The 72,089-nt window shown below is 43.1% G+C and overlaps 2 protein-coding genes across 2 annotated transcripts in view; both read right to left on the bottom strand.

The window, feature by feature from the left end:
* LOC144688718 (mediator of RNA polymerase II transcription subunit 26-like) overlaps positions 1-7,114 on the bottom strand; it is a 169,311-nt gene extending 162,197 nt beyond the window's left edge. The window contains exon 1 of the mRNA XM_078555593.1: positions 6,670-7,114. Within this exon, the coding sequence (XP_078411719.1) occupies positions 6,670-6,732 (63 nt within the window). The 5' untranslated portion in view covers positions 6,733-7,114. The remainder of the gene's footprint in view (positions 1-6,669) is intronic.
* Positions 7,115-39,622: 32,508 nt separating this feature from the next.
* LOC144688717 (uncharacterized) lies at positions 39,623-70,804 on the bottom strand. Its single transcript, XM_078555591.1, has 7 exons — positions 70,764-70,804; positions 63,805-63,896; positions 58,149-58,190; positions 52,248-52,300; positions 45,493-45,714; positions 44,133-44,223; positions 39,623-40,070 (listed from the first exon to the last, which is right to left on the bottom strand). Exons 2-7 carry the CDS (start codon positions 63,867-63,869, stop codon positions 40,055-40,057), a joined length of 489 nt encoding a protein of 162 aa, XP_078411717.1. The 5' UTR covers positions 63,870-63,896; positions 70,764-70,804; the 3' UTR covers positions 39,623-40,054.
* Positions 70,805-72,089: the final 1,285 nt, after the last annotated feature.

Here is a 72,089-nt window from a genome sequence, read left to right as displayed (position 1 = left end):
TTCATTTGGAACAAAATGACTACCACATAAACATATATTACTCATTCATTTTTGATGTCTCACTCGATGACAAACTGGTCAGCTGGCAAGAAAACTTTGCCCTAGGTTGTGGACATAAAGCACATACAAACTTATATTTGCTTTTTTCCCCCTCTGGGTGAGACAAATAAGCTGAACTCCTGGGCCACATGGCAGCACCTGCAGAATAGCCATTTGAGCAATTTCTAATGAGCCAATCATCCAAGGAAGGATAAAGTAGCAAGAACCATAGAGTGGCACCAACAAGGCAACATTTTGTGCAAAGGGAAGTAGCTGTGACTCCAAAGTTGAATAAGATGCTATTGATAACACAGCTTAATAAGCAGGAATCTCCATGCAGGAAATTGCCAACGATTTGGGACATGTTTACCATCCAAGCCTTTGCTTGCACTGGAATCTGTCCTGAGCCCAAGAATGAGACTGTACCATCCAGAATTTGAAAGAGATAAATCAGATAAAAACTTTTCCCAATCTAGATGAACTGTTTCAATTGCTACAGATGAGAGAAGGCCACCCATTGAAGGGTCACTTGGAAGAATGATCCAACTGTAAAATTCACAATGGTTCAGTCTGAAAATAGACAAACAGTCGGTGCTGGCTATACAGGGCTTAACGTGAAGTAATGGAAAATCTGTGGCAAGAATCACAGTCCATGCCTCAAACAAAGAAAAGAGGCTCCATGGGAGGCTGTTCAGAAGCTCTGGCCAAAATCATAAAAGAGCTGCTCCTGTGGACCCTGCCTAGATCTGTAGACAGATTCCTCAGTAGGCACCTGTGAAGCCATGGTGCAGACCTTGTGCATTTCTGATTATAGCCCTTTCATGTTTCTTCATGAGTTCTGAGCCCCAACTCAGCAGTTCATCACTTGGGCTTGTAACAATTTGGGCTTGTAAGAAAAACTGGACCACAAACACGTTGCATTCAAAACTAGCAGCTGCTACTGCACATATGTAAAATTTCCAGATGGTGATCTGCAGAAATAGGCAGGAGGAACCTCAAAAATCAAAATATATGAGTGTTAATGGTTCATTCCCTTGACAGGAATTCCATATCTGATGCATGCATACTGTTCTGTCATCCCAGAGTCGAAACAGCCTTAATGTGCCACAGGTACTTGTTCAGCAAAGTTAGCAGATCATTCTAATTTTCCTACTCTTCTTATGCAGATTGTAATTTCAGTTGCCTTTTGGAAGTGAAATGATTCTTACGGCCACCTCAGCAGGCACCCAGTAGAGAAGGTTGGGGAGGAAAGTCCTGATTTTTCATATTACAACCACTGGTTCGACCAATGAGACCCTGGATGGAAGACGCGATGGTGTCAAATCTAGAAGTGATAACTTCATACCACTCAGGAGTTAGCAGTCCTTGTGCTTTCCTTAATAGCTGATACTATTATGCTATGTGCAATCATTGGTGTACACTCACCAATCCAATACACAATTCATCTAAATAAATGGCACCCAAATACACGTCTGATGCTTTGCAATGTAATATACCAACGGATGCTAGTGCCCCAAAACCACATCCGTAATGTCAGAGGTTCATGACAATGATCCATCTGGAGTGGAGGAAGACTGGCAAATACACACCATGGACCATCAAGGAGCAATCTCTTCAGTGAAAATCAGCAATAATCCAATGGTACCAAAAAAGAGAATAAAAACAAAGTGCTGTGAATATTCAGCAAGTCTGAGGAATCTGTTCAGAAGTTAAGATTATTCATATTCTACTTGACATGTTAACTGTTTCTTTCTCCACAGATTCTTCCAGACTTGCTTAGTATTTACAGCACTTTATTATTTCAGATTCCTGGCATCCACAGTATTTTGCTTTTGTATTATGTGCTAAAAGACGACATTTCTTTAAATGCTTGACATTGGTATGGCTCTCAATGCTGCAGTCAAAACAAAAAGAACAGTATCATTTGCATCAAATTCTGCTGGTCAGACAGGAGAGTAGAGGTCTATCACAAGTTCATAAGAAATAGGAGTGGGAGGGGGCTATTTGGCCTATCAAGCCTGCTCCACCATTCAGTAAGATCATGACTGATCTGACTGTGGCCTTAACTCCGGTTTCCTGCCTGACCTGCATAACCCTCCACCCCTTGTATATCAAAAATCATGTTGAAGAAATCAACTTCAATCCATATCTCTGAGGACCAGATAATGTAGCAACATAGTCCCTGTGCCAGTATTGTTGATCGGTACTACTCCTTGGAACACCACTGGCCCTTAATGCTTGAAGCTCATCTCGTCCCTTGTGGTTGTAGTCACAGGCCTGGTCAGTACCAGAATGCTTTCCAGTCTTTTTGTGGATTGTGTCAAATCTGGCCCAGCATACCTAGTTCTGAAAGTTCTAGCATTATAGTCATGATGTCAGACAGTTCCTAGGCGGGTTAGAATTTTTAGCCACCATTTAGCTAAAAACCTCCAGCCTAGACATTGGAAGCGATAAAGGGAAAAGAACACTTGAAGCCATAAACAAATATATAGATGAGCGATGGTCAGGATGAAAGATAGAATATTTTTTAAACTAGCATTTTCATCTAAGTCTAAAGAAATTCAATAAATTCAAGAAAAATATTAAGACATAGGAAAAGACGACTTATCTAGAGTCTGTTTCCACAACATTAAAATTTACAATCAATAGGATACTTGTAGGTAGGAAATAATTTTCCAACATTGGTAAAAACAAACATTCCAAGGTGGGACAGGGCTGAATTCAGCCAACAGGGATAACACTGACTACAAAACACTTTGAAAAGAAGCTACCCCTTGCATAAGACTGAGGAGACGACAGATTCACAAATTTGTTGACAAATTTCAACAGCATATAACAATAGAGTACCAATATTATGAGACTTCAATTACCCTAATATAGACTGGGAAAAACATAGCACTGATGTCAAGGAAGAGGAATTTCTAACATATGCACTGGTAAATTTTCTCGATGATGTCTCCAGTTCAACAAGGAATGAAGGATTTTGGATCTTGTTCTGGGAAATGAAGCAGGGCAAGTGGAGTGTGTTACAGTACACTACCCAGCTAAGCATGGCCACAAAGTAATTGTGGAAAGAGACCAAAACTATCAAAGGTAAGAATGCTCAACTGGGAAAAGGCACATTTCAAATGATTGGTAAAGCAGTAACAGGGCAACAGGGGTGGGGGGGGGGTGCAAATGAAATAATTCAGTTACAGACTGGGAATATTTCTTTGAAGGGTAAAGGTACAGCATCTAAAGCTAATGCGCTCCGAAAGATAAAGAAGTTAAAAAGTTAAAGTAAAACAGAAAAGGAGGCTTATGACAAATGTCAGCAGCAAGATTCAGCTAATATCCAGGGAGATTATGGAAAGTAGAGGAGGGAATTGAAAAAAAGTAAAAATAGGCCCAGAGAGGACAGGAGGCAACATTAAATTGAATCCTAAAATTGCTCATACGAAGTGTAAGTGGTTTGTCAGGGTAAAGGTTGGGGAACAGAAATTTTCGCAGAGATGAAGAGATGACTATGGTTGAAACGATGTTTTGCATCTGTCTTCACAAAGGAAGTGCATGATGTGAAAAATTACACGAAAAAAAGGAGAGGGGAGTTATAGAAGGGACAAAGCAGACCTACTGAAAATTGACAAGTCAGTTGGCCCAGATGAAATACACCCTAAGTTGTTAAAAGAAGCAAAGGCATAAATAGCAGCAGCATTGCTCACAATATTTCATTCTTCACTGGATACAAGAATAGTGCTAGAGGAATGGAAGGTTGCAGATGTTTACTACTGCTATTGAAAAAAGGGGAGGGGAATAAACCAGCAAACTGCAGGCCAGTCAGCTGAACATTGGTGGTGGGGAGGATACATGATCATGGATAAAAACTTTTATTTGGAAAAGCATAGGTTAATCTAGGAAAGCCAGGATAGATTTGTAAAGGTAAATCATATCTGACTAACTTGGTTAAAATTTTGGTATGATGGAGTGTGTTGATCAAAGCTGTTGCATTTATGAACTTTCAGAAGGCAATTGACAAGGTGCCACATAGGAGGTTTATTTAGAAGATGGAATCTCATGGAATTAAGGGGAAAGTGATAGTATGGATATAAAATCGGCTGAGTGACAGAAAGCAAAGGATGGTGGTAGTGGATGGATGTTTTTCAGACTGGGAGGTGGTTTACAGTGGTTTTCCCCAAGAACCAATTATGGATACACTATGCTTTGCAATTTTTATAAACAAATAGCAGCATTATAAAGTTTACAGATGATATGAAATTTAACAAAGTATTAGATCATGATGAGAATAGATATGGCATTGAGGGTGACACAGGATGGTGAAATGGGTAGAAGCATGACAAATGGAGTTCAATGAGAAGTGATGCACTTCTAGAGGACTAATTTAGAAAGACAGAATACTATAAATAGCACAATTTTAAATAGTGTAGACGAACAGCAAAGCCTTGATGTTCATGTACACAAATTCTTACAAGGTAGTTTGGCAAATCAATAAAGGTGGATAAAAAAGCATATGGGTTACTTAGGTTTATAAATAGAGGAACAGGATATAAAACCAAAGAGATCATGCTACAACTATAAATCACTAGTTAGGCCTGAGCTAGAGTATTGTGGACAATTCTGGGCACCACACACTTCAAGAAAGAGGAAAAGGTGCTGGAAAAGGGTACAGAGGAAATTTACCAGAATGTTACGATGGATGAAGGCCTTCAGTTATGAGGGGGCAGTGGAAAAGTTAAGAATGCTCTCCTTGGAACAGAGACTGTTTAAAGGTGACAGAATGGACGTTTCAAGATGATTAGAGCTTTTGATAGAGTAAATGGGGAAGATATATTCCCTCTGGCAAGTGGGCCAATAACTAGAGTTTATAGATTCAAAATCAATGGAAAAAAGCCTAGAGAGGAAATGAGGAATCCTTCTTTCTTTCAGTTGTCAGAATCTGGAACATTCCACTTGTAAAGGTGGAAAATGTGGAAACTGATTCCATTAATTATTTTAAAAGGGACTTGTACAGGTACTGATAATGAGGAACTCGCATGGTTACAGGTAAAAAGCAAAGATAGGGGACTGAGCACAACTGCTCTTTCAGAGAGTGGCACAGGAACAAATGGCCTCCTCTGCGCTGTAAACTTTTATGATTGTATAATTTTCCTCAGAACATTCTTTGGCACCAGATCACAAACTGTATATAGATGCAAAATGTAGAAGAATTGGAGAGAAGTTATTTGACATAGAACCCTTTCACAATACCAGACAAAATAAGTCACATTAAAAAACCTTGCTCAGCAAATCTGAGTTGGAGAGATAAATTGCAAATTTTGCTTAGCCATAAGACGTGCACTATTGCTTACGTTTTACTTTCCCCTATATAATGAGCAGGAAGAAAATTGATTTTGGAACCAAACACTGACGTTAACACTATTACTCTGCAAATGCTATTACTCTGAAATTCATAGATTTATTTTTCAAAAAATGAAGATGCTAGTGAACATTTTCTGAACAAGTTCTCTGGGTGAAGGCTATCCGTTATCGCGAGCCTGCATAGGTCATAAAGGAATATAATATTGCTTTTTATGCATTAACTAGGAAATACATTTGAAACCAGCCATAAAAAACATTCACCAAATATAAAGCAACAGAATTCCTCTATTTCACGACACAGCTGCAACTTCACCACGTGAAATACCTGAAATTATGATTTATGGAACCGAGTAAGATACACAAGATAACATTTTTTACAAGTTAAACTAGAATTATCCTAAAATTCGGTACTTTCCTATCAGATTTATTCTGTGCTGATGTTACTCGGGAGCTCCAAATTACCCATCATTCCAGTAGCCACTTCCTGTTTGCCCGTTTTTACCTGCTCTCCCGTATGTGCTTCTCTGACCCTAAATCAATTACTTCAACACGAAAACGTTAAATTCAATCCCCCCGAACTCACTTTAGCCCCAACATGAATTAATTCCAGCTCCACTTTCCATAGGGGAGGGATTTGCATAAAGGAAAGATACACCACCGCTCATCTTCCAATTTTAACGAAATGTGTATTTCGTGACTTTGATTTAATAATTTAAATATATTAAATATCACAAATCAACTTCACGCTTCAGTCAAATATGTTCAATGCCATATCATAAGGTCTATGTACAGTTAACTTAAAAAAGATGGCAGTGAGGAGTACAACAGTTGGTCACCATTTTAATAGGGGAAACTTCCCAACGATTTAGATAACAAGCATTAACAGTTGTTTAAAACTTTATATATTTTCGGAACGAGTCATTGTGCGTGTGATTTGTGATAAGTTAGAAACAACCAGAGCGTGCTGTAAAGCCCTGTGAAAGCTGAGAGCTGACATGGTTTAGAGGAATCCTGCTGCTACTCCATGCTGGGAGGTTAATCCCCGAGCCTTGAACAAGGCGCAATAAGATCCCAGGCTATTCCCATTCCGACCCGCCTCACTCCAGTCTGCTCCACACTCACTCATCGCGGGCCTGGGGTCAAAGCCTGTCCCGCTAGGCCGCGTTTACTCTTTTCTACACACACACACACACACACAGTCTCACACAGGCAGACCCCGGACCGCCACGGGCCCGAGCCAGGGGCTTGCGTGCAGGCACACGGCCTGGTTCTTACATTGGCATCCTTGTCTATGGCCTGGAGCAGCTGGTCCTTGATCTGCTGCGGGGTGGGTGTCATTTGGCGGCAGTGTGGCGGCGGCGGCGCGGCGATGGACGGGACGGGGGAGGGGAGTGGGGGGGTTAAGGAGGAGGTGGGGAGGGAAGAGGGAGAGGAAAGGGACAGGGAAGGAGGGAGGCCCGCTAACAAGAAGCGCAGAGTCTGAGGAAGTAGCTGCGAAGAGCGGCGGCTGCAGCAGGGCCGCTCGGAACCGTCATATTCCGCCGCTGCGCTCTCGGGTTGCTCCCTGCGTCCAGTGTGCGCCTCACTTTCGCCAGCTGTCTGTCACTGCCTGAAGGAAACCGGCACCACAAGCAGCCGAGAGGCCGAGCCAGTCCAAGCAAAGCAGCCCACAGCGAACACTCACTCCACCGACTCTAACTGAGGAGCCGCGCGCGCTGCACCACGGGAACCCAGCACTCCGGCGGCGCGTGCTCGCGTCACAATCGACGGGCGAGCGCGTCATCCGCCCCGCGCGTGCGCGGAACAGAGAGTAACGGCGCTCTCGTGCGCGCGCGCCCTCGCTTTTTTTTTAAAAATTACAGCCGGCGCGCGCACCCTCCGTCGGAGCAATCACGCCGCGCGCTTGAGCGTCTTGTCGTCATAGCGTAGGTAAGCGCAGGCGCGGTCGGTGTGCGTGAGTTTTCCTGCCGCTGAGGAGCACGCGGCGGGGTGGTGGACGGTTACCATGGTAACGAACCGCTGGAGCTGGATCGAAAGTATTCTCAGGATTGCTTCTGCCGAGAGGCTGGAGCCTGGGAGCGAGAGAGGATCTGTCGAAGGTTTAAGTGGTCATATTTCTTTGATAACAGCAACTTCTCAGTATAAATGGAGCTCTCCAGAAGGCAGATGTTTGTCGAATGCACTTTGGACTTCATAACCGAGTGTAGGATTTTGCTGATGGAGGGTTAGAGAATAAACTCACAAATATAATTCAGTCCCCAATGTAAGGTCGTATATTCTGTTCTTCTTTATGTGTAACATGTTGATTTTATTAATTACAAAAAAATGACTTGCATTTATATAGCACTTTTCATGACCATTGGACATCTCAAAGCGCTTTACTGCTAACGAAGTACTTTTGCAGTGTACTACTCACTGTTGTAATGCAGATCTGTGACCTTTTTGATGAAAGGCTGTTGACCTGACAACATTAATTCTGTTTCTCTCTCCACAGATTCTGCCCGACCTTCTGAATGTTTCCAGCATTTTCTGTTTTTATTTCAGATTTCCAACATCCACAGGCTTTTGCTTTTGTACCATAGAAAAGTTACAGCAGAGGAGGAGGCCATTCGGCCCAACTTGTCCATGCCAGCCCAAGGACACCCAGGTGCCCTTTCTAATCCCACCTTCCTGCACCCGGCCCATAGCCCTGCAGGTTACAGTACTTAAGGTGCAGATCCAGGTACTTTTTAAAAGAGTTTACAGTTTCTGCTTCTACCACCAACTTGGGCAGTGATTTCCAGACACCCACTACCCTCTGTGTAAAAAAGTTCTTCCTTATGTCCCCCCTACACCTTCTGCCACTTATCTTGAATCTATGTCCCCTGGTTCTAGAATTCTCCACCCTGGGAAACAATTTTATCCTGTCCACTCTATCTATTCCCCGCAATAATTTTGTACATCTCAATCAAGTCACCTCTCAGCCTTCTTTGTGCTAAGGAAAATAAACCCAACCTATCCAATCTCTCCTCGTAGCTACACTTTTCTAACCCTGGCAACATTCTTGTAAACCTCCTCTGCACTCTCTCCAGAGCTATTACGTCCATCCTGTAATGTACTTTGGGAAGTTGAATTGGTTGGAAACTAGTGTGTGGCACAGGCTGAGGCCAATGGACATATGGTGTAATTACAATAATAGTAGTATTAGGGATTGTAAGGGTTCATGTGTGGGACTGTGTATATAGCACCTCCGACAATGATAATGTAAGAGAACACGTGACTAGGAGAAATAAGGGGGAATGTTCATGGCTTAGGCATTGTAACATCTAGACATGGAAAACTGTATATAATTCAGTTGTATAAAATAAACCGGTTTCTGTTTAAACATACCAATGTCTCAGGAATCATTCTGAAGCTAGACAAACCAACATGCAACATGGTGGTAACAGTGATAGTCTCCAAAACACTGAAAATTCAACTTTAAAGAAGATTAAAATTTCAGACCTAAGAGTGGTGCCAAAACTGCAGAACTCTAAGACACAGTTGAAGAATTCCAAAGCTGTTCCATTGACAAAGTGGTAGCAGGAAAACTCAGAAAATCAACTTTTTAAGTCATTCAGGATTGCACCACAACATGTGGTGGTCTGTGAAGAAAATCCCGATCCAGCAATCATAGGCCTCAAGTCAGAGAACTAAGCAAAGATTGTGGTACTGGTGAGCGATCATTAAAAAGGGTAAAAATCAATTTTATTGGCACATTGGGCAGGCAGCATTGGGAAAACCGGATCCCCAGCAAGGGCGGGTTACAGAAAACCCTGCAGTCCAGGTCTGAGATTATTAAACGTGGAAGGGACTGAAGAGATTATTGAAATACTTAAAGCATTGAAATACTTAAAGCAAAGCCATTTTTAATAAGCATTCAAGAAATAAATACCAAACCTAGCTGAGAATCCCCCAGGGAGAGACAGTGACCTGTGAGAGGCTGATCAGCAGAGGAAAGCTTCAAATACTGGAAGGAAAATTTAAAACTTTGGGTAAACCAGCTAAAAGCTTAGAAAAGCCATGGATCCTAAATTTATGCTACCTGAGGGGTTTGGTCACATGGAAGGACCAAATCAAACATCATACTGGGCACTTAGGAGAAAAAGATTCTTGAGGTTCCGAACAGCTTCAGGATTGGACATTACTTTGCTCCATAGGAACAGTAGCAAATGATGTTATTGCAAGATAGGGCTTTAGCGGTCTCTGAAATTTTACAAAGTCTTAAAACTGATAATAACTATTTTAACATGAGAAGCAATAGGATTCTGGAAAGGGCCAAATTCAACAAAAGGGTCCAGGAATCAGGTGAACCGGCAGATGCTTTTACAAATGACCTTTACAGTCTGGTTGAAGGATGGGAGTATGGAGACCTAAGAAACAGAATTAATATGTGAAGAAAAACCTTGGCTCAGGAAGTCTTCAGTGACCATTGTTAGGAAATAGAGAAAGTTTAAGTTGCATTTGTGGGTGTTAAGAATGAGTTTTAGCGTTAAAGTTTAAGTTTGATTTGTATTTTTGTATTTAAGAAAAGATTGAGTTTTAGTTTCACATTAAAAGGTGAAACCTAGGATTGAGTTTCATTTTTGAGGGAGACAGGTCTGAAGCGGTTTGGATTCCTGCATATCTAATGAGTTTTACAACTCTCATGTTTGTTTTAACTTCTCCACAAGAGCAGAAAAATCTCTGTTGTCCAGCAACAGGGGTCCAGAGAGGGAGACCTACCCACACATATACAGGAAAACTAAAGAGAAAGCAGTTTGAGTTCAGTTGGTTGGAAGTCGCTGCCAGAGAGAGACTGGAGCTAAGGGACAGATAGCAAGTCCCAAGCTAAAGAATAAAGTCTCCAAATCCAGAGGAGTGGAACAGGTGAAAGTCCCAAGAAGACCTTCGAGTCAAAGGAAGGACAGGAACCTGGAAAAGGTTCTAAGTGAAGTTAAGAGTGAGGTGCAGAGGGAAAGGCTCCAAGCTTCAGATTTAAAGGGATAAAAGCTGCAGGAAGCAGATTTAAAGTGAGGACGACTTGTGAGAAGTTAGAAGGTCCAAAGAGACAACTGAAGGACTGTAACTCTTTGCTATGGGCATGTGAAGCAGTGATGTACTGTTGACAGCTGAGTTAGTGAGAGAGAGTGTGTGGAAGAAAGCTTGACTAAATGTGGTGACCCGAGGAAGAGGAAAATTGGAAGGAGAGTTCAAAACCCTGGAATCCTTGCGGAAGGCATCTGAGAGAAAGCATCAGTTTGGGAGAAGATTCCAAAGCGAATTCTGAAGCAAATGTGAAAGATGGAGTTCAGTGAGACTGGTTGGCTCACAATGTAACAAGCTTCTGGGGGGAGTTGATGAGAGATCCATAGCATCAGTTTGGGGTGGCATCTGTCACTTGGTTCCAGAATGTGGTGTGTCTGACTACATGTTGCCTATTGGTTTGCATGGAGTATGTACTTACTGCAAACATTAGAGTATAAGATAGCTTTTGTAACTTGTGTTACCCTTACAAACCTGTATATATCTGTAAAGGTATAGTTGTGGCTGAAGGAGTAATGTAATATAGTTCATCTTTTCTCGTTTAATAAACTTTATTCTTTTGTTAAAAGTTCATCAGCTGACTCCTGTGACTTTGTTCAATAGCCACTCCACATTTCTAAACAAAAAAATTAAAGTTAGGATCTATCAAGCTGGATTCCACCCTGAGATCAGGCTTGTCCAGTGGTAACATCAGGGATCATAACACCATACAGTTCCTTAAGCCCAGGAATGTAAAAGAAGCATCAGAAAAGGTAAGTTGGGGGGAAATCCTCCACAGTAATGTGATTGACTCTTAATTGATCTCTGAAAAGGCCTAGCAAACAACTCACTTGTATCAAACTGAGAAGTAGAATTGGAATAGAGAAACAGAAGAACCACTTGGCATCAAATTAAGTACGAGAAATGGCATAGACCAATCCTGACAAGTTGACCATGCAACGTCATCCATACTAACATCTGGGAAGGTAGGTGAGAGTGACTGCCCTTGACATCAAGGCAGCATTTGACCGAGTGTGACATTAGGAGCATTAGCAAAATTGAAGTCAATGGGAAATAGGGGGGAAACTTGCCACTATTTGGAGTCATACCTAACACAAAGGAAGATGACTGTGGCTATGGGAGAACATTCATTTCAGCACCAGGACATTGCTGCAGGAGTTTCTCAGACAGTGTCCTAGGCCCAAACATCTTCAGCTGCTTCATCAACGACCTTCCCTCCAGCATAAGGTCAGAAATGGGCATGTTTGCTGATGATTGTACAGTGTTCAGTACCATTCACAACTCTTCAGATATTGAAGCAGTCCATACCGCATGCAGCAAAACCTAGATAACGTTCAGGCTTGGGCTGATAAGTGGCAAGTAATTCATGCCACACAAGTGCCAGCAGTCACCATCTTCAACAAGAGTGTATCTAACCATCTCCCCTTGACATTCAATGGCATTATCGTCACTGAATACCCCACCATCAACATAGTGGGGGTTACCATTGACCAGAAATTGAAATGGACCATCCATACAAATACAGTGGCTACAACAGCATCAGAGAACTAGGAGTTCTGTCATGAGTAACTCACTTCCTGACTCTTTATGGCCTGTCCACCATCTACAAATCAGGTGTGTGGTGGAAATATGCCTGGGCGAGTGTGGCTCCAACAACACTCAAGAAGCTCAACACAATCCAGGACGAAGAAGCCCACTTGGTAGGCACCCACCCACCACCTTAAACATTCAGTCCTTCAACCACCTGCACACAATGACAACAATGTGTGCCACCTACAAGATGCACTGCAGCAACTCACCAAGGCTCATTCAACAGCACCTTCCAAACCCGTGATCTCTAGCACCGAGAAGGACAAGGGCAGCAGATGCATGTTCCCCTCGAAGTCACACAACATCATGACTTGGAACTTATATCGCCGCTCCTTCACTGTTGCTGGCTCACAATCCTAGAACTCCCTGCCTGACATCACTGTGGCAGTATCTGTATCAGGTGAACTGCAGTGGTTCCAGAAGGCAGCTCACCGCTGCCACCTTCTCAAGGGCAATTTGGGATGGGCAATAAATGCTGGCCTTGCTAGCGATGCTCGTACCCCATGAACGAATAGCAAAAATCTCTCCTGCTTTCCTTATTATCGATCTACCATTTTTTACTTTCCTCCTTTCTCCCTTTACCCTCTCTTTGTATTTGCTTAAAAAAACTTACTTTTTTTAGTTCTGAGAAAAATCACCGACCTGAAACATTAACTCTGTTTCTCTCTCCATAGATGCTCCCTGATCTACTGATTATTTCCAGTATTTTTGGTTGCATTTCAGTTTCCATTCTAAACGTGATCAAAGGAATTTATAATCATAGAATTATGCAGCACTAAGGTGTCCATTTGGCCCTTAATGTCTCTGCTGGTTAGCTCTTTCAAAGAACCAATTAGTCCCATTCCTCTGCCCTTTCCCTGGAATTTTTCCCCTTCAAGTATTCTGTTTTGAAATTTATTATTAAATTTGCATCCACCACCATCAGGCACTGCAGAACAGATCATAACTTGCTGTGTAAAATAAATTTTTCTCATCTTCCCATAATGGAAATGTTGACACAATAGTATGATTAAAACTTGACAACAGGAAGTAATGTTTTTGTAGAAAAGCAGTGAGTACAGATTTAAGATTTGTACTGTTGATCTGGCATTTCAATTGGGATGAAACCAAATGCACTCTTTAGAGGAAGCAAACAAAGCTAGAGGATAATTGGGCCAGGGTGTGCATAAGTAATTTAGACCCCATTTGAGAATTGACATTCTTTCCTTATCTGTATAATACTTTGTTAGGTTTTATTGAGAAGTCAACCAAGACAACAAAGTCTCCAAAAAGCAGTTTATTTTCCTGACTTCAGTAATAACTCATTCAATCTCCTGCTCCAAAGACAGAAAACTTGTCCCTGATGGTTCATTCTTACATTGTCCTAAAAACAACAAGTTGCATTAATATAACCTATAACAGTAAAATGTCACAAGGTGCTTCACAGGACCATAGAAAAGTTACAGCACAGAAGGAGGCCATTCGACCCATCTTGTCCATGCCAGCCCAAGGACACCTAGGTACCCTTTCTAATCCCACCTTCCTGCACCTGGCCCATAGCCCTGCAGCTTACAGCATTTAAATGCAGATCCAGGTACTTTTTAAAAGTGTTTACGGTTTCTGCCTCTACCACCAACTTAGGCAGCGAATTCCAGACACTACCCTCTTCGTAAAAAAGTTCTTCCTCACGTCCCCCCTACACCTTCTGCCAGTTATCTTGAATCTATGTCCCCTGGTTCTAGAATTCTCCACCAAGGGAAACAATTTTATCCTGTCCACTCTATCTATTCCCCTCATAATTTTGTACATCTCAATCAAGTCACCTCCCAGCCTTCTTTGTTCTAAGGAAAATAACCCCAACCTATCCAATCTCTCCTCGTAGCTACACTTTTCTAATCCTGGCAATGTTCTTGTAAGCCTCCTCTACACTCTCTCCAGGGCTATTACGTCCTTCCTGTAATGTGGTGACCAGAACTGCACACAATACTCCAGTTGTGGCCTCGCCAGTGCTTTACACAATTCCAACATTATATCCTTACTTTTATATTCTATACCTCTACCAGTGAAGGAGAGCATTCCATATGCCTTCTTTACAACCTTGTCTACTTGAACTGCTGCCTTCAGGGACCTGTGTACTTGTACGCCAAGATCTCTCACTTCATCTACCCCTCTTAGTATATTCCCATTTATTGTGTAATCCCTGTAACTGTTCGACCTTCCTAAATGTATGACCTCACATTTCTCTATGTTAAAATCCATCTGCCGCTTTACCACCTACTCCACCAACCCATCTATATCGTTTTGGAGATTATGGCTATCCTCTACACTATCCACTACTCGGCCAATCTTTGTGTCATCTGCAAATTTCCCAATCGTGCCCCCCACGTTCACGTCCAAATCGTTAATATATAACACAAACAGCAAGGGTCCCAACACCGAGCCCTGTGGAACACCACTTGAGACAGCTTTCCATTCGCAAGGGCATCCATTGACCATTACCCTTTGTTTCCTGCTACAAAGCCAACCTTTTATCCAGTTTGCCACATTACCCTGAATCCCATGGGCTTTTACTTTCCTGACCAATCTGCCATGTGGGACCTTGTCAAACGCCTTGCTAAAATCTATGTACACAACATCCACTGCACTACCTTCATCAACCCTTCTTGTCACTTCCTCAAAGAATTCAATCAAATTTGTGAGGCAAGACCTTCCTTTAACAAATCCATGCTGACCATCCCTGACTAGTCCATGCCTTTCCACATGACAGTTAACCCTATCTCTCAGGATTGATTCTACTAATTTGCTCACCACCGATGTAAGACTAACTGGCCTATAATTGTTTGGCATTTCCTTTGATCCCTTTTTAAACAATGGAACTATCTTTGCATTTCTCCAGTCCTCCGGTACCTCCCCTGTATCTAGTGAAGATTGGAAAATCACCCTGAGAGCATCTGCTATCTCTTCCTTGACTCCCTTCAGCAGCCTCGGAAACAATCCATCTGGCCCTGGTGACTGATCAACTTAAAGGATTTCAACCCTTCGAGTACTTCATCTCTCTTTATGACTATCCCGTCCAATATCTCGCAGTGTTCCTCCTGGACTACTATATCTACATCCTCCCTTTCCTTTGTAAACACGGAGACAAAATATTCATTCAAAACCCTTCCCACAGCCTCTGCATCTACACACAAGTTTCCATCTTCATCCCTGATAGGTCCCACTTTTTCCTTAACTAACCTTATAGCATTAATGTATTGGTAAAACATCTTTGGGTTATCTTTAACTTTACTTGCTAACCTTTTTTCATGTCCTCTCTTTGATTTCCTTATTTCCTTTTTTACTTCGTTCCTGCATTTCCTATATTCGTCTAGGCTATCTACAGTGCTTAGTTCTTTGTGCCTATTGTACGTTTTCTTTTTCTGTTTGATCTTCCCCTGTATTCCTCTAGACAATCAGGGGGGTCTAGATTTGGCAGTACCACTCTTATTTTTGTAGGGGACATGTCTACTTTGTACAATTAGGATCTCGCTTTTTAGTGCTTCCCACTGATTTTCCACTGTTTCATCCTCCAGCAGTGCTGTCCAGTCCACCTCAGCCAAGTCCCTTCTCATTTCTGCAAAATTTGCCTTCCCCCAGTTCAAGACTTTTACTCCTGTCTTATCTCTGTCCTTTTCCATGGTAATGCTAAATCTAACTGAATTGTGATCACTGTCCCTGATATGGTCACCAACTGTCACTTCACCCACTTGCCATTCTTCACTCCCCAAGGCTAGGTCTAGGATTGCATCTCCTCTCGTTGGGTTTGTCACTAATTGGTTGAAAACATTTTCCTGGACATACTGCATGAATTTTTCTCCCTCAGTGCCCCTTATATTGTTTGAATCCCAGTTGATATTAGGATAGTTGAAGTCTCCTACTATTATTGCCCTCTTGTTCTTACAAGCAGAAATTTGCCTACATATTTGTTCTTCTATCTCCCTTTCACTATTTGGGGGTCTGTAGTATACTCCCAGTAGTGTGACTGCCCCTTTTTTATTTCTAAGTTCAATCCATAAAGCCTCGTTTGTTGACCCATTTAGTATATCATCCCTTCTCACAACTGGAATTGATTCTTTAACCATTAGTGCTACCCCTCCCTCCTTCTTTATCTCCTACTCTATTGTGTCTGAAGATTCTATAAACTGGGATATTAAGCTGCCAGCTTTGTCCCTCCTTTAGCCAGGTCTCCGTTATAGCAATGACATCCTGCTGCCATGTGTCTACCTGTGCTCTTAGCTCATCTACCTTGTTTGTAATACTCCCTACATTGAAGTTTAACCCCATCAATTTCCCTTGCTGGACGCTTTGTAAACTTTGCTTCTCCTGTAACTCCATGTCTATCACAACGTCCCTAGCTAATGTTCTACCTCCATTTTTCTGATCTGAATCTGACCTATCTAATCCTACTCCTGGGATCCCATCCCCCTGCCACACTAGTTTAAATACTCCCCAACAGAATTAGCAAAAGCCCCCGCAAGGACACTGGTCACAGCTCTGCCTGGGTGCAGCCCGTCCGGTTTGTACAGGTCCCACCTTCTCCAGAACCGGTCCCAGTGCCTCAAGAATCTGAATCCCTCCCGGCTACACCATCTCTCCAGCCACGTGTTCATTTGGTCTATCTTCTTATTCCTGCTCTTGCTAGCACGTGGAACTGGGAGTAATCCTGAGATTACTACACTTGAGGTCCTGCATTTTAATTTATCTCCTAACTTCCTGTACTGAGCTTGCAGGTCCTCATCCCTTAGTTTACCTATGTCATTGGTACCAATGTGTACCACGACCACTGGCTGTTTACCTTCCCTCCCCAGAATGTCCTGCAGCTGCTCCGTGACATCCTGGGCCCTGGCACCAGGGAGGCAACATCCCTGATTCACGTTTGCGGCCACAGAAGCACCTGTCTGTGCACCTAACTATTGAATCCCCTATCACTATAGCCCTGCCACTTGTTTTCCTCCCGCCCAACTGAGCAGCAGAGCCATCCATGGTGCCGTGAACTTGGCTGTTGCTGCTTTCCCCTGAGAGGCCATCCCCCCCAACAGTATCCAAAGCGGTATATCTGTTAGAGAGGGGGATGGCCACAGGGGACTCCTGCATTACCTTCCTGAGCCTTTTATCGTTCCCGATGGTCACCCATTCCCTTTCTGCCTGTGTAATCTTCACCTGCGGTGTGACCACCTCGTTAAACGTGCTATCCACGACTTGCTCAGCATCGCGGATGCTCCACAATGAGTCCACCCGCAGCTCCAGCTCTGAAATCTGGTTAGCTAGAAGCTGCATTTGGATACGCCTTCCGCACACATGGTCACCAGGGACACTGGAAGCATCCCTCATTTCCCACATCTTGCAGGAGGAGCATATCGCGAGTCTGAGTTCTCCTGCCATGACATCCCTCCTGATTAAGCTAGTTACTCCCTTAAAAAATACGCTAGCTCCGAGCCTTATTTATATTAGCTAGGAACCTTGTTTCTTGACTAATTATACTTGTACAGTACTACTCTATACTTTCTTTTTTAGCTCCTACCTCAGTATTAAGCAATGAATTACTTTAATAAATTGAAAAAAAAACTCACCAGGATTTACTCACCAATCAGCTGCTTTTTAAAAAAATCCACTTTCAGAAGAGTGTCCCTCGCAGGTCTGGTGCACTCCTGAAGGTACTGCCTCTCCCTCTTTTTTTTTGGTTTGAGGAGGAGGGAGGGATGGAAACACTACAGCAATGTAATGTTTGGGGCTATTCCGTTCTTTGACAGTGGGCCCTCCTCAATCCCCTTCTGAGTTGCAGTGACTTCTCCCAGAATGCTTCTCAATCACTTCTCACTACTGCCCTCTGTTGGATGCTCTTCCTCCTGTTGAGTGCAAGGGTCCTTCTCCTCAATCCCCTTCTGAGTTGCGGTGACTGCGCTGACTTCTCCCAGTATGCTTCTCAGTCACTTCTCACTACTGCCCTCTGTTGGATGCTCTTCCTCCTGTTGAGTGCAAGGGTCCTTCTCCTCGATCCCCTTCTGAGTTGCAGTGACTGCGCTGACTTCTCCCAGTATGCTTCTCAGTCACTTCTCACTACTGCCCTCTGTTGGATGCTCTTCCTCCTGTTGAGTGCAAGGGTCCTTCTCCTCAATCCCCTTCTGAATTGCGGTGACTGCGCTGACTTCTCCCAGAATGCTTCTCAGTCACTTCTCACTACCGCCCTCTGTTGGACGGAATAGCCCCAAACATTACATTGCTGTAGTGTTTCCATCCCTCCCTCCCTCCTCAAACCAAAAAAAAAAAGAGAGGGAGAGGCAGTACCTTCAGGAGTGTAAGCAAACAAAGATTTACACCAAGCTAGCAAAGGAGACATTAGGACTAATTGTCAAAAGCTTAGTCAGAGGTGTTTTAAGGAACATCTTAAAGGAGGCGAGGGTGGTGGAGATGCAGAGAGGTTTAGGATAGGAACTCCAGAGCTTAGGGCTTAGACAGCTGTAGGCACAGCCACCACTGGTGGGGCAAGGTAAGTCAGGGATGCATAAGAGGCAAATATTGGAAGAACTCAAGAGTTCTCAGAGGGTTATAAGGATGGAGGTGGTTACGAGGTGGGGTTGGGGGGGGGGGGGGTGGGTGCTGTGGAGATTTGAACATAATGATGAAAATTTTAAATTCAAGGCATTGGTATACAGAGCCAATGTAGGTCAGTCGGCTGTGACTGGAAAGATAAGAATGGAATCAGGGTGGAATTTTACGGCCCCATCATGAGGCAAGCTGTTCAAAAGTCCTTCGACTTTGGCGGGACCGGAAAATCCCACCAACGGGAGGGGCCGGAATATTCTGCCCCAGGTGTGTGCAGTCCCACTCAACTGAACAATGAAGGAGTGTTGAAGGAGGATTGTATGACCAGCCATGTCAAAGGCTGCAGAAAGGTTTCCACTTCATAACAGTACTCAAGATAAACATAGAGATAAAAACAAAAAACTACTGCGGATGCTGGAAATCCAAAACAAAAACAGAATTACCTGGAAAAACTCAGCAGGTCTGGCAGCATCGGCGGAGAAGAAAAGAGTTGACATTTCGAGTCCTCATGACCCTTCAACAGAACTGAATGAAAATAAACATGGTCAGTAGCAGATTGAATATGTAGTAAAAGGGTCTGGCACATACAGGGTTAATGCGGCACTGAGTACAGTACCACCCAACAACTACCAGGATATACAAAGAGCAGTCCTACAGACAGAAGCAAGCTTCTACCTACTATGATGGGACTGCACCAAACACCTGGCACAGCTGCAGCAGAGTGACAAGGTCTGGATCCCTGATCTTGGGAGACAAGGAACGGTCCTCCGACAGAACGAGGATCAACCCCGGTCCTACCAGATTGGCATGCCAGAGGGCATATTCAGACACAACAGAAGTAGTAGTCTCCATCCCCTCCCTAGTCAGGCTATCTCCATTGCACGGTGGAGGACTATTGATGAGGGAACCCAAATGCCAGTCCAACCTCCAAGCCAACAACAAGAACTAAAACAAGAACCTACCACTCTCCGGCCAGAACGGTGAACGAGATGTGGAAAGGTTATAAGGCCTCCAGACCGCTTGATCCTCTAACTTCAAGGACTTGGAAGGGATAGATGGGGTACTGGGAATGTTGTTAATTCTAATACTGTAATAGCAATAATATTGGAATAGCATTAAGGTTGTAACAATAAGGTAAGTACATAAGACATAACAATGTAAGAGTTGAAATAAATTAAAGTAACTCTATATCCATGGGATAAAGTCTTGGGTGGGGGGGGCGGGTGTGGAGGATTACAGGGGAAAGAGGTGTAGTAAAAGATTCTGGCACAAAAAGGGTTAACAAGGGACTGAGTACAGTATTGCCCACACAGTGATGTAAGAAGGCACATGACCGGGATCTAGAGTCAGTGTGGTGTTGGCCAGAGATGTAAGACCTAGGATAGATATAGCTCCATACCTGTACCCTTTACTGTATATTTGTATATAGTTACAGGTAGTTAATAAAGACTTCCTGTTAACATACAGAGACTATGATGTGCAATTTCTGTAACCAACATCATCACACAACAGAACAGACCTTTGGTCCAACTTCTTTACCCACCACCTTGTTGTTTCAGGCTCCATAGTAAATTTCTACATTTGGGTCCCAAAGGATAATACCAAGACCAAGCAAATAAAATTTAAATATTTTTCAAGTAATTGTTCACTGCGTTGTCCCTGGAGATAAAGTTTGAAATCATTTTGAATTTTTTCAAGGCACTTAAATTGTTTTTTTACAGCACATTTTGTGGCCCTAACATCACAATGTCAGTCAAAGGAAGCTTAGAGATAAAAGCAAAATACTGCAGATGCTGGAAATCTGGAAAAAAAACAGAAAATGCTGGAAAAACTCAGGCCTTATAGCATCGGTGAAAGAGAAACAGAGTAAACGTTTCGAGTCTGTATGATCCTTCTTCTAAGCTTCAAGCTGAGTTTTTCCAGCATTTTCTGTTTTTACCCCAGAAGCTCAGGTCAGGTTTTGGAGGTTGATCTGACTTTAATGGAGCCTTCAAACCCAAAGTGAACACAGGTTGCCACATATGAGGCTAGATAGAACTCAGCTACCCCTCTGAAATACAACCATAATTTACACTGATTCTACAGTTGGCTTTGATAATTTGTCAGGCTTTTCTTCAATGGTGGCCTTGTTTATTTAATTATCTGAGGCATAGACTGGAACTGATAGGCTTTCCTGATGATTCAGAAATAGCCCATTTCAATGGATAAGGCAATATTTTGAATAATGTTACCAATTGATACAGAATCTGAAACACTCAGTAAATTATTTTAATTGCTACTCCAAGGTCCTAGCATTCAAACTTACTCCAGTAATCAATGAGGCAAAGCTTGGGTTTCCAATGTCGAAGAATGTGTTGTTTTCTCTGGAATCGTTACTTGTCTTTGAATGTTAGTACTAATGTCAGATTTGTTATATCTGCCATCTTCCCATCAATAATTCAGCTGGTGTACACTTAGTAGTGTAGTTTAGTATAATTGTAGAAAGGAGGGCAGCTTGTGAATCAAGATACCGGACTTACGTAATTGGTGGTTTAAAAATTCTAACAAAATGTTTTGCCTCTCCATTAGAACTATGCTAATAAAGGAGGGCCTAAAATGTGACATATTGCATTGCAGTTTACAAATTGTCAGTTATTGGAATGTAACCTATCTGAAATCAGTTCTTCTGATAAACCACAAAATGAAAAATCAATTCTCAATAAATTAAATGTAACACTAGTGGTTATAGATGGTATGTGTGGTTTGAACTCTTAAACTGTCACTGCTTTATAGTGTTTCTTTAATTATTTTATAATTAAGAGATCCAATACAGGTTCTGCAAATATTGATTTATTTTCTCAAATGGCACTATCACAAAACTGACACAAACCCTATTTCTAAGGCAAATCACCTACAAAGCTTAACTAGGACTCAGTGTCCATGAGTGACAGAGTACATAATGTAATTAAATACATTTTACATCCCATGAAAGTAATGCACTAGACATAACATCATTTATCTCATTGCTTTTGTTTAGGAATTTGCTCTGTGCAAATCAGCTGCTGTGTTTGCCTACAAAATAACAATTATACTTCAAAAGTAATTAATTGGTTGTAAAGACTTTGGGCATCCTAAGGGTGCAATATATAAATGGAAGTTTTTCTCTATTAGAATGTGAGAGGAGCATGGTGGCAGATTCAACTTCTCTCACTGCCCTGATTTTCCAAGTTTAGCCATATTTATGTGGAGAGATATTGATGCCTCACTACTACTGTTTGTTTAGTCTCAGCAATAATTCAGTTTTCCCCTTTTCAAATGTTACTTTTAGTTTCACAGTATCATTTGTGCCAAAGAACTTGCAGTTACATAACTCATTTTACAATCTCAGGACATCCCAAAACGCTTTATAGCCAAAGAAGTACTTTTGAAGTGTAGTCACTGTTGTAATGCAGCAGCAAATCCATGCACATCAATCTCCCAAAAACAGTAATGTGATATTGATAGATAATATGTATTTTTTTTTAAAGTGATGTTGGTTAAGGGATAAATATTGACCAGGATTCCAGGGAGAAATCCCTGCTCTGCTCTATTCCGGAAAACCAGCTGGTGAAGGGTAGAACTGGAGCCAATTTTTATACACACTTATTTACACATTACAAGCATGCAACTCTTAACTCAACAGCCACAGTTTTAACCTATGTCTATTTATGTCTCTTTTGATCCAACCAGAAGATGCCAATGAAGAGGAACTAAGTGCCCTTCTCACTAATACACAGTAACAAAAAAGCACAGACACTTTCAAGGAAACTTAGTTCATCAGATTGAAGTGACATTCTGAGATGTGATGGTGCACTCCAGTTTTCCCCAGTGCTCATCAATCAGGGAAGACCTGAAACGTACCAGCAGATACTGCACACTTCCTCTCCATGGACCCCCTGGATCTAGTTGCAGAAGAGAGGCAAGCAGTCGGGCTGGAAATCTCACTGTGATTCTCAGACACAAGTGCTGAGAATTGACTCATGTACATCAGGTTCCTGGAACTTAAAATGTAAATGCACCTAAAAAAACCCATCCTGCAATGAAAGTGGGTAATTTCTACAACATCCTAGAATTCAGACCCAGTATTGCAGAATCTCTTCACAAAGCAGTTCTGCAACATAAATGCACTAAATGGAAAGCTGCCCCTGAAAATCAATAAAATTCTCATGTTAAATATTCTCAAGTAAATTCTTCCCTTAAAGAAAATAAAGTATCATGAAGTCAACACAAAAACTCACATTAAAAGGTTCACTTACTCAGGTTTTGACAGCTTACATTGTGTTTGGAACAGAAACTGCCCCACAGGGATTCATAATCAATTCTTCAATGGCATTACTGCTGGACTGCAAACATTTGAGCCACAATTGAGAGCTCCACTTGCAACAGGTCTCCAAATATTATTTTACTGTTTGACATTTTCCATTGATTGGACCTTGTAATGCTAATCGGGACAGTACATAATGACTCTCAATGCCATTCATTTTGGCATGCACTTTCACTTCATGCCAAAATGACCAGTAAGAGTGTAAAACCACTGACGTAAACATTCTTTATTGCTATTTAGCTTCACCATATTTAAGTATTATTTTCCCTGACTATTTTTGTTGTGAATTTTTATGCTTATGCAGTTAAGGAATACCAGTGTCATTAAATAAAATTCAGGAACTCAGTGTCAACATCAACCAATCCCAGGTCATGAATGACGTAGAGCTCCTTCCATTGTGCCCTTTGATGATATACCATATGGGATATCCAACTTGATACTTCTCATTTTAGCTCTCTTCTCCTCTTCCATGAAAGGGGAAGAAGCAAGATTTTAGAGTTAAAGAAAATTGCTCCAGTAAAATCTCCTTCAGCAGCACATGGTGCTAAGGTATTCTAAACACTGATGGAGCTTAAACAGGTTAACTACTAAATGTGGATGAATTTTGTGAATATTCTTGGCTCCTTTGTTAACAAGCATTGTTTTATCATCATTCTTTGAAGCGGTTGGAATGTTGAGGACTCGTACGCTTAAAGACACAATGTTACATTACAGTTCATTCTGAACTTCTAATTCCTTTTCTAACTCAAGTGATAATTCATGAAAAGTTTCAGGAATAGCTTAATAGCTTTATATTAATAAATTGCCGTGTATTGATCAGAGCTCTGTGTTGAGTTAGCTAGTCTTCACTGGCGTGGGATGAAAGACGGGGCCACAATTAATTTGACTGTGGATGAGGAAAAGTGGTAAAACTAGATCTGCCAGAATTCCACTCACTAACTTCAACAGGGGATGAGGGTTGACTGCAGCACAACTCATAGTTGAATAGCCTTTCATTTACAACTTGGCTCACCCATAGAACATTTCCCACCTAGATGAGGTATAACTGTTGAATCACAGATGAGAAGGAAATAAAAGATTTTTTTAAAACCCTGTTCCAATAGATGCTCCATTTTTTTGAGGTGAGGTAGAAGAGAGATTGGGAAAGATTAACCACTGCTATCATACAGCAAACTACAGTCATCAATGCTGCTTTATTAATGGCCAATGCCTGATTGAATGAATAAATAAATCATTCACAGGATGAGTGGCACTGGTAAGCCAGCATTTATTGTCCATCCCTAATTGACCTGAAGGAGGGTTGTAATGAGTTACCTTTTGAACCACTGCAGTCTGTGCAGTGAAGTTACTTCCACAGTGGTCTTAGGTAGGGAGTTGCAGGATTTTGACTCGGTGATGATGAAGCCACAGCAATATAGTTCCAAGTCAGGATGGTGTTGACCAGGACAAAGCAGCCTGTTTGATTGGCATCCCTTCCACAAACATTCACTCCCTCCACCACCGACAAACAGTGACAGCAGTGTGTACCATCTACAAGATGTACAGCAGGAATTCATCAAGGCTCCTTAGGCAGCACCTTCCAAACCCATGACCGCTACCATCTAGAAGTACAAGGGCAGCAGGTACATGGGAAAACCACCACCTGCAAGTTCCCCTCCAAGCCACTCACCATTCTGACTTGGAGATATATCGCTGTTCCTTCACAGTCGCTGAGTCAAAATCCTGAAACTCCCTCCCCAACACCACTGCGGGTGTACCTACACCACATGGACTGCAGCGGTTCAAGATGACAGCTCACCACCACCTTCTCAAGGGAAATTTGGGATGTACAATAAATGCTGGCCTACCCAGTGATGCCCACATCCTGTAAATGAATTTTTAAAAAACTTTAAGAACTTATAGGTATTGGTGTTCCCAAGTGCCTGCTGCCCTTGTTCTTCCAGGTGGTACAGATCACAAGTTTGGAAGGTTCTGTGGAAGGAGCCTTGGCAAATTGATGCAGTGTATTATGTAGGTAGTAGCCATGCCAAGGAGTGATGCATAGACTCTTGATGGAGGTGGTCATTGCCTGGTGCTTGTAGGGCATGAATGTTACTTGTCACTTGGCAACCTGGATGTTGTCCAGATCTTGCAGCATGACTTAATTACCTGAAGAATTGCAATTGGAACTGAACAATCTGTAATCATCAGCAAACATCCCCATTTCTGCCCTAATGATGGAGGCAAGTCATTGATGAAGCAGCTGAAGATGGTCAGCCTAAGACGCTACCCTGGAGGAACTCCTGCAATGATGTCCTGGAACTGAGATGATTAACCTCCAACAACCACAATAATTTTCCTTTGTGCTGGATATGACTAACCAGCAGAGATTCCCATTGACTCCAGTTTTGTTAGGACTCCTTGATGCCACACTTGGTCGACTGCTGCCTTGATGTCAAAGGCAATCACTCTCATCTCAAAGTTGAGCTCTTTTGTTCATGTTTGAACAAAGCCTGTAATGAGGTCAGGAGCTGAGTGAGCCTGGCAGAACCCAAAGTAAGCATCAGTGAGCAGGTTATTGCTAAGCAAATGCCACTTGATAGCATTGCTGGATGACCCCTCCCATCACTTTACTGATGATTGAGAATAGACTGGTGGTGCAGTGATTGGTGGAGTTGGATTTGTCCTATTTGTGTACACAGGACATACCTGGGCAACTTTCCACATTGTCAGGTAGATACTAGTGATGTTGCTGTATTGGAACAGCTTGGCCAGGGGGCAAGTTCCGGAGCACAAGCCTTCAATGCTATTGCCGGAATATTGTCAAGGCCCTTAATCTTTGCAGTGTCCAGTGCCTTCAGCCATTTCTTGATATCACGTGGAGTGAATCGAATTGGCTGAAGACAGACATTTGTGATGCCGGGGAGCTCCGGAGAAGGCCAAGGTGGATCATTCACTCGGCACTTCTGACTGAAGATTGTTGCAAATGCTGCAGCCTTATCTTTTGCACTGATGTGCTGGGCTCCTCCATCATTGAGGATGGGGATATTCATGGAGTCTCCTCCAATTGGTTGTTTAATTGTCCACCACCATTCACAACTGGATGTGGCAGAACTTAGATCTGATCTGTTGGTTGTGGGATCGCTTAACTTCTGCATGCTGCTTATGCTGTTTGGCACGCATAATCCTGTATTATAGCTTCACTAGGTTAACACCTAATTTTTTGGTATGCCTGGTGCTGCTCCTGGCATGCCCTCCTGCACTCTTCATTGAACCAGGGTTGATCCCCTGGCTTGATGGTAATGGTAGATTGGGGATATTCTGGGCCATGAGGCGACAGGTTGTGATTGTATACAATTCTGCTGCTGATGATAGCCCGCAACACCTCATGGGTGCCCAATCTTGGGTTGCTAGAACTTTGAAATCTATCCCATTTAACATGGTGGTAGTGCCACACAACACGATGGAGAGTATTCTCAATGTGAAGATGGGAATTTGTCTCCACAAGGACTATGCGGTCATCCAACCGATACTATCATGGACAGATGCATCTGCAACAGGTAGATTAGTGAGGTTGAGGTCAAGTATGTTTTTCCCTCTTTTTGGTTCCCTCACCACCTGCTGCAGACCCAGTCTAGCAGCTGTGTCCTTTAGGACTTAGCCAGCTCATCCGAGCCGCTCTTGGTGATTGATCACCAATAACTACAACCATCTTCCTTTGTGCTAGGTATGACTCCAACCAGTCATCTTCCATTGACTCAATTTTACTAAAGTTCCTTAGCGCCACACTTCATTAAGTGCTGCCTTGATGTTAAGGCAAACACTCTGACATCACCTTTGCAATTCAGCTCTTTTATCTATATTTGGAACAAGGCGGTTATGAGGTCTGAAGCTGAGTGGTCCTAGCAGAACTCAAAGGGAGCTTAGATGAGTGGGTTATTAGTGTGCAAGTGCCACTTGTTAGCATTGTCAGTGACTTATCCATTATTTTGCTGAAAATTGAGAGCAGACTGATGGGGCAGTAACTGGCCAGATGGCATTGATCTTGTTTTTTATGAACAGGGCAAATCAAGACAATTTTCTATCTGTTGGGTATATGCCAGTGTAGTTGTACTGAAACAGCTTGCTGGAGGCACAAGTTATTCTGGAGCATGTCTTCAGAGGTACAGCTAGGATGTTATCGAGGTCTAAAGCATTTGCTGTATCCGGTGCACTCGGCAATTTCTTGATATCATGTGGACTGATTCAAATTGGCTGAAGACTGGCATGTGGCGGGGGGTGGGGGGTGGTGGGGGGAAGCTCAGGAGGATGGCGAGATAGATTATTCATTCAATACTTTTGACTAAAGATAATTGCAGACACCTCAGCTTTGTCTTTTGCTCTCAACCTCTAGGCTCCACCATCATTGAGGATCAGGCTGCTTCTGTAGCCACTTCCTCCCTTTAGTTGTTGAGTTATCCATCATTCATGACTGCATGTGGCAGGATTACAGAACTTTGATCTGATCTGTTGGTTGTGGAGTCACTTAACTGTCTGTAGCATAGTGTTTCTTCTGTTTAGCATACATGTAGTCCTGTGTTATAACTTCACCAGGTTGGCACCTCATTTTCAGGTACACCTGGTGCTACATATGGCATGCTCTTCATCACTTAACATAAGAAACTGGAGGAGTAGAGCAGGCCATTCATCCCCTTGAGCCTACTCTGCCGTTTAATGCGATTATGGTTGATCTACCTCAACTCCACTTTCCTGCCTGCTCCCCATATCCCTCGATTCTGGAGACATCAAAAACCTTATCAATCTCAATCTTGAATATACTCAATGATGGAGCATCCAGAACCCTCTGGGGACTAGACAATTCTAAAGGTTCACAACCTTCTGAACGAAGGAATTTCTCACCTCAGTTATAAATGACCAACCCCTGATCCTGAGATAAAATATGACTTGGGACCTTCTTGCCTAATTGGGTTTTAGGATGACACCAACCAAGGAAGGTTGGTGTCATCCTAAAACACCCCTTTCAGGTGAAGCAACACTTCACTTGCAGCTCCTTCAATTTGGTCTACTGCATTCGCTGCTCCCAATGTGGTCTCCTCTACATTGGAGACCCCAAACGCAGACTGGGTGACCACTTTGCAGAACACCTGTGGTCTGTCCACAAGCATGACCCAGACCTTCCTGTCGCTTGCCATTTCAACACACCATCTTGCTCTCATGCCCACATGTCTGTCCTTGGCCTGCTGCAGTGTTCCAGTGAAGCCCAACACAAACTGGAGGAAAAGCACCTGATCTTCCAAGTACGCACTTTACAGCCTTCTGGATTTTAACATCGAGTTCATCAACTTCAAACCATGAACTTTTGCCTCCACACCCCTTTTTATCCTTTTTCTCAAAATTCATTTTTATTTTTTATCCACTCATTTTTATTCATTGTTTTATCCCCCACCACCACCCCCTCCCCCAACAATGGCCATCTGTTACTTGCTCATGTTGTTCTTTTCAGATTGCTTACCCCTGTTCTGCTATTATCACATTCTTTCTTACCTTAATGCTACTATCAGCAATTTTTAGCCCTCCCTTTAACACTCCCTTTGTCCTTTTGTTCAGGGCATCTTTATCAATCTCTCCTTTGCCCCCACCTATCGCTGGCCTTCTACCCAGCTTCACCTGCTCCACTTAAATAGTATAAATTTCATCACATTTCTACTTCTCTGTAGCTCTGAAGAAGGGTCATACGGACTCAAAATGTCAAATCTGTTTCTCTCTCCACACATGCTGTCAGACCTGCTGAGTTTTTCCTGCATTTTGTTTTTGTACCAACCGAGGAAGTCTTTTTTTAAAATGGAGAGAAATAATAAGCTTAGATTTTAGACATGCAGTGCAGACAATTATTCAGAAAAGTTTTATAAAACGTCCTAGAGGGTTGTTGCACGATGCGTTCAATTGCAAGAGAAACTGACCTTTCACCCCTACCCTAACAACATTGGAGTCTACATTAGTTAAGTATTTAAGTAGTCACCAATTCCTCTTTATTATTGTAAATTACTTCCATCTCCATCTATTTGAGGGGCTTAAAACAAAACCTAACACCTTATCACATCTCTCAAACTTCTCAAAGTGCTTCCAGTCTGGTTTACAGGTCAAGTGTTCATATTTTTCTGTTGCTTAGTAATAACCAGTGGCCTATTCCCTCACCTCTGCTATAATTGTCCACTGGGAATTGATTGAGAACGAGCTGAATTAACTCACCCCATGACTCTCTCCCCCTTGGGCATCTGATTAATCAACTGACTCAATTACCTTGCTAAGATGGAACAGCATGAGCAAACTCAGATTTACCATTCTACAGCATAATTAACTGATATGCCAACATGGTACTTCAAGGTACAGTTTGTTGACAGGCTGGTCTCTTGGATTGTTAGCTTTTTTTAAAAATGGACATTTCCTTGTGCATCTTGAACAGTCAGGGCAGAAGTATCAGGTCTCAAATTATAAAGTTAGTGACGGTCACCTCTGATTAATCCTGATCCCTAAACAATAGGTTATATTTTGGGATTGGAGCTGGACATTTCCAAAGGGAAGAAGAACTGTACCTTTATTAATTCCAGAACAAAATATAAACATTATGTTGCAGAACCAAATCATTCAGTATTTAAATTTAAACATTGAAAGTGCTACCAGCATGCAATCTCATGAGATTAAAGGAACATGTTCCATCATTGGTACATTTCATTTTAACTGATTGAGGTTGTGATTCAGCAGCAATCACCAAGCTATATTCTATACATAACCACAGTGGATAATTCCAATAGGGCATTCAGGGTTCCTCAATCAATCACATAATTTAAGAAGTTTTTATTCACTTTAGAGATGCAACAGGGTAAACATGTTGAAAAAACGCAAAATGAGAGCAGGAATTCAAAAGAAGGCTGTGCTGTATCAAAACAAAACTCACTCTGCTCAGATCTCAATATTTCTGGTTAGCTAATAGTATAAACAAGTTAATAATTCTCCCCTACTTTATGCAGAAAGAGGAAAAGAATTGATCCAATTATAAACAAATATCATGAAAAAAAATTTGTTTAATTAATTGCTGCTTCATGTTTTTTAGTTTATGGAATAGATACTATCACAGAGCTGAAGCTGGGACACTTATAAAGGAAATGGACAGATTTCAAATTTAACAGGTGGCTATTGGCTTGTTGCTAGAGAGGGATGGGATGAAAACAGCAGACATGAACCCCACATGCAGTCCTAAATTTTGAGCTAGAGGGCTGAATGGCTCCCTCTTCATTCAGAACAAATTCAAATCCTTTCTTCGTGATCCAGTTGCTTAAAACTGCCATTTAAAATAAAATTCTATCAAGGCATTGAGCTAGAAATGAAGAGTTAAATCTTGGTTACACTGTTTGTACAGTAACCTACTTAGCATGCACTGACTCAACTTATCAAGAAATCCAGACTAACCTTGTTGGGAGGTTGTGAACTACAACCCCCAGCATGCCTCTGGGGTTTCCATGCCTGCACAGCTGGGGAGCAGACTGCACATGCACAGCACAGTGCCTGGGAGTTCTCAGCGCGCCTGCGTGAAGAGAAAAAAGGCATGAAAATAGGGTCACATGACCCAGAAGCAGAGCACTATAATCAAAAGGGAGTGCCAAACAGGGGACACGGCAAGGTCCCAAAGGAAATCCCGGACAGGGACAGGTCCCAGGTAAGAAGAAAGAGCAGAGAAAGCGGCTCCAAGCAAAAAGGACCACGTTTGGCAGATTTTATATGAAGGGGGCTTAGGAGAAGCCCTAACTATGGAAGGAGGCAGAAGGTTGGTGGCTTGTGCTGCAGGCTGTTGGGGTGAAGGTAACCCTTTGGAGCAGTAGTAATCTGCTTGGCATACACTGGAATCCCTCATGAGAGACAGAGTTTCAACAATATTGATATCTGGGTGGGTTGTTGAGAAATCCATGGAATCTGTCTTGTTTGCATCTGCCATTTATTCTGTAGTATGATCCGTTCAACCATTTTGCCTGTTAATTCACATGTACCTCATATTAACTCCGAATGTTAGATATTGTAAATTGTTTTATCTTTGACCTTATAAAGTTTATTTTGTTTGTTCAAAACTCATGGAATCTTGCGCCTTTATCTTACTAAGTGTCTTCAATCTCAAACTTTGTCTACTTTAAACAAAAAGTTATTGGTCCCTAGCTGGATCTTACCGTAAACTTGGGGGTCTGGTCCAGGATTATAAACTGTTAACAGTCATGTTGTCATGTGATAGTACTTCTATGAAACAGCAAACCTTCAAGATTTGAAAGTATCAGTCTCAATAGATTTTTTTGAGTATTCTAATGAGCATTTCAATCTCAAACAAAAACAGAATTACCTGGAAAAACTCAGCAGGTCTGGCAGCATCGGCGGAGAAGAAAAGAGTTGACGTTTTGAGTCCACATGACCCTTCAACAGAACTGAGTGTAGTTAGGAGAGGGGTGAAATATAAGCTGGTTTAAGGTGGGGGGTGGGGGGAGAGAAGGTGAGGGTGGGGTGGTTGTAGGGACAAGCAAGCAGTGATAGGAGCAGATAATCAAAAGATGTCACAGACAAAAGGATCAAAGAAGTGTTGAAGGTGGTGATATTATCTAAGAAAAGTGCTAATTAAGAATGGATGGCAGGACACTCAAGGTACAGCTCTAGTGGGGGTGGGGTGGAAAGACTGACAAGGTATTAGTTGTAGATTTAAAAATAATGGAAATAGGTGGGAAAAGAAAAATCTATATAAATTATTGAAAAAAACAAAAGGGAGGGGGAAGAAACGGGGTGGGGATTGGGGGGGGGGGGGGGGAGGGAGTTTAAGGTCTAAAGTTGTTGAATTCAATATTCAGCCCGGAAGGCTGTAAAGTGCCTAGTCGGAAGATGAGGTGCTGTTCCTCCAGTTTGTGTTGGGCTTCACTGGAACAATGCAGCAAGCCAAGGACAGACATGTGGGCAAGAAAGCAGGGTGGAGTGTTAAAATGGCAAGCGACAGGGAGGTTTGGGTCTTTCTTGCGGACAGACCGCAGGTGTTCTGCAAAGCGGTCGCCCAGTTTGCGTTTGGTCTCTCCAATGTAGAGGAGACCGCATTGGGAGCAACGAATGCAGTAGACTAAGTTAGGGGAAATGCAAGTGAAATGCTGCTTCACTTGAAAGGAGTGTTTGGGCCCTTGGACGGTGAGGAGAGAGGAAGTGAAGGGGCAGGTGTTGCATCTTCTGCGTGGGCATGGGGAGGTGCCATAGGTGGGGGTTGAGGAGTAGTGGGTGATGGAGGAGTGGACCAGGGTGTCCCGGAGGGAACGATCCCTAGGGAATGCTGCCAGGGGGGGTGAAGGGAAGATGTGTTTGGTGGTGGCATCATGCTGGAGTTGGCGGAAATGGCGGAGGATGATCCTTTGAATGCGGAGGCTGGTGGGGTGATAAGTGAGGACAAGGGGGACCCTAACATATTTCTGGGAGGGAGGAGAAGGCGTGAGGGTGGATGCACGGGAGATGGGCCGGACACGGTTGAGGGCCCTGTCAACGACCGTGGGTGGAAAACCTCGGTTAAAGAAGAAGGAGGACATGTCAGAGGAACTGTTTTTGAAGGTAGCGTCATCAGAACAGATGCGACGGAGGCGAAGGAACTGAGAGAATGGGATGGACTCCTTACAGGAAGCGGGGTGTGAGGAGCTGTAGTTGAGGTAGCTGTGGGAGTCGGTAGGCTTGTAATGGATATTGGTGGACAGTCTATCATCAGAAATTGAGACAGAGAGGTCAAGGAAGGGAAGAGAAGTGTCAGAGATGGACCATATGAAAATGATGGAGGGGTGGAGATTGGAAGCAAAATTAATACATTTTTCCAGGTCCCGACAAGAGCATGAAGCAGCACCGAAGTAAACATCGATGTACCGGAGAAAGAGTTGTGGGAGGGGGCCGGAGTAGGACTGGAACAAGGAATGTTCCACATACCCCATAAAGAGACAGGCATAGCTGGGGCCCATGCGGGTACCCATAGCCACACCTTTTATTTGGAGGAAGTGAGAGGAGTTAAAGGAGAAATTGTTCAGTGTGAGAACAAGTTCAGCCAGACGGAGGAGAGTAATGGTGGATGGGGATTGTTCGGGCCTCTGTTCAAGGAGGAAGCTAAGGGCCCTCAGACCATCCTGGTGGAGGATGGAGGTGTAGAGGGATTGGACGTCCATGGTGAAAAGGAAGCGGTTGGGGCCAGGGAACTGGAAATTGTTGATGTGATGTAAGGTGTCAGAGGAATCACGGATGTAGGTGGGAAGGGACTGGACAAGGGGAGAGAGAAGGGAGTCAAGATAACGAGAAATGAGTTCCGTGGGGCAGGAACAGGCTGACACGATCGGTCTGTCGGGACAGTTCTGTTTGTGGATTTTGGGTAGGAGGTAGAAGCGGGCCGTCCGAGGTTGGGCGACTATCAGGTTGGAAGCTGTGGGAGGAAGATCTCCAGAGATGAGGTGAGTGACAGTCCTGGAAACAATGGCTTGATGTTCCGTGGTGGGGTCATGGTCCAGGGAGAGGTAGGAGGAAGTGTCTGCGAGTTGATGCTCAGCTTCCGCGAGGTAGAGGTCAGTGCGCCAGACAACAACAGCACCACCCTTGTCAGCGGGTTTGATAACAATGTTGGGGTTGGACCTGAGAGAACGGAGTGCAGTAAGTTGAGAGAGAGATAGATTAGAATGGGTGAGAGGAGCAGAGAAATTGAGACGGCTAATGTCACGCCGACAGTTCTCAATGAAAAGATCAAGAGAAGGTAAGAATCCAGAGGGAGGGGTCCAGGTGGAGGGAGAATATTGGAGGCGGGTAAAAGGATCCGTTGAACGGGGAGAGGACTCCTGCCCAAAGAAGTGAGCACGGAGACGAAGACGGCGGAAGAAGAGTTCAGCATCGTGCTGAGCCCAAAATTCATTGAGATGAGGGCGTAAGGGTATGAAACTAAGTCCTTTGTTGAGCACTGAACGTTCAGCATCGGAGAGGGGAAGGTCAGGGGGTATAGTGAATATGCGGCTGGGGCTGGGGTTGGAAGATGGGGTGGGGACGGAGGGACAAACAGGGGTGGAGGGTCCCAGATGGGTGTTGGTGTCGATGAGTTGTTGGAGCTTGCCTTCCTTAGTACTTGAGAGAAAGAGAAATAGTTTCTTGTTGAGGCGTCGGATGAGGCGAAGAATAAAATGAAACTGGGGGCACGCGCAGCTTTGAAAAAGGGTGCGGCGGTGCTGCTGGAGGGAGAGGTCGAGTGTGTTCATATGGCGGTGCATGGCACTGAGTGTGGATCTCAGAATGCGACGGGAACAGCAGTCCGAGAAACGTTTTATGTCCTGGAGATACCTGTAATCTTGGGTGGGTTCGAAACAAGAGGGATGGAATTTCAGTTGAAATCCACGTGGGGTGAGTCGGAGACGGAGACAGTCACTGAGAAAGGAAATATGGCTGTGAAAGCAGGTTTTAGTAAACACCTTGTCAAACACCAGGAGAGAAATGGAAAGCAATGAAGGTGAACAGGGCAGAAGAGACAGGCAGAAATCCTGTCGGAGAACAGAGCAATACTTCTTCAAGGAAGGCATTTCTTGAAGAGAAGTGGCAGTCAATTAAGCACAGAGATAAAAACAAAAAACTACTGCAGATGCTGGAAATCCAAAACAAAAACAGAATTACCTGGAAAAACTCAGCAGGTCTGGCAGCATCGGTGGAGAAGAAAAGAGTCGACGTTTCGAGTCCTCATGACCCTTCAACAGAACTGAGTGTAGTTAGGAGAGGGGTGAAATATAAGCTGGTTTAAGGTGGGGGGCGGGAGGAGAGAAGTTGAGGGTGGGGTGGTTGTAGGGACAAGCAAGCAGTGATAGGAGCAGATAATCAAAAGATGTCACAGACAAAAGGATCAAAGAGGTGTTGAAGGTGGTGATATTATCTAAGAAAAGTGCTAATTAAGAATGGATGGCAGGACACTCAAGGTACAGCTCTAGTGGGGGTGGGGTGGAAAGACTGACAAGGTATTAGTTGTAGATTTAAAAATAATGGAAATAGGTGGGAAAAGAAAAATCTATATAAATTATTGAAAAAAACAAAAGGGAGGGGGAAGAAACGGGGTGGGGATGGGGGGGGGAGGGAGTTTAAGATCTAAAGTTGTTGAATTCAATATTCAGCCCGGAAGGCTGTAAAGTGCCAAGTCGGAAGATGAGGTGCTGTTCCTCCAGTTTGCGTTGGGCTTCACTGGAATAATGCAGCAAGCCAAGGACAGACATGTGGGCAAGGGAGCAGGGTGGAGTGTTAAAATGGCAAGCGACAGGGAGGTTTGGGTCTTTCTTGCGGACAGACCGCAGGTGTTCTGCAAAGCGGTCGCCCAGTTTGCGTTTGGTCTCTCCAATGTAAAGGAGACCGCATTGGGAGCAACGAATGCAGTAGACTAAGTTAGGGGAAATACAAGTGAAATGCTGCTTCACTTGAAAGGAGTGTTTGGGCCCTTGGACGGTGAGGAGAGAGGAAGTGAAGGGGCAGGTGTTGCATCTTCTGCGTGGGCATGGGGAGGTGCCATAGGTGGGGGTTGAGGAGTAGGGGGTGATGGAGGAGTGGACCAGGATGTCCCGGAAGGAACGATCCCTACGTAATGCCGCCAGGGGGGGTGAAGGGAAGATGTGTTTGGTGGTGGCATCATGCTGGAGTTTGCAGAAATGGCGGAGGATGATCCTTTGAATGCATTTCAATCTGCCTTTTGATGAACTCGGATCTTTGCTGTAAACAATGTACATGCATCAAATTATGAAAACCATTCAAACTCAATGGAATTTCAAAAGTGCTATATTACATTGCTGAATTTTCCTCTGCATTATTCCCAAAACTTCTAGCACCAACTAGCGTAAATGATTATTCAAAGCTCAACTAAAAAGAGTAGCAACGTAACAATATTTTCAATTGGTCAATACAGCATCTGGCAATATCACAAAAGGAAAGGAATAAAAGAGCATTTTAAGTAGTTAGGATAGTAACATCAGTGCTCGAAGTATTCCATCCCAGTTCCTCAATAATCACAGGTTAGCTAATTGAACTGTTTCACATACATGCCCAGTGAAATGATGAATCCATGATCAATAAAATTACAATCAAGTTTGACTTTCCAAATATGACGTCATTATTTCCTAAAAGCTGGACCGTGGAAAGGGGGCATTGAGAAGCCAAGTGTTTCTCCAGTTAGACAGAATCCCAACTTGCAAACCTTCTAGCAGTTAATTTGAGGGTGGTGTCAGCAAAGATCTAAAAGAAGCTCACCTGGTCTCTTGGCTGAGGAATGGTTAACTTGGAGCAGCAAGAGAGATACAAAGATGGGGGGCAAAAAACATTTACAAAGTCAAACCTCTGTGCATAAATAGTGGCTTACACCACCTATTTTTCTTAAGCCCAGTTAAAAGGCAGCATTAGCCAGGAGGAATTCAGAGTTTCCTGTCCTGCATGAAGTAAAATGCTTGTTTTTCAATCCACACCACCCAACAATGCATGCAATGATCAGAAACTCACTGTGTACCAAATCACAGGCATAAACCCACACTCAACACTCCAAAAAAAAAAAGGCCATGTTATTCCTTCAACACATTGTGGTTTTTTAAAAAATCACTAAATTTTAAAATTGAACATTTCTAGTTTTACAGTTGGCTGTTCCAGACTTCAAATCTGTTAGAGCCAAATTAACAACACAATTGTGCAAAGTACAGATAAATTACAGCACACAAAATTTCAGAGCAGAAAACTGTAACTAAGAGGTACAGCTAGTTTAACCCTATTATGTCTAGTCCCTCAGGTCATGTCTCCCACAAGTTCAGTTCTTACTTTTCTTTATGCACAGGCCTCACAAAAATGAAATAAGGCCATTTCAATTGAATGATCTGGTTGCATAATGACTCAAGAATTGCATGTTTCTAGTTTGGGTAGCTGACTTTTAGAATCTTAATGTTACAGTATTAAATTTGGCTATGTACATTTTCAAACAGCATTACATGAGGATTTATGCAGCAGCTGTTTTAGGCAGTATCTTACCTGCAGTGACCCATGCTAATGACCACAAAGAAATTTACCGTTTACACAGGCTACTCAAGGCCACAGCTACCAGGCAGCATGCCAAAATCCATCCTCCTGCTATGGTCAGCCCCCAGCACACTGTACACGTATCATGAGGGTGGTGAGGGTCGGGTCGGTGGGGTGGTGTCACACAGGAAATGGTTGCATAACTTGGAGGTAGCATAGCAAAAACAGCCAATTATACATACAATGTTCTGAACAAAAAAAGTACCTTAAAAAGTGGGTGAGAAGTTAATGCGTGAAGAGTTTGTTATAAATTGGATATTTGTGAACTCAGTAGGATATCAGGAAGTTTTGTGGTGTGTGAGCATGTCTACATAGAAGGAAATTGTAACTGCCACTTCTCATATCAGATGGAATTGCATCCCAGTTATCCACAGATATTCACCCAAACTAACAAATGCAAACACTTTGCCAGCCAGATTTTTGTTAGGTTTCTTTAACTGTGGTTGGCCAAGACTGCTGTCCAGTAGCTCTTAGAAACTTGATTAACTGTAGTTTCCTCTCTAGCCATTGCTAAACTGTTTGGAGGTTAGGGACTCCAATTTGAGGTAAGAGACTCAAAAATATTTAAGGAGAAAAATACTAGTATTGCAGTGTAAATTAAACTACTGGAAAAGAAACAACAGTGATGCTGCCAGGACATCTTGTATTGTGAACTCAGTCTCTAAATGTGGTCTGAATATTTAAGCTAAGTTCAATGAGCAAACTAATGTATTTCAATTACTCCATTTCCCCCTCTGCCCATTCCGCAAAACTACGACATCTAAAAGCTAATATCATGGCAAATGGAATAATCCAACATGGGTAAGAACTCAAAAATGGAGACAGGTCACAAGTACTTTAAATACAAATAATTGTTAAAGAGTTTCACTGCATCTAATCAGAGACAATGCACAAGTGTGGTAAAAAACATTTCACTCTCAGAAACTGCTTTTGCTTCATGCATAGTGCTCTGCGATCAGGCACCAGATACAATGACTTTGGTACACTGCAATAGTGTCTGAATGGTGTCAGATGCACTATGCTCCATAAGCCACATGCCCAACTCCTCCATCTCATTATTAGCAGAACTACAAATAAAAGAACCAGCCTGCAGACAAATGGATAGCAGGGATATGCCGAGTGATAACACATTTTAATAGCTTTCTGTAAATTAAAGGGATTTTAAATCAAGTCAACAGGTTTTTGTATTACAATTTGTGCTCACTGAGTTTCATTTTAGTGGTGTAAATGATAACACATTTATGGAGACTTATGCAAATGTCACTGTGAAAAAGCCAGATTCATATGCATTTAACTTGCCGCACACATCCCAATTTATAACATTTAACTTTCTCTCTGTTCACATCATATCCCCAGATAAGAGGGCAGCTAAGCAACTTCGCAATTCCTGTGCTACAGCAATGGAGTCCACTCTCAGTGCACATGTGAGAGACTGCTTCTGTGACTTATTTTGCCACTCCACTAACAGTAGAGTACAGTGCATCCAATACTTCATCTTCAAACACCACTGCAGTGCATCAGGTATAATCATTGTCCTTTCAACCATTACTCTTCAAATGGTCAGTAGATGTAGACTATTGCCTTGAGAATTACAAGTGCCCAAGTCATGGACAGTACTTCTAGCAAAGCTCTGTGGGCACCAATGCTGCACAGATCACCGGTCAACCAGAGGGTATAATTATATTTTGAAGTACTTAAAAATGGAAAACTTCCATCACTGATGAGAATCCAAGGCATGCAATCAATAAACACAAATCCTGAATGTGGTGACTGAACATGTGGGGTTGGAATGGGTAAATTAAAATATTTAGGCATAGGCTTTGTCATTAGCCTCGCTGACTTATTGAGGGGAACAGTATTGAGTGAGCAATGAACTCTTTGGTGGCACCAAAACTGTAGCCGACTGAAATATTTATTTCACTGGCTCAGAATCTGCAGGTGAAGTGGACAAGCATGACTGCAAGTTTCAGGCTGCAATGAGAATTGCTCCTTGGGGAACTGTCCCACTTCAGCTATATAACTCACTATAGAAAATATACAAAAAGTGATTACTTTGTGTATGTGGCAGCAGATTAATGGTTACAGATAGCTCATTAAGCTAAATTTGAATAAATTTCTACTGCAAGAATTTAAAGGATCAATTTTTGTGATGTAGTTTCATGAATCACTTACTTTTTCTCCCACTCTCGAATTGCACACAATGTCACGTTGACATCTTTAAAAAACCCAAAATCTACATTAAAAAAAAATGCACCCTCTTTCAGTGATTTTATGTGCAAGTTACAGATCAGCAGAGATTTCAACACAAAGAACCTTAACCATCTCTTGAGTCTACTAAACACCAAGTTAATTAGCTGTTATTTCTTTGCTAGTCAGGAACAGTGCGATAATGGTGCTTACCAAACAAAATGGTGCTTACCAAATGCAGTGCTAACCAACCTTGCAGATTGTGTTTTGTATAGCGCATGTTTGATCACAAAGGGTACACTTAAGACACAGCTGACAGTTCAAACTGGTGTGAAAACAAGTTTAAATATCAACACAATTGTCCTACTTAAACATTTTTTTTAAAATGCAAGATAAATTTGCTAAGAAAACAACAACCTGTTGTATTCAACATAATTTTAATATTCACCAAGTATTTTACGTCTGGCAGAATTTCATGTCACAGCCTGACTTTTTAGATCTGGATCAGTTTTTATCTGGAATAAACTAAAATAGAACTATAACTACCACATTCCCAGCTCCTGAAGGTGTCCTCTCTGGGAAGGAAACTTTCTAAACGCATGATTTGTCCAGAGAACGAGGGGAAAATATTGAGATAGTTACACTGGACAGCAGCTACCACCTCTGTAGCTGCTGTTGCAGAACAACTAGACTTTGGATATGTACAATTGTTGGAGGTAGGACAAAAACATGTCTGACTCTCAAGACTGAACAATTTGTAGAAATTATAATGGAGAAGGGAAAGAGCCTGCTAAGAATCCAAGTCCAATGGGGCTGTCCTGAACTGCATTATTTTCACAGCATCTATAGGTTTCAAGATCCAAACAGCCTGGAAAGGAACAAAAAAAAAATGATCAGCTATGTTTTTTGACAAAATTGACCAGTTGGCTTGATGAGAACAATCTTACACAACTCAAGGTGCCCCAGTGACACATGAACTCATGTACCTTCCTCTGCAAAGCACTGAAAATGAACTTGAACTTTGTACAGCAACATTTCACAACCTCAGGACGTCTCAAAGTAACTCACAGCCGAGATGGCCAATTTTACAGGTTGTGGATGAGATATGGCCCCAGGTATTCCCCACCACCTCCCACCCATTTTTCTTGAATCTCTGCACAATGCACTCGACCTCTAGCTAAGTTTCAACGCTGGGAGTCTCCCTCTCGTTTCCTGCAATGTGGAAGCTGGCCTCTGTGCTACGCTTCATCGTTGTCGGGAATGGAGACTGGGAACATGGGGGATGGTGGGTACTGACTCGGGCTGCGAGGTTATCAGGGCCACAGCAACAACAATTTGCATTTATATAGGAGTTTTGAAGAGTGAGGCGCAGCCTAATTGAAACTTACAAAATCCTTCCTGGGCATGACAGGGTAGATGTTGATAGGATGTTTCCTCTGGTGAGTCCAGAACAAGAGGGCAGAGTCTCAGAATAAGGGGCAGGCCATTTACGACTGAGCCGAGAAGGAATTTCTTCACTTCGAGTGGTGAACCTTTGGAATTCTCTATCCCAGACGGCTGTGGAAGCTGAATCATTGAGCATGTTCAAAACAGAAATTGATAGATTTCTAGATGCTAATGATGTCAGGGAATTATTTTTTTATTCATTCATTGGATGTTGGCGTCATTGGCTAGGCCAACATTTATTGCCCATCCTAGTTGCCGTTGAGAAGGTGGTGGTGAGCTGCCTTCTTGAACCACTTCAGTCCATGTGGTGTAGATACACCCACAGTGCTGTTAGGGAGGGAGTTCCAGGATTTTGACCCAGCAGCTGAAGGAATGATGATATATTTCCTAGTCAGGATGATTTATGTCTTTGAGGGAAATTGCAGGTGGTGGTGTTCCCATGTGTCTTCTGCCCTGGTGCTTCTAGATGGTAGCAGTCGTGAGTTTGGAAGCTGCTGTCTAAAGAACCTTGGTGAGTTTCTGCAGTGCATCTTATAGATGGTACACACTACTGCCACTGTACATCTGTGGTAGAGAGAGTGAATGTTTGTGGATAGGGTGCCAATCAAGAGGCTGCTTTGTCCTGGGTGGGGTCGAGCTTCTTGAGTGTTGTTGGGGTTGCACTCATCCAGGCAAGTGGAGAGTATTCCATCACACTCCTGACCTGTGCCTTGTAGTTCATGGACAGGCTTTGGGGAGTCAGATGGTGAGTAACTCGCCACAGGATTCCTAGCCTCTGACCTGCTCATGAAGCCACAGTACTCATGTGGCAAGGCCAGTTCAGTTTCTGGTCAATGGTAACCCTCAGGACATTGACAGTGGGGTATTCAGCGATGGTAATGCCATTGAATGTCGAGGGGCAATGGTTAGATTCTCTATTGTTGAAGATGGTAATTGCCTGGCACTTGTGTGGTGTAAGCGTTACTTGCCACTTGTCAGCCCAAGCCTGGAAATTGTCCAGGTCTTGCTGCATTTGGACATGGACTGCTTCGGTATCTGAAGACTCGCAAATGGTGAACATTGTGCAATCATCAGTGAACATCTCCACTTCTGACCTTACAATGGAGGGAAGGTCATTGAAGGAGCTGAAGATGGTTGGGCCGAGAACACTACCCTGAGGAACTCCTGCAGTGATGTCCTGGAACTGAGATGATTGACCTCCAACAACCACAACCATCTTCCTTTGTGCTTGTTATGACTCCAACCAGAGGAGCGTTTCCCCCCTAATTCACAATGACTCCAGTTTTGCTAGGGCTCTTTGATACCACACTCGGTTAAATGCTGCCTTGATGTCAAGGGCAGTCACTTTCACCTCACCTCTGGAGTTCAGCTGTTTTGTCCACATGTGAACCAAGGAAGTAATGAGGTCAAGAGCTGAGTGACCCTGGCAGAACCCAAACTGAACAGTGAGCAGGCTATTTCCAAGCAAGTGTTGCTTGATAGCACTGTTGATGACCCCTTTCATCACTTTACTGATGATTGAGAGAAGACTGATGGGGCGGTAATTGGCCAGATTGGATTTGCCCAGCTTTTTGTGGACAGGACATACCTGGGCAATTTTCCACATTGCCAGGTAGAAGCCAGTGTTGTAGCTGCTCTGGAACAACTTGGCTAGGGACGTGGCAAATTCTGGATCACAAGTCTTCTGTACTATTGCCGGAATATTGTCAGGGCCCATAGCCTTTGCAGTATCCAGTGCCTTTAGCCGTGCCTTGATATCACACAAAGTGAATCAATTGGCTGAAGACTGGCATCTGTGATTCTGGGGACCCCTGAAGGAGGCAGAGATGGATAATCAATTTGACACATCTGGCTGAAGACTGTCGCAAATGCTTCAGCCTTATCTTTTGCACTGATGTGCAAGGTTCCCATATGGGGACAGTGGGGAAAAATGGCGTGGAGGTAGATGATTGGCCATGATATGTTTGAATGGCAGAGCAGACTCAATGGCCTACCCTGCTCCTGTGTTCCTAAAGCCTTTAGTATCATAAAAGAACTAAAGCACTTCACAGGTGTACTATCAAATAAGATTTGATATCAGACCACACAAGGGAATATTAAGACAGGTAACCAAAAGCTTGATCAAAGGAGCTAGGTTTTAAAGAGCATAAAAGAGGACAAAGGTAAAGAGAGATGGAGAGCTTTAAGGAGGGAATTCCAAAACTTAGGGCCTTGAAAGCTGAAGGCATGTCTGTCAGAGGAGGAAGAGATTGTATATAAGGCTCCTCTGCTACTGCAGGAATGTGGGTCCCAGCTTTTCCATTTTAAAAAATTATTCATTCATGCCCTAGGATGTGGCAGTCGCTGGCTAAGCCAGCATCGTCCCTAATAGCCCTCGAGAAGGTGGTGAGCCACACTAAGAACATAAGAACTCGGAGCAGGAGTGGGCAATTCAGCCCCTCGAGCCTGCCCCGCCATTCAATACGATCATGGCTGATCTCATTTTGGCCTCAACTACAATTTCCCACCCTCTCCCCATAACCTTTCAACCCGTTACTAATTAAAAATCTGTCTATCTCCTCCTTAAATTTATTCAGTGTCCCGGCATCTACTGCACTCTGAGGTTGTGAATTCCACAGATTCACGACCCTTTGAGAAAAATAATTCCTCCTCATCTCTGATTTAAATCTACCACCCCTTAGCCTAAAGCTATGGCCTCTCGTTCTAGGACGCCCCACAAGAGGAAACATCCGCTCCACATCTACTTTGTCTATTCCCTTTAGCATCTTATATACCTCAATTAGATCTTCTCTCACCCTTCTAAACTCTAGCGAGTATAGGCATTCTTGAACTGCTGCAGTCCATGTGCTGTAGGTACACCCACTGTGCTGTTAGGAAGGGGATTCCAGGATTTTGACCCAGCGACACAGTGAAAGAATGATGATGTAGTTCCAAGTCAGAATGGTGTGTGGTTTGGAGGGGAGTTATGCAGGTGGTGGTGTTCCCATGCATCTGCTGCCCTTGTCCTTCTAGCTGGTAGAGGTCACATATTTGGATGGTGCTGTCAAAGGAGTCTTGGTGAATTGCTGCGAGGCATTTTATAGGTGATCCAAACAGCTAACTGCTGCCACTGTGTGCCAGTGGTGGGGGGAGTAGATACCAATACTGAGACTAGCTTTTATTATTTCAACTATTAAGTTAATTTGAATTCCACCAGTTGCTGCAGGATTTGAACCCATGTCTCCAGAGCTTGAGCCTCTGGATTACTAGTCCTGTGACATTTCCACTATACTACCACCTCCCTTCTAAATACTCCCCCTAATCAAATACAGGAGGATCAAGGTCAATAACAACACAACAGAGATCCCCAAGCAGCCTAGTGCTGTTGGATTTGAAGATATTTTAACAACTTTTAAAATGTTAAAGCCAAACCAGATTTTCAGGGGCAACTGGTAACATGATGTAAGTTGCTATATTATTAGTTTATTGCAGTTTCTGGACTTACACAATCATACAGAACATCATGAAGATATTCCACAGGGCGATGAAGATCCGGAAGTAGCGCAGACTCAGCAGGAACTCTTTGATGTTATCACCTGAAAAAGAAAAAAGACTTGCATTTATATAGTGACTTTAATCGCTTCAGGGCATCCCAAAGTGCTTCAAAATCAATGAAGTACTTATGAATTGCAATCACTTATGTCGTAGAAAACGTGCACAGCAAAGTCCCATTAACAGTAATGTGACAATGACCAAATAAATCTGTTTTTGAGATGTTGTTTTGAGGGGTAAATATTGGCCGGTACACTGGGGTTAACTACCTCGCTCATCTTCAGATTACTGCAAGGGAATCTTTTACATTCACCTGAGAGCGCAAATGAGGCCTCGGCTTAACATCTCATCCGAAAGACAGCTCTAAAAGAAATCAATAATTGGGTGTCGCTGAAAAAAGACAAGTCAAAGCTTTTCATCTTGCACTCATCAGGACATTCGCAAGAATACCAAATGTAAAGGGAACAACAATGTATACTTCAAGAGAAGAGGGTGCTGATTGGTTGGCAAGTGAACTATGATTGGTAGGGGCATTGCCATGGAGAATGTGCCAGTTAACTGATAAAGCTTAGCAGTCAACTGTCAGTTGTTAAAATTCAAACCAGGCAGGTTGACTCCGAGTGGTCAAGGCAGCAGTTTCACACTGCTACTATGGAGTTGCAATACAAATGGTGTTCACCACTAACAGGATACTGCTGTCAAGCCAAAAAGACATTCTGCCTTTCTCACAAATAAGTAATGGATATATGAATTTCCGTGTCAGCTTGATGCTAGGTACATAGGCTGTACATTCCAAAGACTGGCGGATTGTATCAAACAGCATGTCCCTTTGGCTGTTCGCAACAAGCAAGGTACTGACCATACCCAACCAGCCCATGCTTGCAAAACTCAAAACAGTGTCCAATTAGATGTGATTCTGCCATTGGACAACATTTGCTGAACAATCCAGTGTGCTAAGAATTATACTGACAATCAATTTAAGATTATTAGTCATGCTTGCAGTGTGTTGCACGCACAAGTGCTAGAAGCTACGTATAGTAACTCTAAGCCCTGTTCTTTGCAGACAGAAAGAACATGTACACACGTTGTACCTATTTTAACTGAACAAAATAAGCGATAGCCATTCTCTAGTTCATTCCCCATCTGCCAAATTTTTGCCCACTCAATCAACCTATCTATATCCCTTTGCAGACTCCTTATGTCCTCTTCAAAACTTACTTTCCTACCTTTGTGTCAAATTTAGCTACCATGTCTTCACTCTCCTCATCTAAGTCATTGATGTAAATCGTAAAAAGTTGACGCCCAGTACATACCCTGTGGGACCCCACTCATCACATCCTGCCAATCCGAAAAAGGCCCATTTATGCATCCTCTCTGCTTTCTGACAGCCAGCCAATCTTCTATCCATGTTACCCCTACACCATGCGCTTTCATTTTCCATAATAATCTTTGATGTGGCATCTTATCAAATGCCTTCAGAAAATCCAAGTGCAGTCCATCGACAGGCACCCCTTTATCCACTGCGCATGTTACTCCTTCAAAAAAACTCCAATAAATTGGTTAAACATGATTTTCCTTTCACAAAACTATGCTGACTCTCCCCAACTGCCTTGAGCTCTTCTAAGCTCAGCTATAGCCTTCTTAATGATCGATTCTAATAACTTCTCCATGACAGACATCAAGTTAACTGGCCTATAGTTTCCTGTTTTCTGCCTCCCTCCGCTACTTTCCAATCTGATGGAACCTTTCCAGAATCTAGCGACTTTTGGAAAATTTAAGACCTTAGGATGTAGTCCATTGGGACCCAGAGACTTGCCAGCCCACAGCTCCATCATGTTTCCCTAGTGATTTCAAATTCACCAAGTTCCTTTCTCCCGTTCTCCTCCTGATTTGCTGGAATTTATTTTGCAAGCTCTATAGGGATCACAAAAGCAAAATATTTGTTCATCTCTTCTGCCATTTCCTTATTATTTATTATTAACTCCCCACTGACACTCTAGAGGACCAACACACATTTCACTTACTCTTTTCCTTTTCCAAACTGTCCTGAAAACACTATGGACTCATCTTCCAGGCTGCCTTTGTCAATCTGATTTGTGCAATCTAAATGTAGATTAGAAATCACCCCCAATTATCACAGTACCTTTCTCACAAGCCCCCATTATTTCTTCCACAAGTAATTTCTTAACTTAGTTATTTCTTATCCTGGCCCAAACTGATTCCACGTCTTGATCTTTAGAACTAAGGTCATCTCTATTGTAATCCTTCATTAACAGAGCTACCCCTCCACCATTTCCTAACTTCCTGTCCTTCCAAAATGTCATGCACCATGCACCCTTGAATATTCAGGTCCCAGCCTTTGTCATCCTTCAGCCATATCTTTGTAATGGCTATTAGATCGTACATATTTATTTCTATTTGAGCTGACAATTCATCCATTTTGTTACAAATGCCATGTTCATTCATATACAGAGCCTTTAGTTCAGTCTTATTACTATTTTTGCAACCTCTAGCCTTACCTGCTGGCATACTTATACTCTTTGTCCCTTCCTGCCACACTGATTTCATTATCCTTATTGCTACCCTGCTCTCTTGCCTTTTCCTCTCTAACATCTTCCCTCAATTGATCCCTCGCTCCCACTATTTAACTTAAAATAGTTGTTTGGTAGTACAGAACTTGAACATTGCTGAAATAAAAAGACATGTTGAAGCTTTTCATCTAGCACTCATTAGGACACCTGAAGAATACCAATATAAGGGGAAAACAACAATTTATACTGTAGGTGAAGAGAGTGCTGATTGGTTGGCAAGTGGACTCAGTTCCTAGAGGCATTGCCATGGGGAATGCACCAGTGATGGTGACTGACAGTCATCAAAACCCATTTCTCCTACACCAATCTTTGAGCCATGCATTCAACTCTCCAATCTTATTTGCCCTACGCCAATTTGCTTATGGCTTGAAGATAGTCTCTGGATTAGTACCTGAGGTTCTGCTTTTTAATTTAGCCCCTAGCTGCTTATACTGCCTAAGCAGAAACTCTTTCCTAGTCCTAGCTATGCCATTGGTACCTACATGGATCACGCCAACTAAATCCTCTCCATTCCACCCAAAGTTCCTCTTTAGCCCAGAGCAGGTGTCCCAAACCCTGGCACTGATAGGCAACACGGCCTTTTGGACTCTCGCTCTTGGCTGCACAGAACTGTGTTTATCCGCCTGACTATATTGTACTCTACTACCACCATATCGCTATTAAACCCCCACCCCAGATTGATTGGCTTCCTGTAACACGGTCAGTCCTAACCATATTCTATGTAAAAAAGGTTTTCCTCATGTTGCCATTAGTTCTTTTGCCATCCACCTTAAATCAATGTCCTCTGGTTTACAACCCTTCCACCAATGGGAACAGGTTCTCTCCCCTAGGGTCTCAGCCCCTCAATTTTAAACACCACTACCAAATCTCCTCTCAGCTTTCTTTTCTCCAAGAACAACGACAGCCTCCCCAATTTATCATTTAACTGATGTCCTTCATCCCTTGAAACATTTTCTGAACCCTCTCTAATGCATTCATATCCTTCTTGCTTTCTTGTCAATTAGGTACAAGATCTTCCCTTTTAAGATATCCTTCAAACCCTACCTCTTTGACCAAGCTTTTGGTCATCTATTCAAATAACTCCTTACATGCCTTTGTGTTGAATTTTGGTTTCGTAATGCACCTGTGAAGCTCTCTGTGACACTTTACTATATTAAAGATGCAAAATTAAGTTGTTGTTTAAGAACGAATGTGTGCAACCTGTAGCTCAGTTGCACTGCTCGTGTCTGAGTCAGAAGTCCCAGTCTAGGGACTTGAGCACATAATCTAATTTGATCCTCCAGTGCAGTACTGAGGGAGTGCTGCACTATTACAGGTACCATCTTTTGGATGAGACATCAGACAAAGTCCCATCTGCTGTCTCGGGTGGATGTAAAGCATCCCCCAGCACTATTTCAAAGAGGAGCAGGGTATTTCTCAAGGCATTCTGGCCAATAGTTATTCCTGAACCAACATCACAAACAGATATATGGTCATCATCACATTGCTTCTCGTGGAATCTCTCTGTACACAAACAGGCTGTTGCGTTTCCTACGTTGCACAATGGCTCAATAACTACACGTTTAAAACTACTTAATTGGATGTAAAGCATTATGGGATGTCCTAAGGTCATGAAAGGTGCTATATAAATACAAATCTTTTTTTAAAAGTGTGAAATGTACAGAATGTTGTTGTCCAGCAATGAGCCTGTACCCCAATGACTGTGATCTTGTCTTAGTCAGAAAATCATAGGTTCAAGTCCCAGTCAAGGGCATATAACATAAACTTTCAGGTTTGTATCACCACAGATGTCCCATATCTTCTCAGTGATGAGAACTGCCTGCCAACAAGTAATTGGGATGGGCACCTGGACTTGCCCTGGGGGCCAATTAGGAGATACCCAGGCATCAACCCTCAGGATTTGCCAAGTCAGTGCTGTCCCTCCTATACAGCGGAGAGAAATGTTGGAAATACACATACAGAAAATTGGAACTCTAAAGTGAACTAGAACGAGAAAATCTTCCTCATCAGTCAATATGTAGTGAAATTAAACTAAAAAGTGTGTATTAACAGGCAAGATTTAGGAAGAGGAAGAATCCAGCAAGACAAAATAAAACGTTTAGAATACATAGCAAGACAAAGGTCAGAGATGGAGGCAGGAAAGCACAGGAAGGTGATTAATCTGTTTCCCTCAGAAACCTACCAAAGAGTGAGAGAGATTTAGTCAAGAAGCACCTAACACAGATAGCTGATGGTCTATGCAAGATGCTGCCTCAATAAAAAACAGGAACATAAGAGCTGTGCTCAATTCCACTAACACAAGTTAGGGAAGCTTAATCATTGATCGCTTAATCATTGATCACTTGACTAAAGTCAAAACAATAAATTCAAAGTGGATACATTAAACAGTCTGAAAATGCTCCCCTTGATGATCAGAGACCACCAGGGAATCAACTGTTGGCAGGAAAATTATCCCACCCACCACCCTTTCCATCCTGTTCAATGGGCAAGCAAGACAGCAGCAGCTGGAGCACAGACTCTTCAGCAAATCTCAGGAGGTGTAGAAGGAAAGAAGCAGAGAGAAAGAACAAAGTCAGAGATTTACAGAAACATAAAATTGGGAAGAAAGTAATGAGGATGGCTACTTGATAGTAACTTTTAAACAACAGTATAAGAGTTAAAAAGAGAATAAAACAGGAATATAACATTCAGATAAATACATGGATTCAGAAAGATGTAATATATGTGACGTTTTTAAAAATGCAACTCACAAAGTGAGATTGGAACGAAATTCACTTCAAGACTTTAATCAACCACACCAGCCATGAAAAATCTGATCCCCTGGGCTCTTGCTTCATCTTCACTAGACGGCATATTTCTTCTCAAGCAAATAATTTGAGACATGACGTGTGGTAAGTGTAGCATGTTTGTGAGGAACAAGTTACTTTGGCCCCTGCCAGTCCCAAAGTTCTCCACCACTGGGGGTTTCTCTCAACTCATGTCTGCCTCTGGTGCAGACTAATAAATAGAGATTAATTGCTATGATGAGTCAACAGCTCCACTGTTACTGTATTATACAACTACCCGAATGGCAGAAGGCGAACCAGATGGGAGTGTGTTCTTCATCGAGCAATTCCTATGTTCCCACGGATTCCACAGAGATGCTACCTTGGGTAGGACAGAAACCCTCCATGGAGCAGAAAACAAAATAAAATCCAAAATAGACAAACTGCACAGAGAAAACTGCATAGAATAAACTGCAGTTCCAAGCCACTGCTACAATCATGAAATCATTGATTAGTGAAGCAGGCAATGAGAGTTGGAGACACAGGCAGATTAATGTAGGTATGAAGGCAGCCAGAACATGGTATGCCTACTAACAATTACAAACTAAGATGGCAGTTGAGTATATGGAGTGCTCTGTCCATGCAGGTACCATCATATTTCAGTGTTTACAGGACAGAAACAGGTCATTCAGTCCAACAGGTCCACGCCAATGTTTATGCTGCACAACAGCCTCCACCTGCCCCGAATCATCTAATGCCATCAACATATTCCTTTCTCCCTCATGTTTTCATCTAGCTTCCTCACCTCAAATGCCTCTTGTGATAGTGGGATCCACATTTTCACCACTCTCTGGGTAAAGAAGTTTTGCCTGAATTCCCCAGTGAAATTCATCAATGACTATCTTATACTTAGGCCCACTAGTCCTGGTCTCCCCTAAAATGCAAACATCTCTACTGCTACCCATTTCTAATGTTAAAATGGGAGAGGTGGCAGACAGGTGAAAGAGAGAGAAAAAGAGATATGGATGAGGGAAGTGATCAAGCAAGAGGGAAGAACAACTTCCCATTTTTATAGTTGGTTTCAAAACCTTAGGCCATCTCAAAGCTCTGCACAGCCAATTAAATATTTTTGTAAGTTGTCACTGTTGTAGAGAAGTGATGCTGCCCATTGTGCACAGCAAGACCCCACAAACATGGTAATGACCAGATAATCTATTTTAGGCGTTGGCTGAGGGATAAATATTGGCCCCAGGGCATTGGGGAGAACTCTCCTGCTCTTCCTCAAAATAAAGCCATGGGATCTTTTACGTCTTCTTGAGGGCAGATGGCAGCTTCAGTTTAATGAATCATCTGAAAGGTGGCAGCTCTGACAACTCAGCACTCCCTCAGTACTGGACTGGAGTATCAGCCTAGATTATATGCTTGCATCCAGGAGCGAAGTTTGTACACATCATCTTCAAGCTGGCATTTAAAGCAGGAAGAGAGTTCTAGTAAGTGTATTTATTGCTCAAATTATACTGCTTTCTACAAAAGAAAGCAATTAGCCAATTATTTTAAAGTTTTAAAAATATCAGTGTTACCACTGCTCTGTAGACCCTGGGACGAGGCATCTCTCCCTGCCATACTGTTTAGGTCACTGGGATTAGCCATATGAATCTAGCACGGATTCACTGCAAAATTCAGAAATGTGACTTTACATGTGCCTCATATGCTTCACAGCAACTAAACCCTGGCTCATCAAACTAGGAACCCTGCAAATTGGGGCCTCCTTGAGGGATCTCCACATTAGGAACAAATGGACGTTCTTAAATAAAAAAATACTCACATAACAAGATGAACATTTTGTTCAAGAATGGAGAGTACTCTGAATGAAAAGTACTCACCTGGAATTCCTTGCATTTTCAATTTACCCTTTCTCTTGTTATGCTTTCTTTAATCAGATAATACAATCTCAGTAAAATGGGTCAGCATTGCGTTCTGAGGTTTACTTTTTCCAACCTGATGGGAAGCTTGGCTGTGTAGACAGACACAGGTACGAAGGAGCAAGAGCTTCCGAAACATGGCCAGGCATGCCACCTGGTGGCTAAGCATAGGAAAGTGCACCATTTTGTACATGATATCACTCAATGTTTTCAACATTGAGGGCTGCAGAAATAACTTACATCTCTCTTTATTCTCATCAAATAATTCTGTACGCAAAGTATTTATTATTCTTGCTGATATGATAGTTCCTGTGTTATATAATTGTGAATCTCCAACTTCTGAATTTCCCACTAATTTTACTCCCAGATAAGCGATCCTGTGCTCTGAATTTTTGATTTTCCTATTAAAAATGTTTTTCCTCCAAAAAGTGTACAAAATTCAGCAGTGATACTGCTAAAAGCCAAATGAACAACATACTTAACACCTGACATCCAAGACTAAACAATGCCAGGTGAGTCAGAGCTGGTTCACAACAAATCAAACCAGAATGATAATTCTGCAAACTGTTGTGCAACATGGATACAAGCACGTGTGGGATAAGTGAGTGCAGGAAGGGAACACTTAACAGGAGGTGGAATGAGTACAGTGAGGAACAGTGTGACAACCATCCCCCTCATGAATAACATAGTTACGGTAACAAGATTAAATAATGACACACACTGGGAGAACCAGATTGAATAAAGAAACTTGAAACTGGAAGGATTGACAGAATTAAAAACATATTTTTACCTGTCGTCAGTTCATGGCCATCTTCTCCAAAACCCTGCAGTTCTTTTCTCTTTCTGGAATACAAATGAAAAAAAAACAGTAGAAGCAAGTTTAATTCATATAAATAGCCTAAAATAAGTCAAAAAGGATATATCTAAAAGGGGCGAGGTAGGCAGTGGTGCCTGAGGTAGGTAGCAAGATGGTGTGCTCTGGATTACCCCAAACAGGGCCGCTCTGATTTAAAGTAGGCCATCATAATATTATTTAGCAGCTTGTTCCAGAGTGGCACAAGGCAGGGAGCTGATGGCTGATCAGTTGCCTACCGCATGCAGAATAACTCACTGGAATCACTATTTATATCCAGCAGTACTACTTAATGTTCTAACTTGAAGAGTTTGTGGCTTCTGTCTGAAACTGTGCAATGCGCAGGAGTAGCAGGGTATTAGACAGGCAACTACATTATCTTTTTAAGAAGGTGTGGCAAGCACAAAATGTTAGTCTGCAGCCATGATCTTTGTATCATACTGGGTGTAGATGTTCTTGCCAATCATGGAAAGAATATATAAACGTATAGAAGGTTATATATAGGTTATTTAGAAAATCTTCCACCTCCCTACCCCCACCTTTCATGTCTCTTTCCTTCTCACCTTCTCTGTTCCCTCCATCCCCTCTAACCCTTATACTATCTCACCACCCCCTTTCTCTCTACCACCTCCAACCTTTCACATTAACCTGCTCTCTTCCATCTGTATAAAGATGGACTATCTTTCCATTGTTACCGTATAAGGAACCCCTAAGTGCTTTTGAATAATACCAGAAAAACGGCATAAATCTTTATTTTTAGTACATTCTTCTCAAACTCTGTCTGGATTAAGCTGGAAATCCCTTCCCACTCTCCATGACCAACCTATAAAGATAATCAACTGTGATAATGGTATTGGCAGCAAAAGACTTAGCCTGGAGGAAAACCCTACATTTTCCAATGACTGGATTAGCAGTTTGTCACCAATAGTTTCTACCCTGAACTTGTCAGGTTATTATCAGGATCCAGTCACGTGGCTCCCATGATCCAAGCACAGCACTCAAAACAGACACTTGTTCAACAACTTAATATAAACATACAGTACTCATGGATCTCCTGTGGCATTGCTCACTGATGGTCTGAGCTCCACTGTCAGTTTAGCTGCTGAGGTGGAGCGAGTTAAACCTGGCCTGTCTCTTTCTTTCAAGCACTCCCGTGGGAAAGTAGTCCAAGTGGGCAACTCCCACCAAACACACTGCTTCTCAATCTCCGATTCGAACTGCAGCTGATCATAAACCTCAGGTTTCAGGTCAGAGGAATCCAGTGAGGAAAAAAAATTGGCTCTTTTGTTATTAGCTTGCATGTTCATAGCACCTTCAACTGAGTAAAACGATCCAAGCAGCTTCACAAAAGCATCATCAAACAAGGTGTGACACTGAAGGATATAAAATGATCTTAGGACAGGTGACCAAAAGCTTGGTTAAAGAAGTCAGTTTTGAAGAGCGGCTTTACATTATAAGAAATAGGAGTAGGCCATTCAGCCCCTAACATTCGATAATGCCACAATCAGATCAGCCATGATATTAACTCCACTTTCCTGCTTTCCCCCCCCCACTTAAAGAAGGAAAGAGGTAGAGGAAGAGGTGGAGGGGTTTTGGGAGGTAATTCCAGAGTTGAGGGACCAGGCAGCTAAAGGCACAGGCACCAATAGCGAAACGATGAAAATCAGGATGCACAAGAGGCCAGAATTGTTACAAAATGGAGATATTGGGGTAGCAAGGCAGCGGAGGGATTTAAACATAAGGTTGAGGATTTTAACAACTTCGATTGATGTAGTGCCTTTAACATAGTAAAATGACCCAAGGAACTTCACAGAAAAAAGTTAAACAAAATATGACAATGCACCACATGAAGAAATGTTAGAGCAGGTGACTCAAAGCTTGGGAAAAGGTAGATATTAAGAAGCATCTCAAAGGAGGAGAGGGGTCCAGGGATGGGGAGTTTGCCAGATTGGGAGTCAATGTGGGTCAGTGAGCACAGGTATGATAGGTGAACAGGAATTGGGATGAGCTAAGGTACAGGCAATGGAGTGTTGGGTGAACTCAAGCTTGGAGATCTGAGGTGGGTGGCTGGCCAGAATAACACTGGAATAGTTGAGTTTAGAGGTAACAAAAGCATGAATGAGTGTATCAGCAGCAAATGAGCTGCGGCACAGGCAGAGATGGGCAATTTTGGGGAGGGGGGTGGAATTTGGTGGTCTTGGTGATGGAGAAGGTATTGGGTCTTTAAGATACTGTGCATCTACAAAAAAGTGAAATTGTATGAAGACATGCACAGGATGCAGGACTGTTTACATTTGTATAGACTATTATAGAATGATGCAGTTCAGACAAAGGCCATTCAGCCCATTGTGCCTGTGCCAGCTCTATGAAACAGCTCTCCCACTACCCTGCTCTTCTCCCCAAGCCCTACAAATTCTTACCCTTTTTATCCAATTCCCTTTTGAAAGTTATTGATTCTGCTTCCACTAACCTTTCAAGCAATGTTTTCTAAATCACAACTGTGTTTTAAAAAAAAAGTCTCACCTCGCCCCTGGTTCCTTTCAATCATATTAAATCAGTGTCATCTGCTTACTGACCCTTCCGCCATGAGAAAAAATTTCTCCATATTCACTCCCTTAAAACCATTCATGATGTTGGACATTTCTATTAAATCGTCCCTTAATGTTCCCTGTTCTATAGAGAACAACCCAGCTTCTCAAGTCTTTCCTCATGAAGTCCCATAGCATTGGTACCATGGAATGGAGTCCTGACGGAAAGCAGGAGTGAGGAAACCATAGGAAAGTTACAGCACAGAAAGAGGCCATTCAGCCCATCCTGTCTACTCCGGCTGAAAAAACTAGCCCCCCCATTCTAATCTCACCTTCCAGCACCCAGTCCATAGCTTTGCAGGTTACAGCACTTCAGATGCAGATCCAGGTACCTTTTCAATGAGTTGAGGGTTTCTGCCTCCACCATCAATCCAGGCAGCAAATTCCAGACACCTACCATCCTTTGGGTGAAAAAGTTTTTCTTAATATCCCCTCTAATCCTTCTACCAATCACATTAAATCCATGCTCCCTGGCAATTGACCTCTCTGCTAGGGGAACAAGTCTTTCCTGTCTCTCTGTCCAGGCCCCTCATCATTTTGTACACCTCAATCAAGGCACCCCTCAACATCCTCTGTTCTAAGGAAAACAGCCTATCCAATCTTTCCTCATAGCTGCAATTTTCAAGCCCTGGCAACATTCTTGTAAATCTCCTCTGCACTCTCTCCAGAGGAACTATGTCCTTCCTGTAATGTGGTGACCAGAACTGTACATAAAACTCCAGCTGTAGCCTAGCCAGCATTTTATACAGTTCCAGCATTACATCCCTGCTTTTGAATTAAATACCTCGTCCGATAATGGAAAGCATTTCATATGCCTTCTTTACTACCTTACCTGCCACCTGTGGACATGGACTTCAAGGAAGTGTGGTTGAGGTAGCTGTGGGAGTCCATGGACTTGTGGTGAATAGTTGTTGACAGCCTATCTTCAGAAATGGAGACAGAGAAGTCAGGGAAGGGAAGGGAAGAGTCAGAGATGGACCAGGAGAAGGTAGAAGTTGGAAACAAAGTCAATGAAATTTTCCAGTTCATGGCAAGAGCAGGAAGTGGCACCGATACAGTTATCAATGTACCGGAAAAAGAGAAGGGGGCAGGGAGGAGGTCCCTGATTAGGACTGGAATAATGAGTGTTCCACATATCTCACAAAAAGACAGGCAATAGCTAGGACCTAAGCGGATATCCATAGAAATACCTTTTATTTGGAGGAAGTAGAGTTGAAGTAGAAGTGAGAACAAGTTCAGCAGGCAAGGGAGGGTGGTGGAGGATGGGTACTGGTTGGGCCTCCATTCAAAAGAACTGGTAAGTTCTGAGGCCGTCTTGGTGGGGCATAAAGGTATAGAGGGATAGGTCATCCATAGTGAAGAGGAAACAGTGAGAGCCAGGAAACGCTCAGTTTCTCAGTCCCTGTCTGCGACCTTCCCCACCAGCGCTTCTGACATGTTTCCCTTTTTCAACTGAGGAATCCCCTTGCACCCCCCCACGTCAAGGTTGACAGGGCCCTCCACCATGTCTAAAATATTACCCGCAATTCTGGTCTCACCCTTCCTTTTCCTTCCAGAACCACGATAGGGTTCCCCTTGTCCTGACCTTCCCCCCCGCCCCTCCCACCACCCACCCCCCGCCCCTCCCACCCACCAGCCTCCATAATCAAATGATCCTCTGCCATTTCCACCAGCTTCAGTGTGATGCCACCACGAAACAGATCTTCCTTTACCCTCCTCTTTCAGCATTCCGAAGGGATCATTTCCTCCCTGGTTCGCTCCTCAGTCATCCCTAACACCCCCTCCCTTCCCTATAGCACCTTTCTTTGCAAGCGTAAGAGATGTAACATCTGTCCTTTCACCTCCTCCCTTCTCACCAGCCAGCATTCCAAACACTCTTTCCAAGTGAAACAGGGATTTAATTGTACTTCTTTCAATTGTCTTCTCTACATTGGAGAGACCAGATGCAGACTGGATGACCTCTTTGTGGAACACTTCCATTCAGTCTGATAACATGACTCTGAGCTTCCTGTCGCTTGACATTTTAATTCTTCACCTTGCTCTAACTCTGACCTGTGAACAGCCTGCTATAGTGTTCCAGTGAAGTTCAAAGCAAGCCTGAGTCTATAGACTTCTGGGTTCAATACGGAGTTCAACAACTTTAGATAAAACCTCTGCCTCCATTCTGTTATGTGTTTTCTCTTTTTGTTTTGCTGGCTTGTTTCTTTATTGATCCCTTCACGTTGCATTCAGATGGCCGCTACATAGCCATTCACGACTCATCAGGACACAGTCTTTGTTTTTTTTTACTATACCCATTCCCACTCTCTTTGGCTTTTGAATGACAAAATATTTTGTTGTTTAACCTCTTCTGCCCTCCACCCTATCACAGACCTTCACTTTTGTTCTTTCTGCCGTCTCCCCTTTTCTACAGTCTTAAAAACACTTACATTTCTATCTTCCTTCTGTTCTGATGAAAGGTCGACCTGAAACATTAACTCTGTTTCTCTACACAGATGCTGCCTTAGATGTTAAAGAAACAAGGTACAGGAACCAAGAGTGCCTCAAATCAATCCCTCCAAAGACACATGCTATGACAGTTCAGATCTCTTATCATCAAAAGAACCTGACTTTGAATTAGTCAACACCTCCCAACCCCCACACACCTCAACAACAGATGAACTTTCAATCCCATGATCAAACACAGGGCACCTATGCAAAAGGAAACTCCCCAAAAATGTGGTGGTAAAAGAAGTGTCTTTCATGAACACCAGCTGTACTGCCAATGCCATACTTTCAAGTGTACTCACCGCCAGTGCCGTACTTTCAAGTGTACTCACCGCCAATGCCGTACTTTCAAGTGTACTCACCGCCAATGCAGTGCTTTCAAGTGTACTCACCGCCAATGCAGTGCTTTCAAGTGTACTCACCGCCAATGCAGTGCTTTCAAGTGTACTCACCGCCAATGCAGTGCTTTCAAGTGTACTCACCGCCAATGCAGTGCTTTCAAGTGTACTCACCGCCAATGCAGTACTTTCAAGTGTACTCACCGCCAATGCAGTACTTTCAAGTGTACTCACCGCCAATGCAGTGCTTTCAAGTGTACTCACTGCCAATGCAGTGCTTTCAAGTGTACTCACTGTTTTAATGTAATGTTGAAATTCTCTAGAAATTGCCTAATCTGACAAATTTGGAAACAACTTCACCTCTAAAAGGGACAAATACGCATTTTGCAGCCGGATCTTGTCTGTCTCCAGGTTTGCATACTCACAATTTGAAGTTCAGCACAGCTCCTGCATTCATCAGCAAGGTGCTACAAGAAACAAAGTGAACACAAGAAGAAACAATTTTATCTTGTAATTTCCCAGCTTTTTTTTATTCTTTCATGGGATGTGGGCGTCGCTGGCTAGGCCAGCATTTATTGCCCATCCTTAATTGCCATTGTTTAGGGGGCATTTAAGAGTCAACCACATTACTGTAGGTCTGGAGTCACATGTACGCCAGGCCAGGTAAGTATAGCAGGTAAAAACAAAAAACTACTGCGGATGCTCGAAATCCAAAACAAAAACAGAATTACCTGGAAAAACTCAGCAGGTCTGGCAGCATCGGTGGAGAAGAAAAGAGTCGACGTTTCGAGTCCTCATGACCCTTCAACAGAACTGAGTATAGTTAGGAGAGGGGTGAAATATAAGCTGGTTTAAGGTGGGGGGCGGGGGGAGAGAAGTTGAGGGTGGGGTGGTTGTAGGGACAAGCAAGCAGTGATAGGAGCAGATAATCAAAAGATGTCACAGACAAAAGGATCAAAGAAGTGTTGAAGGTGGTGATATTATCTAAGAAAATGTGCTAATTAAGAATGGATGGCAGGACACTCAAGGTACAGCTCTCGTGGGGGTGGGGTGGAAAGACTGACAAGGTATTAGTTGTAGATTTAAAAATAATGGAAATTGGTGGGAAAAGAAAAATCTATGTAAATTATTGAAAAAAACAAAAGGGAGGGGGAAGAAACGGGGTGGGGATGGGGGGAGGGAGTTTAAGATCTAAAGTTGCTGAATTCAATATTCAGCCCGGAAGGCTGTAAAGTGCCTAGTTGGAAGATGAGGTGCTGTTCCTCCAGTTTGCGTTGGGCTTCACTGGAACAATGCAGCAAGCCAAGGACAGACATGTGGGCAAGAGAGCAGGGTGGAGTGTTAAAATGGCAAGCGACAGGGAGGTTTGGGTCTTTCTTGCGGACAGACCGCAGGTGTTCTGCAAAGCGTTTGGTCTCTCCAATGTAGAGGAGACCGCATTGGGAGCAACGAATGCAGTAGACAAAGTTAGGGGAAATGCAAGTGAAATGCTGCTTCACTTGAAAGGAGTGTTTGGGCCCTTGGACGGTGAGGAGAGAGGAAGAGGCAGGTGTTGCATCTTCTGCGTGGGCATGGGAAGGTGCCATAGGTGGGGGTTGAGGAGTAGGGGGTGATGGAGGAGTGGACCAGGGTGTCCCGGAGGGAACGATCCCTACGGAATGCCACCGGGGGGGTGAAGGGAAGATGTGTTTGGTGGTGGCATCATGCTGGAGTTGGCGGAAATGGCGGAGGATGATCCTTTGAATGCGGAGTCTGGTGGGGTGATAAGTGAGGACAAGGGGAACCCTATCATGTTTCTGGGAGGGAGGAGAAGGCGTGAGGGCTGATGCGCGGGAGATGGGCCGGACACGGTTGAGGGCCCTGTCAACGACCGTGGGTGGAACACCTCGGTTAAGGAAGAAGGAGGACATGTCAGAGGAACTGTTTTTGAAGGTAGTGTCATCAGAACAGATGCGACGGAGGCGAAGGAACTGAGAGAATGGGATGGAGTCCTTACAGGAAGCGGGGTATGAGGAGCTGTAGTCGAGGCAGCTGTGGGAGTCGGTAGGCTTGTAATGGATATTGGTGGACAGTCTATCATCAGAAATTGAGACAGAGAGGTCAAGGAAGGGAAGAGAAGTGTCAGAGATGGACCATGTGAAAATGATGGAGGGGTGGAGATTGGAAGCAAAATTAATACATTTATCCAGGTCCCGATGAGAGCATGAAGCAGCACCGAAGTAATCATGGATGTACTGGAGAAAGAGTTGTGGGAGGGGGCCGGAGTAGGACTGGAACAAGGAATGTTCCACATACCCCATAAAGAGACAGGCATAGCTGGGGCCCATGCGGGTACCCATAGCCACACCTTTTATTTGAAGGAAGTGAGAGGAGTTAAAGGAGAAATTGTTCAGTGTGAGAACAAGTTCAGCCAGACGGAGGAGAGTAGTGGTGGATGGGGATTGTTCGGGCCTCTGTTCAAGGAAGAAGCTAAGGGCCCTCAGACCATCCTGGTGGGGGATGGAGGTGGAGAGGGATTGGACGTCCATGGTGAAGAGGAAGCGGTTGGGGCCAGGGAACTGGAAATTATTGATGTGACATAAGGTGTCAGAGGAATCACGGATGTAGGTTGGAAGGGACTGGACAAGGGGAGAGAGAAGGGAGTCAAGATAACGAGAAATGAGTTCCGTGGGGCAGGAACAGGCTGACACGATCGGTCTGCCGGGACAGTTCTGTTTGTGGATTTTGGGTAGGAGGTAGAAGCGGGCCGTCCGAGGTTGGGCGACTATCAGGTTGGAAGCTGTGGGAGGAAGATCTCGTTTCTTCCCCCTCCCTTTTGTTTTTTCAATAATTTATATAGATTTTTCTTTTCCCACCTATTTCCATTATTTTTAAATCTACAACTAATACCTTGTCAGTCTTTCCACCCCACCCCCACGAGAGCTGTACCTTGAGTGTCCTGCCATCCATTCTTAATTAGCACTTTTCTTAGATAATATCACCACCTTGAACACCTCTTTGATCCTTTTGTCTGTGACATCTTTTGATTATCTGCTCCTATCACTGCTTGCTTGTCCCTACAACCACCCCACCCTCAACTTCTCTCCCCCCGCCCCCCACCTTAAACCAGCTTATATTTCACCCCTCTCCTAACTATACTCAGTTCTGTTGAAGGGTCATGTGGACTCGAAAGGTTGACTCTTTTCTTCTCCACTGATGCTGCCAGACCTGCTGAGTTTTTCCAGGTAATTCTGTTTAAGTATAGCAGGTTTCCTTCCGTAAAAGAAGAAAACTGCCGACTTTTACAGTTAGTTTCTTCTGACAGAAAACCCGAGTAACATCCCTGGAGTACAGGCAAGTGCTTAGTTTAGGAAGTTTCAATGTTGCAGTTAAAGTTTTAAAATTCCCTTGCACCAAACATTCAGAAAAGTTGAACACATTTTTACGGTTTGATGCGGCAGCCAGGTATGACAATGAGAACTTAAGAAATATAAGCAATAGGAGGTAGTTCGACTATTCAGCTTCCTCCACCATTCAATAAGATCATTACTGATCTTTTACTTCGGCTACACCTTCCCACCCTATTCACACACCCTTTGATTCCCATAGAAACCCTCTGGCTTGAATATACTCAACAACCGGACATCGCAGACTGGATGACCACTTTGCAGAACACCTTCAGTCTGTCCGCAAGCATGACCCAGACCTCTCTGTCGCTTGCCATTTCAACACTCCACCCTGCTCTCATGCCCACATGTCCGTCCTTGGCCTGCTGCATTGTTCCAGTGAAGCTCAACACAAACTGGAGGAACAGCACCTCACCTTCCGACTAGGCACTTTACAGCCTTCCGGACTTAACATTGAGTTCAACAATTTTAGATCATGAACTCTCTCCTCCATCCCCACCTCCTTTCCGATCGCCCTTTTTTTTCCCAATAATTTATATAGATTTTTCTTTTCCCACCTATTTTCATTATTTTAAATGTATTTCCATCCATTGTTTTAGCTCTACCTTTTAGCCTATTTTGATCCCTTCCCTTCACCCCACCCCACCCCCACTAGGGATATCTGTACCTTGCTTGTCCTGCTTTCTACCCTTAATTAGCACATTCCTTAGATAATATCACCACCTTCAACACCTCTTTGTCCTTTTGTCTATGACATCTTTTGGCCATCTCCACCTATCACTGGCCCTCTATCCAGCTCTACCCCACCCCCCTTAAACCAGCTTATATTTCACCTCTTTTCTGTTTTTACTTAGTTCTGTTGAAGAGTCATACGGACTCGAAACGTTAACTGTGTTCCTCTCCACAGATGCTGGCAGACCTGCTGAGTTTTTCCAGGTATTTTTATTTTTGTTTTGGACATCGACAGCTCGTTGGGGTAGAGAATCCCAAAGGTTCACAACCCTTTAGGTGAAGAAATTTTCTTCACCCAAGTCCAAAATGCCCTTCATTCTGAGAGTGTTACCCCCTAGATCTAGACTACCAACTAGGGAAGCATCCTCCCAGGTGCTGCCCTGTAAAGTCTCTTAGAAATTTTATATCATTCAATGAGATCGCTTCTTATTCCTCTAAACTCTAAGGAATGTAAGTCTAGTCTACTTCCTCATTAGGCAATAATACCCTAATCCCAGGAATCCAATTAGTGAACCTTAGAGAGCTAAGGGAAGTATAGCCTTCCTTACTCCAGGTGTGGTCACATCTACATACTATACAATTGCAATAAGACTTGACCCTTGTTTTTTTATTTTGTTTTTTCATGGGATATGGGCATCACTGGCAAGGTCAACATCTGTTCCCCATCCCTAATTACCCTTGAGAAGGTGGTGGTGAGCCATCTTCTTGAACCACTACAGTTCATCTGGTGTGAGAACAACCACAGTGTTGTTAGGAAGGGAGTTCCAGCATTTTGACCCAGTGACAGTGAAGGACGGTGTGTGACTTGAAGGAACTTGCAGGTGACGTTCACATTTATCTCCTGCCCTTGTCCTTCTAGGTGGTAAAGGTTGTGGGTTTGGAAGGAGCTGTTGAAGGAGCTTTGGTGAGTTGCTGCAATGCATCTTGTATATGACACACACTGCCACTGGGCATTGGTAGTGAAGGGAGTGAATGTTTACATTGGTGGATGGAATGTCGATCAAGCCGGCTGCTCGTCCTATATGGTGTCAATCTTCCTGAGTGGAGCCGCACTCATCCAGGCAAGTGGAGAGTATTCCATCACACTCCTGACTTGTGCCTTGTAGATGATGGACAGGCTTTGGGGAGTCAGGAGGTGAAAAACAAAAGGTCAGGAAAAACAAAGGACCCAACACACACCCTTGGGGAACTCCACTACAAATCTTCCGAATGCCTTTATCAAATCTCCTCTCAGCCTTCTTTTCTCCAAGAAAATCAGTCCCAACTTCTCCAATCTACCTTCATAACTGAAGTTCCTCATCCCTGGAACCATTGTCATAAATCTTCTTTGCACTCTCTCCAATGCCTTCACATCCTTCCTAAAGTGTAGTGCCCAGAACTGGATGCAACTCCAGTTGAGGGCCGAAGTAGCGTGTTACTCAAGTTCAACATAACCTCCTTGCTCTTGTACTCTGTGCCCCAATTAAAGCCTATGTTACTGTAAGCTTTCTTAACCGCGCTCCCATCTGCCCTGCCACCTCCAATGGCTTATGCACATACCCTGGTCCCTCTGCTCCTTTAGAATAGTACCCTTTATTTTATATTGTCTCTCCATGTTTTTCCTACCAAAATGAACCACTTCACATTTCTCTGAATTGAACTTCATCTGCCACCTATCTGTCCATTCCACAAACTTGTCTATATTCTTTTGAAGTTCTACACTATCTCCTCACAGTTGACAATGCTCCCAAGTTTTGCATCATCCATACATTTTGAAATTGTGCCCTGTAAGCCAAGATCTAGGTCATTATTATATATGAGGAAAAACAAAGGACCCAACACACACCCTTGGGAACTCCACTACAAACCTTCCTCCAGCCTGAAAAACATCCATTAACCATGATTTACTGTTTCCCATCACTCAACTATTTCATACCCAATTTACTACTTTCCCTTTTATTCCATGAGCTATAACTTTGCTCACAAGTCTGTTGTGTGGCACTCTATTAAATGCCTTTTGGAAGTCCATGTACACCACATCAGCAGCATCACCCTCGTCAACCTTTGCTGCCACCCCTTCAAAAAAAAATGCAAGCAAGTTAGTTAAACATGATTTTCACTTAAGAAATCCATGCTGGCTTTCCTAATTATTATTTTTGGAAGTTTCCCCACCAAAGTCATATTACCCCCTAATCCTATGAACCCTAATTTTGTGTAGCACCTTATCAAATGGTTTTTTGAAATCCAAATGCATTACTTCCACTGGTCCCCTCTTATCCATCTGAGGAGGTACATTCACAAAAAACACAGACAGGTTTGTCAAACACAATTTCCTTTTCCTATATCCATGTTGACTCTGATTTTCAAAGTGCCCTGTTATCACATCTCTAATAATAGTTCTAGCATTTTCCCTACCACTGATGTTAAACTAACTGGCCCATAGCTCCCTGTTTTCTCTTTCCCTCCTTTCTTAAATTGCAGTTTACATTTGCTACCTTCCAATCCACAGGGCCCATTCTAGAATCTATGGAGCCTTGGTAAATTCCTGTAGTGCATCTTGTAGATGGTACACACTGCTGTTACTGTCCATCTTTTAGAAAATCAAAGCCAATGCATTCAACACCTCTGTAAACACATCTCAAAACTCTAAGATGTAGGCCATCAGCTCCAGGGAATATGTTACTTGTAGTATCATTAATTTCTTCAATGCTATTTCATCACTAATGGTAATAATATCCCCAATTTCATTTTCACTAGAGCCTCAGTTCTCTAATACTTCTGGAATCTTTGTGTTTTCTACTGTGAAGACCTTACAAAGTATTCATTTAATGTCTCTGCCATTTCCCATTATAACTGCTGTCTCTGCCTCTAAGGGGCCCACATTTACTCCTGCTAATCTCTTCCTTTCTTAAATACCTGCAGAAACTTTTACAATCTACTTTTATGTCCCTCATTCATTGACTCTCATATTTTATCTTTTTTTTCATCATCAATTTCCTGGTCATCCTTCACTGAAATTTAAAATCCTTCCATTCCTCAAGCATACTTCTCTCTTTCGCAACATTATAAGCCTCTTTCCTTAATCTAACACCATCTGTAACTTGTTAGCCACAGTTAGACCACTTATGAGATTTTTTATCCATATAATCTTGCAAATGATGAATTAATTCCTTAAACGTTTGCCATTGCCTATCTATTGTCATATTTTTAATGTAATATGTTTTTCCTGTCACATTGTTCAAGGATTTATATCGACTGTACTCATTCAAGCTAAAAAATTACTTGTAATATATAAAAATTTCAATGGGATATAATTTTTCATGAAAAATAATTCAACGAAACTTAAATCCCACAGATCCAATTTTTAAAAAAAATTATATTGATAGAGCACTTTCCACAACCTCAAATGGTCCAGGGCTTTAGAGCCAATTAAGTCCTTTTGAAGTGTAGTCTCTGTTGTGATGCAGGGAAAACAGCACTCAGCAACTCTCATCTGATAATCACCAGATAATCTATGTTTTTAGTGACAGTTGAGGGTTAAACATTTGACAGGAAACCAGAAAGTACTTCTCTGTTATTCTCTGAAATAGTGTCATGATATCTTTTAAACCCAACTGAAGGCAGAGATAAAGCCTCAGTTTAACATTTCATCCAAGAGATGGCACCTCTGACAGTGCAGCATTTCCTCAATAAAGCACTACAGGGTCAGCTCAAATCTCTGGAGTCAGACTTGAACCGACCTGACTTCTGATTTGGAGGCAAAAGTACTACCCACTGAGTCACAGCTAACACTTGGGTCAATGCTTCTTGTGGCAAAGGCTGCATTAATGATGTGCTGAACAGATAAAAAACATTCATCAGACAAATGGATCAATGCCAAAATGTCTGACAATTTTGTGTTTGTTAATTCAGCCCTCTTTCAAAATTAAATTTTTAGAGTTTTATATGATCAAAGGTGCAAAAAAAATTCTCCATGGAGAACTTCACATTTAATGATATTCTGGGTGAGGTAGAAGAGGAAGAGAAAGAAAATTAAGGTAAGGTGCTTTCATATTATTAGATGCTGTGAGGTTGGACAGTTCAGGCCTGTGAATTTGGAGGGCTGTGCTGGCATAACTAAATCAAACTTCATGCTTTTTTTATAAAAGGCAGTGTAAAATGAAACAACTTTTATGACTGAAGCAATATTTTATTGGTTCAAGGTAATTTGTCAAGAGAAACTTTTCTGCAGATGCAGTTTTAAAATCAATGCTTTGAAATTGAAAAAGCTATCCGTCACTTGCAAGGTTATTTATTTATAAACTGAGCACAGATATATGTTGAAGCAAGTTTGATCAACATTAGATTCTATCAGATCTAAATCAACACTGATCAGCCGCTGCTGGTCCTGTTAACTGAAATTAAGTTTCAAACAAGCGTTTGAAAAAAATAAGAACAAATTCCACACAGAATTTCACTCTGCTTTAGAAAATCAAAAAGGAAACTGTAAATTACTCAAGGAATTATTTCGGCAACAAAGGGAGCACACACAAATCTTGGGCTGCCGTACACATTAAAGGCATTATTCATCAGGATTACAGCTTAAGGAACAGAATTTATGTGCCAAATGTTAAGTAAGGATCTGTCCATGTCAACAGATGAGCAAGAGATCAGCAAGCCAAGATAACTTAAAAAATACCTGGAAAAACTCAGCAGGTCTGGCAGCATTGGCAGAGAAGAGTACAGTTGACGTTTCGAGTCCTCATGACCCTTCGACAGAACTAAGTAAAAATAGGAGAGGGGTGAAATATAAGCTGGTTTAAGGGGGCGGGGGGGAGAGAGAGGTGCGGGGGGAGGTGGTTGTTGGGACAAGCAAGCAGTGATAGAAGGAGATAACCAAAAGATGTCACAGACAAAAGAACAAAGAACATCTTTTGGTTATCTCCTTCTATCACTGCTTGCTTGTCCCAACAACCACCCCCCGCACCCCCCACCCCCCCTCTCCCCCTGAAACCAGCTTATATTTCACCCCTCTCCTATTTTTACTTAGTTCTGTTGAAGGGTCATGAGGATTCGAAACGTCAACTGTACTCTTCTCTGCCGATGCTGCCAGACCTGCTGAGTTTTTCCAGGTATTTTTTATTTTTTGTTTTGGATTTCCAGCATCCGCAGTTTTTTTGTTTTTAGCCAAGATAACTTGCCTGAAATAAGTCCCATCAACAGCATCAAGCAGAGCTTGTTCCAGACCATTTACACTCCAGAGTTCACTCAGACAGTACATGTTATTCAAGGAGTTGGGACAATGATAATCATTGTGCAAGTGAATGTAAGCACCAAAGTGTATTGTAAAATCCATCACATATTTACAATGCATTGTGCACAAAAAATGGCACAGGTTAGATCATTTTTATAGAATCACAATTATAGAATGGCTACAACACAAAAAAACGTTCAGCCCATCATGTCCCTGCAAGCTCTCTGCAGTAGAGCTGCCTTTTCTCCGTAGCCCTGCAATTTTTTTTCTCTTCAAATAATTATCCAATTCCCTTTTGAAAGCCAAGATTGAATCTGCCTCCACCACACACTCAAGTCAGTGCATTCCAGATCTTAACCACTTGCTGTGTAAGACGATTTTCCTCATGTCGCCTCTGGTTCTTTTGCCAGCGCCTTTTGACTCTTGACCCTTTCACCAATAGGAACAGTTATTTTCCATGTACTCTGTCTACACCCATCATGATTTTGAACAGCTCTATCAAACCGCCTCTCAAACTTCACTTCTGAGAACAACCCCAGCTTCTCCTGGTAACTGAAGTGCCTCATTGCTAGAACCATTCTTATAAATGTTTTCTGCACTCTCCCCAATATTCACATCTGTCCAAGTGGCTGCTAATTCTGTCCCAGATTATCATTTCTAAAAGCTTTTCCAGCACAAAGGATAAACAGACTGGTCTGTAGTTGCATGGTTTATCCCTGCACCCTTTTCTGAACAAGGGTGTGACATGTGTAATTCTCCAGTCCTCTGGCTCTATCCTTTTATCGAGGGAGAACTGGAAGATTATGGTCAGTGCCTCCACAATTTCCACCTTTACTTCCCTCAAGAGTTTATAAGTCACCGGGACCGAATGCAGACAACTAGCCTTTCTAATCCTTCCTCTTTATTAACTTATAGCTCATCCAATATCTCAACTACCTTCTCTTGCACTATAACTTTGGCAGCATCTTCTTCCTTGGTAAACAGACAAGATAAAAAGTACTCCTTTAGTACCTCAGCTATGCTCTCAGCCTCCTTGTATAAATCCCCCTTTTTGGTCCCTGATCGGCCCTCCTCCTTACACCACCCTTTTATTGTTTATACGCCTATAGAAGATTTTTGGATTCCCTTACATGTTGGCTGCTAATCTCTTTTCATATTCTCTCTTAGCTGCTCTTATTTCTTTCTTCACTTCTCCTCTAAACTTTCTATATTTAGCCTAGTTCTCATTTGTATTACCAACCTAGCATTTGTCATACACTACCTTTTTCTGCTTCATCTTACTATCTGTCTTTTGCCATCCAGGAAGCTCTGGCCTTTGTTTTCCCTACCATGCCAACTTGTGGGAATGTACCTCAATTGAATACAAACTCTTTCTTCTTTAAAGGCAGCTCATTGTTCAATTACAGTTTTGCTTGCAATCTTTGATTCCAATTTACCTGGGCCAGATCCATTCTCACCCACTAGCCCTTCCCCAATCATTTAATTTTACTCGATTGCTCCTGATTTTCCTCCTACAGGTAAACTAACCATATGATATTCTAAACATCGTCTCCTGAATACTCCCAGACTAACATTTGATTCACTCACCCCACCTCCTTCCTCATTAGACCGGAAAACAGTAATCTAGAAATTTTTCAACACACTTCAGACATCGCGCTCTCTACCCTATCTTAGTCTATATCAGGAGAATTAAAGTCCTCCATTAGAACTACTCTATAATTTTACACATCTCAGTAATTTCCTTGCAAATTTGTTCCTCCATATCTTTCTCACTAGTTGGTGGCTTATAGAATGCACCCAGCAATGTAATGGTATCTTTAGAGTTTCTTAGCTTGCATCAAATAGATTCTGTCTCTGACCCTTCCAGGACATCCTCTCTCTCTTCAGCACCATTATATTTTCCTCTCTCAATACTGCCACCCCTCATCCCTTCTTTCCTGAACGCTTTATATTCAGGAAGGTGAGGTGAGCATGTCTGCGCTTGACATCAAGGCAGAATTTGACCAAGTGTGGCAACAAGGAGCCCTAGCAAAACTGGAGTCAATGGGAATCAGGGCAAAACTCTCCACTGGTTGGAGTCATATGTAACACAAAGGAAGATGGTTGTGGTTGGTGGAGGTCAGTCATCTCAGTTCCAGAACATCACAGCAGGAGTTCCTCAGCGCAGTGTCCTTGGCTCAACCATCTTCAGCTGCTTCATCAATGACCTCCTTCCATCATAAAGTCAGAAGCGTGGATGTTGGCTGATGATTGCATATTCGTGGCTCCTCAGATACTGAAGCAGTCCATGTCCAAATACTGGACAATAATCAGGCATAGGCTGACAAATGGCAAGTAACATTTGTGCTGCACAAGTGCCAGGCAATAACCATCTCCAACAAGAGAGAATCTAATCATCGCCCCTAGACATTCAATGGCATTACCAACACTGAAACCCCACTATCAATACCCTGGGGGGTTACCATCGACTAGAAACTTAACTGGACAAGCCATATGAATACTGTGGCTACAAGGGCAGGTCAGAGGCTAGGAATCCTACAGCAAGTAACTCACCTCCTGACTCCCCAAATCTTATCCATCATCTAAAAGGTACAAGTCAGTCACTAGTATGATGGAATACTCCCAACTTGCCTGGATGAGTGCAGCCCAACAACACAAGTAGCTCGACACCATCCAAGTGGTGTCCACTTGATTGGCACCCCATCCACCACCGACAAAAGTGGCAGCAGTGTGTACCATCTACAAGATGTACTGCAGAAACTCACAAGAGCCTCCTTAGTCAACACCTTCCAAACCCACGACCGCTACCAACTAGATGGACAAGGGCAGCAGACACATGGGAACACCACCTCCTGCAGTTACCCTCCAAGCCAAATACCATCCTGACTTGGAAATATATCACCATTCCTTCACTGTCACTGGGTCAAAATCCTGAGACTCCCTCCCTAACAGCACTTGGGTGTACCTACATCACATGGACGGCAGCGGTTCAAGGTGGCAGCTCACCACCACCTTCTCAAGGGCAATTAGGAACGGGTAATAAAAGCTGGCCCAGCCAGCGACACCCACATCCCATGAATAAATTTTTTTAAAAACCCATCTTGTCCATTTTTCAAGGTCTCCATTACTGCCCCAACATCATATTCTCATGTGCCTACCTGCAGCTCACCAGTTTTATTTTGTGCATTCATACATGTGTACAGTAAACCAATTTAGGCCTTATTTCATTTCCTCTTATTCTGACCCTATCTAATACCTGATGCTATTTGTTTCTTCTAATTAATCGCACACATTGTTTTTTCTCTTTGCTGGTTCCCATATTCTTCTTACTTCACGTCTCCCAGGGATTCGGCATAAGGCTCAATCCACAATTCGCCATAACACTAACCTTGTAATATTCAAAACCCAATTCCCCCCTCACTCTACCATGTCAACCCCGACACCTCCTCCCTCACTCCCACCCAGCCTCAGACAGCTATATTTATAATTAATGATCCTTCATTCAGTCCTCCATCCGTGGCAACAATAGCAGAGCGGGAGCGGGGCCCAGGCCGCCCTCCGGCCCTGCTTCCTCTCTCTCCCACCCACCCCGGGCCCTGTTGCTCTCTGTCTCTCTTACCCTCCCCCCGCGGCCCTGTCCCTTCTCTCTGCCCCCGGACCCGCTCCGCTCCGCTCCCCGCCCCTCGCGGGTCCTATCTCCCGCCCCTTACCCAAACAGCAGGAAGTCGCCGATCATTTTCCTCCAGCTCACCGCCCAGCGCAGCCTAAGGCGAACAGCCAATCACAGCGCATGCTCCCTACACGGCCACCAATAAGGAGCAGCCGGAAGCCGATTCTACCCAGCATGCTCGGCTGGCCGAGGTGAATCATACTCCTTCAATCAACATCAATCCCCCAAAAACCCCAAAGCTCACCCCCAAAACATCCTCCCCCCAAAAATCCAAAGCCACAAAACCTTCTCTCCCAAAAATCCAAAATTTCCCGCCCAAAAAACTCATAACGCAAAAATCCAAAACCTCACTCCTAAAGACCCACCAACCCCAAAATCTCCACCCTCAAATCCCCATCCCTTAGGACACCCTCTTCCCAACCCTCCCAAAAAGAACCAAAAACCTATCCTCAAAACTTTCACCCCAACAAAATCCCACCCCCAAACCTCTTCTCCCCAAAACCCCACACACCTGCAAAATCCCAGCTGAAAATCCTAACCCCCAAGCCCCACCCCAAAAACTCCACCACTGCAAACATCCCCCACCCATCCCAAAACCTGCAACCCCCAAAAAACTCCTACTCAGCCTAAAAGCCCCATGCCCAAAACACAACCCCAAAACCACACCCCCCCCAAAATCTCCATCCTCCAGCACCCACATTACCAACCTCCCCACCCCCCAAAACCCTGAACTTTAACGCCAGGACACCCACATATTCCCCAAAACCCCACTCCCAGATTACCCACATCACCCCAAAACTCCTCATCGAAAAACCCCCCACCCCCAAAAATGTTCTCCAAAAAACCCCATCGTCAACCCCACTATCAAACCCCCCACACTCCATCCTCAGCCCCAAAACCTCCACCACCAGGGCACCCGCATTAACCACACAGGCCCTCCCCCCATCCCTGCCCCTGCCAAAACCCCTAACCCAAAATCTCCTACCCCAAAAAACTCCACCCCTGGGACACCCAATCTCCCCTAGCCCCAGGACATCCACCTTAGGATATCTTTCTTGGGAACACATCCTGAAGATCCATTCCACCACCAATCACCCCACTCCACCCCACCTCACACCACACCACACCATCACTACCATCAGTAACTCACATTGAAGATACAGCCCCTCCCTCAGGAACTTGCCGCCCAGGAAACATACCCTTTCAAAATTCATCAGTTGGAACCATACACTTGTTTACTTCCATGCCCATAAGCCTGCAAGATCAGAAAAACTCAGGTAGAGATAGCACATGATTCATTTGCCATTCCAGCCTGCAATTAAAGACTGATAAATACAAGATCACTGCATTATGATGGCTGGATGAA

The sequence above is a fragment of the Cetorhinus maximus genome, chromosome 13 (assembly GCF_964194155.1).
Source record: "Cetorhinus maximus chromosome 13, sCetMax3.hap1.1, whole genome shotgun sequence".
Taxonomy (NCBI): domain Eukaryota; kingdom Metazoa; phylum Chordata; class Chondrichthyes; order Lamniformes; family Cetorhinidae; genus Cetorhinus; species Cetorhinus maximus.
The sequence above is the reverse complement of the archived record's forward strand: the minus strand, read 5'-3'. Positions and strand labels throughout refer to the sequence as shown.

Coding starts and splice junctions, on each gene's coding strand:
- LOC144688717 (XM_078555591.1), bottom strand. CDS start 63,869: ATGCTGCTGATGTGGTGTACATGGACTTCCAAAAGGCATTTAATAGAG. Junction 52,301..58,148: donor GCTGTGCTGAACTTCAAATT/GTGAGTATGCAA, acceptor TTTGTATTCCAG/AAAGAGAAAAGAACTGCAGG. Junction 45,715..52,247: donor TGGCCATGAACTGACGACAG/GTAAAAATATGT, acceptor GTTTTTTTGAAG/GAGTAACATGCGCAGTGGAT.